The sequence below is a fragment of the Macaca fascicularis genome, chromosome 20, assembly GCF_037993035.2.
Source record: "Macaca fascicularis isolate 582-1 chromosome 20, T2T-MFA8v1.1".
In the NCBI taxonomy this organism is placed as follows: Eukaryota; Metazoa; Chordata; class Mammalia; order Primates; family Cercopithecidae; genus Macaca; species Macaca fascicularis.
Window position 1 is genome coordinate 32,044,852 of NC_088394.1, and position 72,089 is coordinate 32,116,940.

The window sequence follows — 72,089 nt, forward strand, 5'->3', positions numbered from 1 at the left end:
AAGAAAACTGTTAGCAGACTGCTCAATGAAAGTAACATTGAAACTCCGTGAGATGTATTCACACAAGACAAAGCAGTTCCTCAGAAGGTTTCTTTGTGGTTTTTATCTGAGGATATTTCCTCTGTCACCATAGGCTTCAATGCGCTCCTAAACATCCTCTTGCATTTTCCACAAAAACAGTGTAAGTAAACTGCTGTATGAAAAGAATGGTGTAATTCTGTGTGATGAATTAACCCATCACAAAGCAGTTTCTCAGAAATCTTCTTTCTAATTTTTATCTTACGATATTTCATTTTTCACTATAGGCCTCAAACTGCTCCCAAATATCCCTTTGGAGATTCCATGAAAAGAGTGGTAGCAAACTGCTCCATGTAAAGAAAGGTGGAACTCTGTGAGATGAATTCAGACATCACAAAGAAGTTTCTCAGAAAGCTTCTTTCCAGTTTTCAACTGAGGATATTTCCTTGTCACCATAGGCTTCAATGCAATCCAAAATATCCCTTCTCAGATTCCCCAAAACCAGTGTTAACAAAGTGATCCATGAAAAGAATCGTGTAATTCTGTGAGATGAATTCACACATCAGAAATCAGTTTCTCAGAAACATTCTTTCTAGCTTTTCTCTAAGATATTTCCTTTGTCACCATAAGCTTCAATGCAATGCAAAATTTCCCTTTACGGATTCCAAGAAAACTGTTAGCAGACTGCTCAATGAAAGTAACATTGAAACTCCGTGAGATGTATTCACACAAGACAAAGCAGTTCCTCAGAAGGTTTCTTTGTGGTTTTTATCTGAGGATATTTCCTCTGTCACCATAGGCTTCAATGCACTCCTAAACATCCTCTTGCATTTTCCACAAAAACAGTGTAAGTAAACTGCTGTATGAAAAGAATGGTGTAATTCTGTGTGATGAATTAACCCATCACAAAGCAGTTTCTCAGAAATCTTCTTTCTAATTTTTATCTTACGATATTTCATTTTTCACTATAGGCCTCAAACTGCTCCCAAATATCCCTTTGGAGATTCCATGGAAAGAGTGGTAGCAAACTGCTCCATGAAAAGAAAGGTGGAACTCTGTGAGATGAATTCAGACATTACAAAGAAGTTTCTCAGAAAGCTTCTTTCCAGTTTTCAACTGAGGATATTTCCTTGTCACCATAGGCTTCAATGCAATCCAAAATATCCCTTCTCAGATTCCCCAAAACCAGTGTTAACAAAGTGATCCATGAAAAGAATCGTGTAATTCTGTGAGATGAATTCACACATCCAAAGAAGTTTCTCAGAAAGATTCTTTTAGCTATTTATCTGAGGATAATTCCTTTGTCACCATTAGGCTTCAATGTGCTCCAAAACATCCTAATGCAGATTCCAGGAAAATAGTGTTAGCAGACTGTTCAATGAAAAGAATGGTGTAACTCTGTGAAATGAATTAACCCATCACAAAGCAGTTTCTCAGAAAGTTTCTTTCTAGTTTTTGTCTGGTGATATTTCCTTTGTCACAGTAAATTTCATTGTGCTAAGAGATATACCATTGCAGATTCCAAGAAAACAGTTTTAGCAAACCTATTAATGAAAAGTGTAACTCTGTGAGATGTATTCACACAACACAATGCAGTTTCTCAGAAAGCTTCTTTCTAATTTTTATCTGAGGATATTTCCTTTCTCACCATAGGCCTCATGCGCTCCCAAATATCACTTTGTGGATTTCACGAAAACAGTGTTAACAAACTGCCTCACGAAGAGAAAGGTGTAACTCTGTGAGATGAATTTACACATCACAAAGAAGTTTCTTGGAAATCTTCTTTCTAGGTTTTATTTGAGGATATTTCCTTTGTCAGAGAAAGTTTCAATGCAATCTAAAATATCCCTTCTCAGAGTCCCCAAAAACAGTCACAAAAGAATGTTCCATGAAATGAAAGTTTAACTCTGTGAGATGAATTCACACATCAGAAAGCAGTTTCTCAGAAAGCTTCTTTCTATTTTTTCCCTGAGGAGAGTTCTTTTGCCACCATTAGCTTCAATAACTGCGAAATTTGCCTTTACGGATTCCAAGAAAACAGTGTTAGCAGACTGCTCAATGAACATAACATTGTAACTAACTCTGTGAGATATACACACACATCACAAAGCTGTTTCACAGAAGGCTTCTTGTGTTTTTTATTTGAGGATATTTACTTTGTCACCATAGGCTTCAATGCACTCCCAAACAAACTCTTGCATTTTCCATGAAAACAGTGTTAGCATACTGCTGTATGAAAAGAATGGTGTAAATCTGTGTGATGAATTTACATATCACAAAACAGTTTCTCATAAAGTTTCTTTCTAGTTTTTATCTGAGGATATTTCCTTTTTCTCTATAGGTCTCAGTGTGCTCCCAAATATCCTTTTGTAGTTTCCACAAAAAGTGTTAGCAAACTGCTCTATGAAAAGGAAAGTGTAAATTGGTGAGATGAATTCACACATCACAAAGAACTTTCTCAGAAAGCTTCTTTCCAATTTTTATCTTAGTATATTTCCTTGTCACCATAGGCTTCAATGCGATCCAAAATATCCCTGCTCAGATTCCCCAAAACCAGTGCTAACAAAGTGATGCATGAAAAGAATCGTGTAACTCTGTGAGATGAATTCACACATCCAAAGCGGTTTCTCAGAAAGGTTCTTTCTAGTTTTTATCTTAGGATATTTCCTTTGTCACCATAGGCTTCAATGCACTCCCAAATATCCTAATGCAGATTCCAAGAAATCAGTGTTAGCAGACTGCTCTATGAAAAGAATGGTGTAACTCTGTGACATGAATTAACCCATCACAAACAAGATTCTCAGAAAGCTTCTTTCTAGTTTTTATCTGAGGATATTTCCTTTGTCACCATAAGCTTCATTGCACTCAGAAATACCCCATTGCAGATTCCAAGCAAACAGCGTTAGCAAACTTCTCAATGAGAAGAAAAGTGTAAGTCTGTGAGATGTATTCACACATCACAATGCAGTTTCTCAGAAAGCTTCTTTTCACTATTTATCTGAGGATATTTCCTTTGTCACCATAGGCTTTAATGTGGTCCCAACTACCCTATTGCATTTTCCATGAAAACAGTGTTAGCAGACTGCTCAATGAAAACAACAGTGTAACTCTGTGAGATGAATTAACCCATCACAAAGCAGTTTCTCAGAAAGCTTCATTCTAGTTTTTATCTGAGGATATTCCCTTTCTCACCATAGGCCTCAATGCACTCCGAAATATCACTTTTCAGATTTCACGAAAACAGTGTTAGCAAACTGTTTCATGAAGAGAATGGTATAGTTTTGTGAGATGAATTCACATATCACAAAGAAATTTCTCAGAAAGCTTTTTTCTGGTTTTTATTTTAGGATATTTCCTTGGTCAGAATAGGCTTCAATGTGATCCAAAATATCCCTTCTCAGATTCCCCAAAAACAGTGGTAACAGACTCCTCCATGAAATGAAAGTATAACTCTGTCAGATGAATTCACTCATCATAAAGTGTTTCTCAGAAAGCTTCCTTCTAGTTTTTATCTGAGGATATTTATTTTGTCACCATAGACCTCAATGCGCTTCCTAGTATCACTTTGCAAGATTCCATGAAAACAGTGTTACCAAACTGCTTCATGAAGAGAAAGATGTAACTCTGTGAGATGAATTCACCCATCTCAAAGAAGTTTCTCAGAATGCTTCTTTATAGTTTTTATTTGAGGATATTTCCTCTGTAGGAAGGAGAGTTCAATCTATCAAAACTAGAAAGATGCTTTCTGAGAAACTGATCTGTGATATGTTAATTCATCTCAGAGAATTACATGATTTTTTTTCATGGATCAGTTTGGTAGCACTCTTTTTCGTGAATCTGAGAAGGGACATTTCAGATCGCCTTGAAGCCTATGGTGACAAAGAAAATATCCTCATATAAAAACTGGAAAGAAGCTTTCTGAGAAACTCCTTTGCAATGTGTGAATTCATCTCACAGAGTTTCACTGTTCTTTTCATTGAGCAGTTGCTAACACTGTTTTCCTGGAATGTGCAATGGGATATTTCGGAGTGCATTGATGCTTTCAGTGACAAATTAAATAATATATAAAAACTAGAAGGAAGCTCTCTGAGAAACCACTTTGTGATGTGTTAATTCATCCCACAGAGTTACACTGTTCTTTTCATTGAGCCGTTTGTTAACAATGCTTTCATATAATCTGTAATAGGATATTTTGGAGCACTTTGAAGCCTATGGTGACAAAAAAAAATCCTCAGCTAAAAATCAAAAAGAAGCTTTCTGATAAATTGTTTTATGATGTGTGAATTGATCTCACAGAGCTACACCGTTCTTTTCTTTGAGCAGTTTGCTAACACTGTTTACTTGGAATTTGCAATGGGATATTTTGGAGTGCATTGAAGCTTACAGTGACAAAGGAAGTATCATTAGATAAAAACTAAAAAGAAGCTTTTTGAGAAACTGCTTTGTGATTTGTGAATTCATCTCACAGAGTTACAGGTTTCTGTTCATGGAGCTTTTTCCTAGCACTGTTTTTATGGAATCTGCAATGGGATATTTGGGAGCTCCTAGTGGCCTACAGTGAAAAAGAAAATAACTTCAGATAAAAACTGGTGAGAAGCTTTTCCAGTAACAGTTTTGTGATGTGTGTATTCATCTCAAAGAGTTCAATATTTTCTTTGATTGAACAGCTTGGCATCACTGTTTTTGTGGTATCTGAGAGGAGATATTTGGGAGCACATTGAAGCCTGTGATGAAAAAGGAAATAACTTCTTATTTGAACTAAAAAGAAACTCTCTGAGAAACTGCTTTGTGATGGGTGAGTTCATCTCACATACTTACACCTTTCCTTTTCTTTAGTAGTTTGGTAACACTGTTTTTGTGGAATCTGGAAAGGGATATTCAAGAGCGTATAGAGTCCATGGCAAAAAAGGAATTACCTTCAGGTAAAAACTGTAGAGAAGCTTTCTGAGAAACTCCTTTATGACATATGCATTCATCTCATAGAGCTAAATGTTTTCTTTTGGAGGAGCACTTTGGCATCACTGTTTTTGTTGTGTCTGAGAGGGGATATTTGGGAACACATTGAAGCTTATGGTGGGAAAGGAGATATCCTTACATAAAAACAAGAAAGAAACTTTCTGAGAAACCACTTGGTGATGTGTTAATTCATCTCACATAGTTACACGATTCTTTCAATGGAACAATTTGTTATTACTGTTTTGGGGGAATCTGAGAAGTGATATTTTGGATCACATTGAAGCCTACGGAGACAAAGGAAATATCCTCAAATAAAAACTAGAAAGAAGCTTTCTGAGAAAGTTCTTCGTGATGTGTGAATTCATCTAACAGTCTTACACCATTCTTTACATTGAACGGTTTGATAACCCTGTTTTTGTGGAATCTGCAACAGGATACTTGGTAGCGCATTGAATCCTATGGTGATAAAGGAAATATCCTCGTGAAATCTGCAATAGGATATTTGGGAGCATGTTGAAGAATAATGTGGCAAAGGAAATATCCTCAGACATAAACTAAAAAGAAGTTTTCTGAGAAACTTCTTTGTGATGTGTGTATTCATCTCACAGTGTAACACCATTTTTTCCATGGAGCAGTTAGCTAACACTATTTTCATGGAACCCACAAAGATATAGTTGGGGGCAAGTTGAGGCCTATGGTGAAAAAGCATATATGCTCAGATAAAAACTAAAAGAAGCTTTCTAAGAAACTGCTTTCTCAGAAACGTGTGAATTCATCTCACAGAGTTACCCACTCTTTTCATGGAGCAGTTTGGTAGCACTGTTTTTGGGGAATGTGAGAAGGGATATTTTGAATCGCATCCAAGCCTATGATTACAAAGAAAATATCCTCAGATAAAAACTGGAAAGAAGTTTTCTGAGAGGTTCCTTGTGATATGTGAATTCATCTCATAGAGTTACACCTTTCTTTTCATGGACCTGTTTCCTGACACTGTTTTCATGGAATCTGCCAAGAGATATTTGGGAATGCATTGAGACCTGTGGTGAAAGAGGAAATATCCTCAGATAAAAATCAAAAAGACTCTTTCTGTGAAACTGCTTGGTGATGTGTGAATTCATCTCACTGAATTACCCCATTCTTTTCATTGAGTTTTCTAACACTTTTTTCATGAAATCTGCAATGAGATATTCGGAGAGCCTTGAGGAATATGGAGAAAAAGGAAATACCAGCAGGTAAAATCTAGAAAGAAGCTATCTGAGAAACAGCTTTGTGATGTGTGAATTCATCTCACAGAGTTACACCATTCTTTTCATGGAACAGTATGGTAACACTGTTACTGGGGAATCTGAGAGGGGATATTTTGGATCGCATTGAAGCCTAGTGTGAAATATAATCAGATAAAAACTAACAAGAAACTTTCTAAGAAACAGCTTTGTGATGTGGATATTTATCTCACAGAGTTCCACGACTATTTTCTGGGAGCAGTTTGCTAACACTATTCATGGAATCAGCAATAGGATATTTTGGATGGCATTGAAGCCTATGGTGACAAAGGAAATATTCTTAGATGAAAACTAGAAAGAAGCTTTCTGAGAAAGTTCCTTGTGATGTGTTAATTCATCTCACAGAGTTACAGGTATCTTTTCATGGGGCAGTCTTGTAATACTGTTTTCATGGAATCTGCAAAGGGATATTTTGGAGCATATTGAGGCCTATAGTGAAAAGAGAAATATCCTCAGATAAAAAACAGAAAGAAGCTTTCTGTGAAGCTGCTTGGGGATGCGTGAATTCATCTTACAGCTTTGTACCATTCTTTTCAATGAGCAGTGTGATAACACTGTTTTTGTGGAATTTGTAATAGGATATTTGGGAGCGCATTCAAGTCTGTGGTGACACAAGAAATATCCTCAGACAAAAACCAAAAAGAAACTTTCTGAGAAACTGTTTTGGGATCTGTGAATTCAACTCACAGAATTACACATTCCTTTTCATGGAACAGTTTCCTAACACTGTTTTCGTAGAATATGCAAATGAATATTTGCAAGCACATTAAGTCTTATAGTGAAAAAAGAAATATCCTCATACAAAAGTTAGAAAGATGCTTTCTGTGAAACTGCTTTGTTAATTTATCTCACAGGGTTACATGGTACTTTTCATGGATCAGTTTTGTAGCACTGTTTTTGGGGAATCTGAGAAGGGATATTTTGGATCACATTGAAGCTTACAGTGACAAAAGAAATATCCTCAGACAAAAACAGAAAGGAAATTTTCTGAGAAACTACTTGTGATGTGTGAATTCATCTCACAGAGTTACACCATTTTTTTCATTGAAAAGTTTGCTAACACTTTTTTCATGGAATCTCCAATAGGATATTTGGGGGCACATTGAAGCCTATGGTGATAAAGGAAATATACTCAGAGAGAAAACAAAAGGCAGCTTTCTGAAATTGCTTTGTGATGTGTGAATTCATCTCACAGATTTACACGTTTCTTTTCATGGAGCAGTTTGCTAACAATGTTTTCGTGTAATCTCAAAAGGGATATTAGTTAGCACGTTGAGGCCTACAGTGAAAACGGAAATATCCTAATACAAAAACTAGAAAGAAGCTTTCTGAGAAACTGTTTTGTGATTTGTGAATTCATTACATGATTCGTTTCATGGAACAGTTTGGTTTTTGGGGAAGCTGAAAAGGGTTATTTTGGATTGCATTGAAACCTATGGTGACAAAGGAAATATAATCAGATAAAAACTAGAAAGAAGCTTTCTGAGAAACTTGTATGGGAAGTGTGTATTCATCTCACAGAGTAACAGCTTTCTTCTGATGGACCATTTTGTTATTCTGTTTTCGTGGAATCTACAATGTGATACTTGGGAGCAAGTTGAGACTTATGTTGAAAAAGGAAATATTCTCAGATGAAAACTAGAAAGAAGCTTTCTGAGAAACTGCTTTTTGATGGGTGAATTCTTCTCACAAAGTTATACCACTCTTTTCATGGAGCAGTTTGCTAATACTGTTTCATGGAGTCTGCAATATGATATTACAGAGTACATTGAAGCCTACGGTGACAAACGAAATATCCTCAGAGAAAAACCAACAAGAAACTGTTTGTGAAACTCTTTTGTGAAGTGTGAATTCATCTCACAGTGTTACACATATCTTATCATGGCACAGTATTGTAGCACTGTTTTTGGGGAATCTGAGAATGGATACTTTGAATCATGTTGAAGTCTATGGTGACAAAGGAAATATCCTCAGATAAAAACTAGAAAGAAGCTTTCTATGAATCCTCTTTGTGACGTGTGAGTTCATCTCACCGAGTAAACCTTTCTTTTCATGGAGCAGTTTGCTAACACTGTTTTCGTGGAATCTGCAACAGGATATTTGGCAGGGCATTGAAGCCTACAGTGACAGAGGAAATATCCTCAGATAAAATCCAAAAAGAAGCTTTCTGAGACTCTGCTTTGTGATTGGTGAATTCATCTCACAGAGTATCAGTGTTCTTTTCATTGAGTACTTTGGTAACACTGTTTTCTTAGACTCTGCAATGGGATATTTCAGAGCGCATTGAAGCTTATGGTGACAAAGAAAATATCCTCACATAAAAACTAGAAAGAAGCTTTCTGAGAAAGTTTTCTGTAATGTGTGAATTCATCTCACAGAGTTACACCTTTCTTTTCATGGAGCAATTTGATAACACTGTCTCCCCCGAATCTGCAAAGGGATATTTGGGAGCACATTCAGGCCTGTAGTGTAAAAGGAAATATCCTCAAATAAAAACTGAAAAGAAGCTTTCCGAGAACCTTCATTGTGATGTGTGAATTCATCTTACAGTGTTTCACTGTTCTTTTCATTGAGCAGATTGATTACACTGATTTCGTGGAATCTGCAATAGGATATTTTGGAGTACATTGAAGTCTCTAGTGACAAAGGAAATATCCTCAGATAAAAACTAAAATGAATATTTCTGTGCAACTTCTTTGTGATGTGTAAATTCATGTCTCAGAGTTACACCGTTCTTTCAATTGAAAAGTTTACTCACACTTTTATTGGGGAATCTGCAATGTGATATTTTGGAGCACATAGAAGGATATGGTGAAAAAGGAAATATCCTCAGATAAGAACCAGTAAGAAGCTTACTGAGAAACAGCTTTGTGGTGTGTGAATTCATTCCACAGAGGTACACTATTCTTTTCATGGAGCAGTATGGTAGCACTTTTTTGGGGGAATCAGAGGGGATATTTGGCAGCACATTGAAGCTTATGGTGACAAAGGAAATATATTCAGGTATAAACTCCAAAGAAGTTTTCTGAGAAATGATTTGTCATGTGTGAATTCATCTCAAAGGGTTACACCTTTCTTTTCATGGAGCTGTTTGCTAACACTGTTTTCATGGAATCTGTGAAGGGATATTTGGGACTACATTGAGGCCTACAGTGAAAAATGAAATATCCGCACACAAAAACTAGAAAGAAGCTTTCTGAAAAACTACATTGTGATTTTTGAATTCATCTCATAGAGTTACATGATTCTTGTCATGGAGAAGTTTTGGTAGCATTGTTTTTGGGGAATCTGAGAAGGGTTATTTTGGATCGCATTGAAGCCTATTGTGACAAAGGAAATATTCTCACATAAAAACTAGAAAAGCTCTCCGAGAGACTTCTTTGTGATGTGAGAAATTTACCTCACAGAGTTACACTTTCTTTTCCTGGAGTAGTTTGGTATCACTGTTTTTGTGGAATCTGTAATAGGATACTTGGGAGTGCATTGAAGCCTATGGTAACAAAGGAAATATCCTCAGATAAAAACTGAAAAGAAGGTTTCTGAGAAACTGCTTTGTGATGTGTGAATTAATCTCACAGAGTTACACCATTATTTTCAGTGAGCAGTTTGCTAACACTGTTTTCATGGAATCTGCAGTAGGATATTTGGGAGCACATTGAAGCCTCAAGTGATAAGGATCCATACTCAAATATTACTACAAAGAAGCTTTCTGAGAAACTGCTTAGTGATGTGTGAATTCATCTCACAAAGTTACAGTTTTCTTTTCATTGAAAGTTCGATAACACTGTGCTCTTGGAATCTGCAATGGGATATCTTGGAGCACATTGAAGGTTATGGTGACATAGGAAATATGCTCATATAAAAACTAGACAGAAACTTTCCAAGAAATCACTTTGTGATTTGTTAATTCACCTAACAGAGTTACACGATTCCTTTCATGGATCAGTTTGGTAGCATTGTTTTTCAGGAATCAGAGAAGGGATATTTTGGATGGCTTTGAAGCCTATAGAGACAAAGGAAATATTCTCAGATAAAAACTGGAAATAACCTCTCTGAGAGATTTCTTTGTCATGGGTGAATTCATTTCACAGAGTTACACGTTTCTTTCCATGGAGCAGTTTGGTATCATTGCTTAGTGGAATCTGTAATAGGATACTTGGGAGTGAATTGAAGCCTATGGTAACAAAGGAAATATTCTCAGATAAAAACCGAACAGAAGCTTTCTGAGAAACTGCTTTGTGATGTGTGAATTCATCTCACAGAGTTACACTGTTCTTTTCAATGAGCAGTTTACTGACACTGTTTTCATGGAATCTGCACTAGGATATTTGAGAACATATTGAAGCCTCTAGTGAAAAAGGAAATATCCTCAGATGAAAATTAAAGGGCAGATTAATGTGCAACTGCTTTGTGATGTGCAAATTCATCTCACAGAGTTACACTTTTCTTTTCATTGAACAGTTTGAAAACACCGCTTTCTTAGAATCTGCAAAGGGATATCTCGGAGTGCATTAAAGCTTTATGGTCACATAGAAAATATCCTCATATAAAAGCTAGAAAGATGCTTTCTGAGAAATCAGTTTGTGATGTGTTATTTCATCTAACAGAGTTACACGATTCTTTTCATGGATCACTTTGGTAGCACTGTTTTTGGGGAATCTGAGAAGGAATATTTTGGATCGCTTTGAAGCCTATGGTGACAAAGGAATTAATTTCAGATAAAAACCATAAAGAACCTTTCTGACAACCTTCTTTGTGATGTGTGTATTCATCTCACAGAGTTACATCTTTTTTGTCTTGGAGCTGTGTGTTAGCACTGTTTTCATGGAATCTGCAAAGGGATATTTGGGAGCTCATTGAGGGCTGTAATGATAAAGGAGATATCCTCAGAGAAAAACTAGACAGAAGCTTTCTGAGAAATTGCTTTGTTATGGGTGAATTAATCTCACAGAGTTACAATGTTCTTGTCATTGAGCAGTTTGATAACACTGTTTTTGAGGACTCTGAAATAGGATTTTGGAGAGTGAATTGAAATTTATGGTGACAAAGGAAATATCCTCAGATAAAAACAAAAATATGCTTTCTGAGTAACTGCTTTGTTATGTGAAAATTCATCTCACAGAATTACACTGTTCTTTTCATTGAGGAGTTTGCTAACACTGATTTCTTGGAATTTGCAATGGGACATTTCAGAGCACATTGAAGCTTATGGGGAAAAAGGAAATTTCCTCAGACAAAAACTAAAAACAAGCCTTCTTAGAAACTGCTCTGTGATTTGTGAAATCACCTCACAGCATTACATCAACCTTTTCATGGAAAAGTTTATTAGCACTATTTTGGGAGAATCTGAGATGGGATATTTTGGATCACATTCGGGTCTATGGAGACAAAGGAAATATCCTCAGATAAAAACTAGAAAGAACATTTCTGAGAAACTTCTTTGTGATTTATGAATTCATTTCACAGAGTTAAACTGTTCTTTCTATGGAGCAGATTCCAGTCTTTTCGTGGAATCTGCAAAGGGATATTTGGGAGCGCATTGAGTCCTATGGTGAAAAAGGACATATCCTCAGATTAAAAACTAGAAAGAAGCTTTCTGAGAAACTGCTTTGTGATGTGTGAATTCATCTCACAGGGTTACACTGTTCTCCTCATGGAGCAGTTTGCTAACACTGTTTTCTTGGAATCTGGAATGGGATATTTCAGAGCGCATTGAATCTTATGGTGACACAGGAAATATCCTCAGATAAATACTAGAAAGACGCTTTAGAAGAAGCTGCTTTATGATGTGTTAATTCATCTCACTGAATTGCATGATTCTTTTCATGGATCAGTTTGGTGTCACTGTTTTTCGGGAATCTGAAAAGGGATATTTTTATTTGCATTGTAGCCTATGGTGACAAAGGAAATATCCTCAGATAAAAACTAGAAAAAACTGCCTGAGAATGTTCTTTGTGATGTGTGAATTCATCTCACAGTGTTACACCTTTCTTTTAATGGAGCAGTTTTCTAACACTGTTTTCATGGAATCTGCAAAGGGATATTTGGGAGCACGTTGAGGCTTATAGTGAAAAGGGAAATATCCTCATATAAAAACAAGAAAGAAGTTTTCTGTGAAACTGCGTTGTGGTGTTTGAATTCATCTCACAGAGTTCCACTGTTCTTTTAATTGAGCAGTTTGATGACACTGTTTTCATTGAATCTGACATATTATATTTGGGAGCACATTGAAGCCAATGTTGACAAAGGAAACATCCTCAGATAAAAATCAAAAAGAAGCTTTCTGAGAAAGTTCCTTGCAATGTGGGAATTCATCTCACAGAATTACACCCTTCTTTTCATTGATCAGTTTGCTACCAATTTTTTCGTTTAATCTGAAATGAAATATTTGGGAGCACATTGAGGAAAACTGTGAAAAAGGAAATATACTCAGTTAAAAACTAGAAGGAAGCTTTCTGAGAAACAACTTTCTTATATGTGAATTCATCTCACAGAGTTACACAACTGTTTTCATGGAGCAGTTTGGTAGTACTGTTTTTGGGGAATCTGAGAAGCGATATTTTGAATGCCTTTGAAGCCTATGGTGACAAAGAAAATAACCTCAGATAAAAACCAAAAAGAGGTTTCTTGAGAAATTTCCTGGTGATTTGTGAATTCATCTCACAAAGTTACATCTTTCTTTTCATGCAGCAGTTTCCTAACACTGTTTCCATGGAATCTGCAAAGGGATATTTGGGAGCACATTGAGGAATATAGTGAAAAAGGAAATATCCTTAGATAAAATGAGAAGGAAGCATTCTGAGAAACTGCTTTTTGATGTGTCAATTCCTCTCAAAGATTTGCACAATTCTTTTCGTGGATCATTTGGATGCACTGTTTTTGGGGAATCTGAGAAGGGATATTTTGAATGGCATTGAAGCCTATGGTGACAAAGGTAATATCCTCATATAAACACTAGAAAGAAACTTTCTGAGAAAGTTCTTTGTCATGTGAGATTTTATCTCAGAAAGTTATATCTTTCTTTTCAAGAAGCAGTTAGCTAACACTGTTTTTGTGTAATATGCAAAGGGATATTTGGGAGCAATTTGAAACCTACAATGAAAAAGGAAATACCATCAGAAAAAAAAACTAGAAGGGGCTTTCTGAGGAACTGTTTTGTGATTTGTGAATTCATCTCACAGAGTTACACAATTCTTTTCAATGAGCAGTTTGATAACACTCTTTTCATGGAATCTGCAATAAAATATTTGGGAGTGTATTGAAGCCTATGGTGATGGAGGAAATACCCTCAGACAAAAACCAAAAGGAAGCTTTCTGAGAAACTTCTTTCTTATGTGTGATTTTATCTCACAGAGTTACACCTTTCTTTTCACAGAGCAGTTTGCTCACACTGTTTACATGGAATCTGCAAAGGGATATATGGGAGCCCATTGAGGGGTATAGTGAAAAAGGAAATTCCTTCAGAAAAAAACTAGAAAAAAGCTTTCTGTGAAACTACTTTGTTATGTGTGACTTCATCTCACAGAGTTATACGTTCTTTTCAATGAGCAGTTTCCTAACACTGTTTTCATGGAATCTGCAATGGATATTTTGGAGTGCACTGCAATTTAAGGTGACAAAGTAAATATCCTCATGTAAAAACTAGAAAATGGTTTCTGAGAAAACGCTTTGTGATGTGTAAATTCATCTTTCAGAGTTACATGATTGTTTTCATGCAGCAGTTTGGTGACACTGTTATTGGGAAATCTGAGAAGGGATATTTTGTATCGCATTAAAGCCTATGGTGATAAATGAAATATCCTCAGATAAAAACTAGGAAGAATCTTTTTGATAAATTTCTTTGTGATGTGTGAATTCATCTCACAGTGTTACACCTTTCTTTTGATGGAGCAGTTTGCTAACACTGTTTTCGTGGAATCTTCAAAGGAATATTTGGGAGCACAATGAGGCTTATGGTGAAAAAGGGAATATCCTCTCATAAAAACTAGAAAGAAGCTTACTGAGAAACTGCTTTGTGATGTGTGAATTCATCTCACAGATTTTCAGCGTTCTTTTCATTGAGCACTTTGTTAACACTGATTTCATGAAATCTGCAATAGGATATTTGGGAGAGCTTTGAAAACTATGGTGACCGAGGAAATATCCTCAGATAAAAACCAAAAGGAATCTTTCTGAGAAACTGCTTTGTGATGCGTGAACTCATCTCAGACAGTTACACTCTACTTTTCAGTGAACACTGTGCTAACATTATTTTCTTGGACTCTGCAATGGGATATTTCGGAGCACAGTGAACCTTATGGTGACAAAGGAAATATCCTTAGTTAAAAACTAAGAAGAAGGTTTCTGAGAAAATTCTTTGTGATATGTGAATTGATCTCAAGGAATTACAGATTTCTTTTCATGGAGCAGGTTGCTAACACTGTTTTCGTGGAAACTGCAGAGGGATATTTGGGAGTGCATTGAGGTCTATCTTGAAAAAAGGAAGTATCCACAGATAAATACTAGAAAGAAGTTTTCTGAGAAACTGCTTCGTGTCATGTGAATTCATCTCACAGAGTTACACTATCTATTCATTGAATAGTTTGCTAAGACTGTTTTCGTGGAATCTGCAGAGGAATATTTGGGAACACATTGAGGCCTATCTTGAAAAAGGAAGTATCCACAGATAAAAACTAGAAAGAAGTCTTCTGAGAAACTGCTTCGTGTCATGTGAATTAATTTCACAGAGTTATATCATTCATTCATTTTAGTTTGCTAACACTGTTTTCATGGAATCTGCAAAGGGATATATGGGAGCGCATTGAGGCCTATGATGAAAAATGAAATATCCTAAGATAAAAACAAGAAAGAAGCTTTCTGAGAAACTGCTTTGTGATGTGTGAATTCATCTCACAGAGTTACATGGTTCTTTTCAACGAACAGTTTGCTAACACTGCTTTCATGGAATCTGCAAAGGGATATTTCGGAGCACATTGAAATGTAAGGTGAAAAACGAAATACTCTCACGTTAAAACTAGAAAGAAGGTTTCTGAGGAAACCCTTTGTGATGTGTGAATTCATGTCACAGAGTTACAAGATGCTTTTCATGAAGCAGTTTCGTAGCACTGCTTTTTGGGTATCTAAGAAGGGATATTTTGGATCACACTGAAGCCTATGGTGTCAAAAGAAATATCCTCAGATAAAAACTAGCAAGAAGCTTTCTGTGAAAGCACTTGGTGGTGTGTGAACACAGCTCACAGAGTTACAGCGTTCTTTTCATGGAGCAGTTTGTTAAAACTCTTTTTGTGGAATTTGCAAATGGATATTTGGGAGTGCATTGAGGCCTTTCTTAAAAAAGGAAGTATCCACAGATAAAAAGTAGAAAGAAGCTTTCTAACAAACTGATTTGTGATGTGTGAATTCATCTCACATACACCATTCAGTTCATTGAGTAGTTTGCTAACACTATTTTCCTGGAATCTGCCACAGGATATTTGGGAACACATTGAAGCCTATGGTAACAAAAGAAATATCCTCAGGTAAAAACCAGAAAGAAGCTTTCTGAGAGACTGCTATGTGAGGTGTGAATTGAACTCATAGAGTTACAGTGTTCGTTTCATTGAGCAGTTCACTAACACTGTTTTCTTGGAATCTACAGTGAGATATTTCGGAGCGTATTGAAGCTTATGGTGACAATGGAAATATCCTCAGAAAAAAACTAGAGGGAAGTTTCATGAGAAATTGTTTTGTGATTTGTGAATTCATTTCACAGAATTATACCTTTCTTTTCTTGGATTAGCTAGGTGGCCCTGTTTTTGGGGAATCTGAGAAGGGATATTTTGGATTACATTGAAGTCTATATTGAGAAAGGAAATATCTTCAGAGAAAAGCTAGACAGAAGCTTCTGAGAAACTTCTTCATGATGTGTGAATTCATCTTACAGTGTTGAATTCCTTTCACTGAGCAGTTTGCTAACACTATTTTCATGGAATCTGCAAAGGGATATTTGGGAGTGCATTGAAGCCAATGGTGAAAAGTAAATATCCTCAGATGAAAACCAAAAAGAAGCTTTCTGAAAGACTGCTTTGTGATGTGTATTGATCTCACAGAGTTACACTGTTCATTTCATTAAGCTGTTTACTAACACTGTTTTCTTGGAATCTGCAATGAGATATTTCAGAGCACATTGAAGCTTAGGGTGACAAAGAAATATCGTCAGGAAATAGATACAAAGAAGCTTCCTGAGAAACTCCTTTGTGATTTGTGAATTAATCTCACAGAGTTACACGATTCTTTTCATGGAGCAGTTTGGTACCACTGCTTTTGGGTAATATGAGAGGGGATATTTTAAATCGCATTGAAGCCAATGGTGTCAAAGGAAATATCCTCAGATAAAAATTAGAAAGAAGCTTTCTGAGAAAGTTCTTTGTGATGCATGAATTCATGTGACATAGTTACAGCTATCTTTTCAGGGAGCAGTTTTCTAACACTGTTTTCATGGAAACTGCAAAAGGATATTTGGGAGCCCATTGAGGCCTATCTTGAAACATTAATTATCCACAGATAAAAACTAGAAAGATATTTCTGAGAAACTGTTTGTGATGTGTGAATTCATCTCAGAGTTACACCATTCTTTTCATTGAGTAGTTTGCTAACATTGTTTTCATGAAATCTTCAAAGGTATTTTTGGGAGCACATTGACACCTATGGCGAAAAAGAAAATGTCCTCAGGAAAAAAAAAAACAGAAAGAAGTTTTCTGAGAAACTCCTTTATGATGTGTGAATTCATCTCACAGTGTTACACGGTTCTTTTCAATGAGCAGATTCCTAACTCTGTTTTCATGGAATCTGCAAAGGGATATTTCAGAGTGCATTGAAATATAAGGTGACAAAGGAAATATCCTCATGTAAAAACTACAAAGAAAGGTTCTGAGAAAACGCTTTGTGATGTGTGATTTCATCTCACAGAATTACATGATTCTTTTCATGGTGCAGTTTGGTAACACTGTTTTTGGGGAATCTGAGAAGGGATATTTTGCATTGAAGCCTATGGTGACAAAGGAAATATCCTCAGATAAAAACTAGAAGGAAACTTTCTGAGAAGCTGCTTTGTAATTTTTGAATTCATCTCACAGAGTTACATGATTCATTTCTTGGATCAGTTTGGTAGCACTGTTTTTGGGGAATCTGAGAATGGATAGTTTTGATCACCTTGAAGCCTATGGTGAAAAAGGAAATATCCTCAGATAAAAACTAGAAAAAAGTTTTCTGAGAAAGTTTTGTGATGTGTGAATTCATCTCACAGAGTTACACTTTTCTTTTCATGGAGGAGTTTGCTAATACTGTTTTTGTGGAATTTGGAAAGGGATATTTGGGAACACTTTGAGGCCTAGCAAGTATCCTCAGATAAAAACAAGAAAGAAGCATTCTGAGAAATAATCTTTCTGTGAATTCATCTAACAGAGTTACATTGCTGTTTTCAATGAACAGTGTGATAACACTATTCCTGGAATGTGCAATAGGATATTTGGGAGTGCTTTTAAGCCTATGTTGACAAATTAAATATACTCAGACTAAAACCAAAAAGAAGCTTTCTGCAAAAACTGCTTTGTGATGTGTGAATTCATCTCACAGATTCACACATTTCTTTTAATGGAGCAGTTTGCTAACATTATTTTCGTGGAATCTGCAAGCAGCTGTTCGCATGTGCATTGTGGCAAATGGTGATAAAGGAAATATCCTCAGAGAAAGCTAGAAAGAAGGTTTCTGAGAAGTTGCTTTGTGATTTGTGAATTCATTTCACAAAGTTACAAGATTCCTTTCATGGAGTAGTTGGTAGATCTCTTCTTGGGGAATCTGAGTAGGGATATTCTGGATCACATTGAAGCCTGTGTTGACAAAGGAAATATCCTCAGATGAAATCTAGAAAGAAAGTTTCTGAGAAACTTATTTGTGTTGTGTGAATTCATCTCACAGAGTTACACCATTCTTTTCATTGAGAGGTTTGCTAACACTTTTTTCATGGAATCTTGGATGCGATATTCTGGAGTGCATTGAGCAACATGGTGAATAAGGAAATTTCCTCAGATAAAAACTAGAAAGAAGTTTTCTGAGAAACTACTTCGTGGTTTGTGATTTCAATTCCCAAAGTTACACCATTCTTTTCATACAGCAATTTGGTAGCACTGTTTTTGGGCAATCTGAGAAGAGATATTTTGGAGTGCATTAAAGACTAAGGTGACAAAGGAAACTTAAAACTTAACTTAAAACTTAAACTTAAAACTTAAACTTAAACTTAAAAGAACTTAAACTTAAAAGAACTTAAACTTAAAAGAAGCTTTTTGATAAACTTCTTTGTGATGTGTAAAATTATCTCAAAGTGTTACACCTTTCTTTTCTTGGAGCAGTTTGATAACACTCTTTTCGTGGAATCTACAAGAGGATATTTTGGAGTGCATTGAAGCCTTTGGTGAAAAACAAAATAAGCTCAGTTAAAAACCAAAAAGAAGCTTTCTGTGAAACTTCTTTGTGATGTGTGAATTTCCCTCACTGAGTAACACTTTTCTTTTCATAGAGAAGTTTGCTAACACTTTTTTTGTTTTAATCTGCAAAGGGATACTCGGGAGCGCATTGAGGATTATAATGAAAAAGGAAATAACCTGAGATAAAAACTAGAAAGAGCCTTTTAGAGAAACTCCTTTGTGATGTGTGCATTCATCTCATAGAGCTAAACGTGTCTGTTGAGGGAACACTTTGGCATCACAGTATTTGTGGTGTTTGAGAAGGGATATCTGAGAGAACATTGAAGCCTATGGTGGCAAATGAAATATCCTCAGACAACAACCAACAAGAAGTTTTCTAAGAAACAACTTTCCAATGTTTGAATTCACCTCACAAACTTACAGCTTGCTTTCCATGGAGCAGTGTGCTAACACTATTTTCATGGAATTTGCAAAGGAATATTCAAAAGTGCATTGAGGCAAATGGTGAAAAAGGAAATATTCTTACTCAAAAACTAGAAAGATGCTTTCTGACAAACTGTTTTGTTATTTGTGAATACATCTCACAGAGTTACATGATTCTTTTCATGGAGCATTTTGGTAGCACTGTTTTTGTGGATCTGAGAAGGGATAATTTTAATCACAAGGATGACTACGGTGATAAACGATATATCCTCAGATAAAATCTAGAAAGAAACTTTCTGAAAAACTTACTTGTGAGGTGAGAATTCATCTCACAGAGTTACACCGTTCTTTTCATTGAGAAGTTTGCTAACACTTTTTTCGTGGAATCTGCAATGGGATATTACAGAGCACATAGAGGCCAATGGTGATAAAGGAAATATTCTCAGATAAAAACTAGAAAGAAGATTTCTGAGAAACTGCTTTGTGATGTGTGAATTTATCTCACAGAGTTACACCATTCTTTTCATGGTGCAGTTTGGTAGCACTGTTTTTGGGGAATCTGAGAAGGGATTTTCTTATCGCATTGAAGTCTACAGTGAAAAAATAAATATCTTCTAATAAAAACAAGAAAGAAACTTTCTGAGAAAGTTCGTGGTGATGTGTGAATTCATCTCACAGAGTTACACCTTTCTTTTCATGGAACAGTTTTCAAATACTGTTTTTGTGGAATCTGCAAAGTGATGTATGGGAGCTCATTGAGGCGTATGGTGTAAAAGGAGATATCCTCAGCTAAAAACCGGAAAGAAGCCTTCCTAGAAACTAATTTCAGGTGGGTGAATTCATCTACAGAGATACACTGTTGTTTTCATTGGGCAGTCTGATAACACTGTTTTCATGGAATGTGAAATAGGATATTTGGGAGTGCATTGAAGCGAATGGTGACAAAGGAAATATCCTCAGAGTAAAAACCAAAAACTTTCTGAGAAACTGCTTTGTGATGTGTGAATTCTTCTCACAAATTTACACTGTTCTTTACATTGATCAGTTTGCTAACACTGTTTTCTTGGATTCAGCAATGGAATATTTCAGAGTGCATTCTAGCTTATGGTGACAAAGGAAATATACTCAGACAAAAACTAGAAAGAAGCTTTCTGAGAAACATCTTTGTGATTTTTGAATTCACCTTGGAGAGTTCCACCTTTCTTTTCATGGAGTAGTTTGGTAGCACTGTTTTTAGGGAATCTGTGAAGGGATATTTTATATCGCATTGAAGTCTATGGTGACAAAGGACATATAATCAGATAAAAAATTGACAGAAGCTTTCTCAGAAACTTCTTTGTGATATATGAATTCATCTCACATAGTTACAATTTTTTTTTCATGGAGCAGCTTGCTAACACTGTTTTCTTGGAATTTGCAAAGGGATATTTGGGAGCTCATTGAGGTCTACAGCTTAAAAGGGTATATACTGAGATAAAAATTAGAAAGAAGCTTTCTGAGAAACTGCTTTGTGATTTGTGAATTCATCTCACAGAGTTACACGATTTTTTCCACGGAGCAGTTTGGAAGCATTGTTTTTGGGGAATCTGAGAAGGGATATTATGGATCGCATTGAAGCCCAAGGTGACAAAGGAAATAATCTGATACAAAAAGTAGAAAGAAGCTTTCTGAGAAAGTTGCGAGTGCAATGAGGCCTATAGTGAAAAAGGAAATATACCTAGATAAAAACTAGAAAGAAGTTTTCTGAGAAACTGCTTTGTTATTTGTGAATTCATCTCACAGAGTTACACGATTCTTATCATTAAACAGTTTAGTAGCATTGTTTTCAGGGAATCTGAGAAGGGATATTATGTATCACATTCAAGTCCATGGTGACAAAGGGAATAATCTCATTTAAAAAGTAGAAAGATGCTTCTGAGAAAGCCCTTAGTGACATATGAATTCATCTCACAGAGTTACACCATTCTTTTCATGCAGCAGTTTGCTAACAGTGTTTTCATGGAATCTGCAAAGTGATATTTGGGAGTGCATTCAGGCGTATAGTGTAAATGGAAATATCTTCAGATAAAAACTAGAAAGAAACTTTCAGAGAAACTGCTTTGTGATGTGTGAATTCATCTCACAGAGTTATACCATTCATTTCACTGAGCAATTTGATAACACTTTTCTGGTGGAATCTGCAATAGGATATTTGGGAGCACATTGAAGCCTATGTTGACAAAGGAAATATCCTCAGATGAAGCCAAAAAGCTTTCTGAGAAACTTCTTTGTGATGTATTAATCCACCTCACAGAGTTACACCTTTTTTTCATGGAGCAGTTTGCTAACACTGGTTGGAGTGTGTTGAGGCCTATAGTGATAAAGGAAATATCGTCAGATAAAAACTAGAAAGTAAGTTTCTGAGAAACTTCTTTGTGATGTGTGAGTTCACTGTACAGAGTTACTCTGTTCTTTTTTTGAGTGGTTTGCTAACACTATTTTCTTGGAATCTGCAATGGGATATCTCGGAGGGCATTTTAAGCTTATGTTGGCAAAGGAAATGCCCGCATATAAAAACTGGAAAGAAGCTTTCTGAGAAACCATTTTGTCTTGTGCTAATTCATCTCACTGGGTTACACAATTCTTTTCATGGATCAGTTTTGTAGCACTGTTTTTGGGGAATGTGAGAAAGGATAATTTGGATCACATTGAAGCTTATGGTGACAAAGGAAATATCCTCAGATAAAAAACAAAAAGAACTTTCTGAATAACTTCCTTGTGATGTGTGTGTTCATCTCACTGGGTAAGACTGTTCTTTTCATGGAACAGATTGCAAACACTGTTTCATTGGAATGTGCAATGGGATATTGCAGAATGCATTGAAGCTTTTGGTGACAGGGAAAATATCCTCATACAAAAAGTAGAAAAAACCTTTTTTACTTTGTGAATTGTGAATTCATATCACGGAGTTACACCTCTCTTTTTGTGTATCAGTTTGGTAGCACTGTTCTTGGGGAATCTGAAAAGAGATATTTTAGATCACTTTGAAGCCTATGGTGACAAGGGAAATATCCACAGCTAAAAACTAGAAAGAAGCTTTCTGAGAAAGTTATTTGTGATATGTGAGTTCATTCCAAAGAGCTACATCTAGCTTTTCATGGAGCAGTTTGATAACACTGTTTTTGTGGAATCTGCAATAATATATTTTGGAGCGCCCTGAAGCCTATAGTGAAAAAGGACATATCTTCAGACAAAAACAAAAAGAAGCTTTCTGAGAATCTGCTTTGTGATGTGTGAATGCATCTCACAGAGTTACATTGTTCTTTTCATGAAGCAGTTGGCTAGCACTGTTTTCTTGAAATCTGCAATGGGATATTTCAGAGCACATTGAAGTTTATGTTGACAAAGGAAATATCCTCAGACAAAAACTAGAAAGAAGCTGTCTGAGAAACTGCTTTGTGATTTGTGAATTCATCTCACGGAATTGCACCTCTATTTTCTTGGAGCACTTTACTAACACTGATTTTGTAGAATCTGCATAGGAATATTTGGGGGGACCTTGAGGCCCATGGTGAAATAAGAAATATCCTCAGATAAAAACTAGAAAGAAGCTTTCTGAGAAACTTGTTTGAGATGTATGAGTTCATCTCACCGAGTTATACTGTTCTTTTCATTGATAAGTTTGCTAACACTGTTTTCAAGGTATCTGCAAAGGGGTATATGGGAGCACATTGAGGCCTATGGTGAAAAATGAAATATCTTCAGTTAAAAACTAGAAGGAAGCTGTCTGAGAAACCTCTTTGTGATGTGTTAATTCATCTCACAGAGTTGCACAATTGTTTTTTGGAGCAGTTTGGTAGCACTGTTTTGGGGAATCTGAGAAGGGATACTTTAGATCGCATTGAAGCCTATGGTGACAAAGGAAATATCCTCAGGCAAAAGGTAGATAGAAGCTTCCTGAGAAAGGACTTTGTTTTGTGTGAAATCATCTCACAGAGTTACACCTCAATTTTCATGGAACTGTTTGCTTATGCTGATTTAGTGGAATACCGTTGCAGAAAGGAATATTTGACAGTGCATTGAAGCCTACGGTGAGAAAGGAAATATCTTCAGCAAAACCTGGAAGGAAACTTTCTGAGAAACTTCTTTGTGATGTGTGAATTCATCTCACAGAGTTACACTGTCCTTTTCATGGAGCAGTTTGCTTACACTGTTTTCTTGGAATCTCCGATGGGATATTTCTGAGCACATTGAAACTTATGTTGACATAGGAAATATTCTCAGACAAAAAATAGAAAGAAGCTTTCTGAGAAACTGCTTTTTGATTTGTGAATTCATCCCATGGAGTTACACGATCATTTTCATGGAACAGATTAGTAGCTTTGTTTTTGGTGAATCTGAGAAGGGATATTTTGGATCGCATCGAAACCTAGGGTGGAAAAGGAAATATTCTCAGATAAAAACTGGAAAGAAGCTTTCTGAGAAAGTACTTTGTGATGTGTGAATCCATCTCACAATGTTACACCTTTCTTTTCATGGAGCAGTTTGCAAAAAGTGTTTTCATAGGATCTGCAATGGGATATTTGGGAGCGAATTACAATAGTGTAAAAGAAAATACCCTCAGATAAAAACTATAAGGAAGCTTTCTGAGAAACTGCTTTGCGATGTGTGAGTTCATCTCAAAGAATTACACGGTTCTTTTCATTGAGTAGTTTCATGACATTGTTTTTGTTTAACCTACAATAGGATATTTGGGAGTGCTTTGAAGCCTATGGTGACAAAGGAAATCTCCTCAGAAAAAATCTAGAAAGAAGTTTTCTGAGAAAATTCTTTGTGATGTGTGAATTCATCTGAGAGTTAGACCTTTCCATTCATGAAGCATTTTTCTAACAGTGTTTTCGTGAAATCTGCAAAGGTATATTTGGGAGGGCATTGAGGCCTACGGTGAAAAAGAAATATCCTGAGGTAAAAACTAGAAACAAGCTTTCTGAGAAAATCCTTTTTGATGTAGGATTTCATTTCATAGAGTTACACAGTTCTTTTCATTGAGCAGTTTGTTAACACTGTTTTCTTACAATCTACAATCTGATATTTCAGATCATATAAAAATTAGAAACAAGCTTTCTGAGAAACCACTTTGTGATGTAATAATTCATCTCACAGAGATACAAGATTCTTTTCATGGATCAGTTTGGTTTCACTGTTTTTTGGTAATCTGAGAAGGGATATTTTGGATCGCATTGAAGCCTATAGTGACAAAGGTAATATCCTCAGATAAAAATTAGAAAGATGCTTTCTGAGAAAGTTCTTTGTGATATGTGAATTTGTCTCACAGAGTTACACCTCTATTATCATGGAGCAACTTGCTAACAGTTTTCGTGCAATTGGCAGAGGAATATCTGGGAGTGCATTGAGCCCTACAGTGAGAAAGGAAATATCCTCAGATAAAAACTAGAAGGAAGGTTTCTGAGAAACTGCTGTGTGATGTGTGAATTCAACTCACAGAGTTACACTGTTCTTTGCATTGAGCAGTTTGTTTACACTGTTTTCATAGAATCTGCACTCCGATATGTCTTATCGCATTGAAGCTTATGGTGACAATGGAAATATCCTCATAGATAAAAAAGAAAGGCATTTTCTGAGAAACTGGTATGTGATGTGTGAATTCATCTCACAGAGTTACATGACTGTTTTCATGAATCAGTTTGGTAGCACTGTTTTTGGGGAATCTGAGAAGGGATACTTTGGATCACATTGAAGCCTATGGTGACAAAGGAAATATCCTCATATAAAAACTTGAAAGAAGTTTTCTGAGAAACTGCTTTGTGATGTGTGAATACATCCTGCAGAGTTACACTGTTTTTTTCATTGAGCAGTTTGCTAACACTGTTTTCCTGGACCCTGCAAAAGTATATTTCGGAGTACTTTGAAACTTATGGTGACAAAGGAAATACCATCATATAAGAACTAGAAAGAATATTGCTGAGAAACCACTTTCTGATGTGTGAATTCATCTCACAGGGTTACACTGTTCTTTATGTTCAGCAGTTTTCTAACACTGTATTCCTGGGATCTACAATGGAATATTTCAGAACGGTTTGAAGGTTATTTGCCACAGGAAATATCCACAGAGAAAACTAGAATGAAGCTTTCTGAGAAACCACTTTTTTATATGATAATTCATCTCAGAGAATTACACGATTCCTTTCATATGTCAGTTTGATAGCACTGTTATTGGGGAATCTGATAAACGATATTTTGGATCACATTGCTGTCTATGGTTACAAAGCAAATACTCAGGAATGGAGCAAGATGACCAAATAGGATCAGCTCCAGTCTCCAGATCCCAGGGCGAGTGACACAGAAGACAGGTGATTTCTGCATTTTCAACTGAAGTACTGGGTTCATCTCACTAGCGAGTGCTGAACAATCAGTGCTGGTCAGCTGCTGCAGCCTGACCAGTGAAAGCTGAAGCGGGATGAGGCATCACCCCACCTGGGAAGTGCAAGGGGCAAGAGAATCCCTCTTCCTAGCCAGGGGAACTGAGACACACAACACCTGGAAAATCGGGTAACTCCCACCCCAATACTGCGCTTTACCAAGGGTCTTAGCAAACGGACACACCAGGAAATTATATCCCACAACTGGCCGGGAGGGTCCCATGCCCACAGAGCCTCCCTCATTGCTAGCACAGCAGTCTGCGACCTATCGGCAAGGCAACAACGAGACTGGGGGAGGGGCGCCCGCCATTGCTGAGGCTTAAGTAGGTAAACAAAGCCACTGGGAAGCTCGAATTGGGTGGAGCCCACAGTAGCTCAAGGAGGTCTGCCTGTCTCTGTAGACTCCACCTCTGGGGACAGAGCACAGCTAAACAACAACAACAAAAATAAGCAACAGAAGCCTCTGAAGACGCAGATGACTCTGTCTGACAGCTTTGAAGAGAGCAGTGGATCTCCCAACATGGAGGATGAGATCTGAGAATGGACAGACTGCCTGCTCAAGTGGGTCCCTGACCCCTGAGTAGCCTAACTGGGAGACATCCCCCACTAGGGGCAGACCAACACCCCACACCTCATACGGTGGGGCACACCCCTGAGAGGAAACTTCCAAAGCAAGAATTAGACAGGTACACTCACTGTTCAGCAATTTTCTGTCTTCTGCAGCCTCTGCTGCTGATACCCAGGCAAACAGGGTCTGGAGTGGACCTCATGCAATCTCCAACAGACCTACAACTGAGGGTCCTCACTGTTAGAAGGAAAACTGACAAACAGGAAGGATACCTACGTCAAAACCCCCATCAGTACATCACCATCATCAAAGACCAGAGGCAGATAAAACCACAAAGATGGGGAAAAAGTCGAGCAGAAAAGCTGGAAATTCAAAAAATAAGAGCACATCTTCCCCTCCAAAGGAACACAGCTCATCACCAGCAATGGATCAAAGCTGGATGGAGAATGATTTTGATGAGTTGAGAGAAGGTTTCAGTCCATTAAACTTTTCAGAGCTACAGGAGGAATTACGTACCCAGTGCAAAGAAATTAAAAATCTTTTTTTTTTTTTTTTTTTTTTTTTTTTGAGATGGAGTCTTGCTCTGTAGCCCGGGCTGGAGTGCAGTGGCCGGATCTCAGCTCACTGCAAGCTCCGCCTCCCGGGTTTAGGCCATTCTCCTGCCTCAGCCTCCGGAGTAGCTGGGACTACAGGCGCCCGCCACCTCGCCCGGCTAGTTGTTTGTATTTTTAGTAGAGACGGGGTTTCACGGTGTTCGCCAGGATGGTCTCGATCTCCTGACCTCGTGATCCGCCCGTCTCAGCCTCCCAAAGTGCTGGGATTACAGGCTTGAGCCACCGCGCCCGGCCGAGAAATTAAAAATCTTTAAAAAAGAATGGAAGAATGGATAACTAGAATAATCAACACAGAGAAAACCATAAATGAACTGAGAGAGATAAAAACCATGACACAAGAAATACGTGAGAAATGCACAAACTTAAGTAACCGACTCGATCAACTGGAAGAAAGAGTATCAGCGACTGAGGATCAAATGAATGAAATGAAGTGAGAAGAGAAGTCTAAAGGAAAAAGAAGAAAAAAATAAACAAAGCCTTCAAAAAGTATGGGATTGTGTAAAAAGACAAAATCTACATCTGATTGGGGTGCCTGAAAGTGAGGGGGAAAATGGAACCAAGTTGGAAAACACTCTTCAGGATATCATCCAGAAGAACTTCCCCAACCTAGTAAGACAGGTCAACAATCCAATTCAGGAAATACAGAGAATGCTCAAAGATATTCCTCCAGAAGAGTGACTCCAAGACACATAATTGTCAGATTCACCAAAGTTGAAATGAAGGAAAAAATCTTAAGGGCAGCCAGAAAGACAGGTCAGGTTACCCACAAAGGGAAGTCCATCAGACAAACAGCAGATCTCTCAGCAGAAACTCTACAAGCCAGAAGAGAGTGGGGGCCAATATTCAACATTCTTAAAGAAAAGAATTTTCAACTGAGAATTTCATATCCAGCCAAACTGTTTCATAAGTGAAGGAGAAATAAAATCCTTTACAGATAAACAAATGCTTAGAGATTTCATCACCACCAGTCCTGCCTTACAAGAGACCCTGAAGGAAGCACTAAATATGGAAAGGAACAACAATTACCAGCCATTGCAAAAACATGCCAAAATGTAAAAACCATCGAGGCTAGGAAGAAACTGCATCAACTAACGAGCAAAATAACCAGTTAATATCACAATGACAGGATCAAGTTCACACATAATAATATTAACCTTAAATTTAAATGGACTAAATAGTCCAATTAAAAGACAAAGACTGGCAAACTGGGTAAAGAGTCAAGAACCATCAGTTTGCTGTATTCAGGAAACCCATCTGACATGCAGAGACACACATAGGTTCAAAATAAAGGGATGGAGGAAGATCTACCAAGCAAATGGAGAACAAAGAAAAGCAGGGGTGCAGTACTAGTCTCTGATAAAACAGACTTTAAACAATCAAAGATCAAAAGAGACAAAGAAGGCCATTACATAATGCTAAATGGTTCAATTCAACAGGAAGAGATAACTATCCTAAATATATATGTACCCAATAGAGGAGCACCCAGATTCATAAAGCAAGTCCTTAGAGACTTACAAAGAGACTTAGACTCCCATACAATAATAATGGGAGACTTCAGCACCCCACTGTCAACATTAGACAGATCAACGAGACAGAAAGTTAACAAGGATATCCAGGAATTGAACTCATCTCTGCACCAAACTAACGTAATAGACATCTACAGAACTCTCCGTCCCAAATCAACAGAATATACTGTCTTCTCAGCACCACATCACACTTATTAAAAAATTGGCTACATAATTGGAAGCAAAGCACTCCTCAGCAAATGTACAAGAACAGAAATTATAACAAACTGTCTCTCAGACCACAGTGCAATCAAACTAGAACTCAGGACTAAGAAACTCAATCAAAACCGCTCAACTACATGGAAACTGAGCAACCTGCTCCTGAATGACTACTGGGTACATAACGAAATGAAGGCAGAAATAAAGATGCTCTTTGAAACCAATGAGAACAAAGATACAACATGCCAGAATCTCTGGAACACATTTAAAGCAGTGTGTAGAGGGAAATTTATAGTACTAAATGGCCACAAGAGAAAGCTGAAAAGATCTAAACTTGACACTCTAACATTACAATTAAAAGAACTAGAGAAGCAAGAGCAAACACATTCAAAAGCTAGCAGAAGGCAAGAAATAACTAAGATCAGAGCAGAACTGAAGGAGATAGAGACACAAAAAACCCTCCAAAAAGTGAATGAATCCAGGAGTTGGTTTTTTGAAAAGATCAATATAATTGATGGACCGCTAGCAAGACGAATAAAGAAGAAAAGACAGAAGAATCAAATAGATGCAATAAAAAATGATAAAAGGGATATCACCACCGACCCAACAGAAATACAAACTACCATCAGAGAATACTATAAACACCTCTATGCAAATAAACTAGAAAATCTATAAGAAATGGATAATTTCCTGGACATTTACACTCTCCCAAGACTAAACCAGGAAGAAGCTGAATCCCAGAATAGACCAACAGCAGGCTCTTAAACTGAGGTAATAATTAATAGCCTACCAACCAAAAAAAGTACAGGACCAGATGGATTCACAGCTGAATTCTACCAGAGGTACAAGGAGGGGCTGGTACCATTGCTTCTGAAACAATTCCAATCAACAGAAAAAGAGGGGATTCTCCCTAGTCATTTTATGTGGCCAACATCATCCTGATACTAAAGCCTGGCAAAGACACAACAAAAAAAGAGAATTTTAGACCAATATCTCTGATCAACATCGATGCAAAAATCCTGAATAAAATACTGGCAAACCAGATCCAGCAGCTCATTAAAAAGCTTATCCATCATGTTGAAGTGGTCTTCATCTCTGAGATGCAACGCTGGTTCAACATACGCAAATCAATAAATGTAATCCAGCATATAACAGAACCAAAGACAAAAACCGCATGATTATCTCAATAGATGCAGAAAAGGCCTTTGACAAAATTCAGCAGCCCTTCATGCAAAAAGTTCCATAAATTCGGTATTAATGGAACATATCTCAAAATAATAAGAGCTATTTATGACAAACCCACAGCCAATATCATACTGAATGGGCAAAAATTGGAAGCATTCCCTTTGAAAACTGTCACAAGACAGGGATGCCCTCTCTTACCACTCCTATTCAACATAGTGTTGGAAGTTTTGGCTAGGGCAATCAGGCAAGCGAAAGAAATAAAGGGTATTCAGTTAGGAAAAGAAGAAGTTAAGTTGTTCCTGTTTGCAGATGACATGATTGTATATTTAGAAAATCTCATTGTCTCAGCCCAAAATCTCCTTAAGCTGATAAACAACTTCAGCAAAGTCTCAGGATACAAAATTAATGTGCAAAAATCACAAGCATTCTTATATACCAGTAACAGACAAACAGAGAACCAAATCATGAATGAACTTCCATTCACAATTGCTTCAAAGAGAATAAAATACCTAGGAATCCAACTTACAAGGGATGTAAAGGACCTCTTCAAGGAGAACTACAAACCACTGTGAAATAAAAGAGGACACAAACAAATAGAAGAACATACCATGCTCATGGATAGGAAGAAACAGTATCGTGAAAATGGCCATGCTACCCAAGGTAATTTATAGATTCAATGTCATCTCCATCAAGCCACCAATGAGTTTCTTCACAGAATTGGAAAAAACTGCTTTAAAGTTCATATGGAACCAAAAAAGACCCCACATTGTCAAGACAATGCTAAGTCAAGAGAACAAAACTGGAGGCATCATGCTACCTGACTTCAAACTATACAAGGCTACAGTAACCAAAACAATATGGTACAGGTACCAAAACAGAGACATAGACCAATGGAACAGAACAGAGTTCTCAGAAATAATACCACACATCTACAGCCATCTGATCTTTGACAAACCTGAGAAAAACAAGAAATGGGGAAAGGATTCCCTATTTAATAAATGGTGCTGGGAAAATTGGCTAGCCATAAGTAGAAAGCTGAAACTGGATCCTTTCCTTACTCCTTATACGAAAATTAATTCAAGATGGATTAGAGACTTACTTGTTAGACCTAATACCATAAAAACCGTAGAAGAAAACCTAGGTAGTACTATTCAGGACATAGGCACGGACAAGGGCTTCATGTCTAAAACACCAAAAGCAACAGCAGCAAAAGCCGAAATTGACAAATGGGATCTAATTAAACTAAAGAGCTTGTGCACAGCAAAAGAAACTACCATCAGAGTGAACAGGCAACCTACAGAATGGGAGAAAATTGTTGCAACCTACTCATCTGGCAAAAGGCTAATATCCAAAACCTACAAAGAACTCTAACAAATGTACAAGAAAAAAACAAACAACCCCATCAAAAAGTGGGCATAGGATATGAATAGCCATTTCTTAAAAGAAGACATTCATACAGGCAACAGACACAAGAAAAAATGCTCATCATCACTGACCATCAGAGAAATGCAAACCAAAACCACAATGAGATACCATCTCACACCAGTTAGAATGACAATCCTTAACAAATCAGGAAACAACAGGTACTGGAGAGGAAGTGGAGAAATAGGAACAATTTTGTACTGTTGGTGGGACTGTAAACTAGTTCAACCATTATGGAAAACAGTATGGCGATTCCTCAAGGATCTAGAACTAGAAGTACTATATGACCCAGCCATCCCATTACCGGGTATATACCCAAAGGATTATAAATCATGCTGCTATAAAGACACATGTACACATATGTTTATTACGGCACTATTCACAGTAACAAAGACTTGGAATCAACCCAAATGTCCATCAGTGACAGACTAGATTAAGAAAATGTGGAACATATACACCATGGAATACTATGCAGTCATAAAAAGGATGAGTTTGTGTTTTGTAGGGACATGGATGCAGCTGGAAACCATCATTCTCAGCAAACTATCGCAAGAACAGAAAACCAAACACTGCATGTTCTCACTCATAGGTGGGAACTGAACAATGAGATCACTTGGACTCGGGAAGGGGAACATCACACTCCAGGGCCTATTATGGGGATGGGGGAGAGGGGAGGTATTGTATTGGGAGTGTACCTGATGTAAATGAGTTGGTGGGTGCTGACGAGTTGATGGGTGCAACACACCAACATGGCACAAGTATACATATGTAACAAACCTGCATGTTATGCACATGTACCCTAGAACTTAAAGTATAATAATAATAATAATAATCATAAAACAAAGCAAATACTCACAGATAAAAACTAGAAAAAAACTTTCTAAGAAAGTTCTTTGTGATGTGTGAATTCATCTCACAGAGTTACCCTTTTCCTTTCATGGAGCACTTTGCTAACACTGTTTTCCTAGAATCTGCAAAAGTCTATTTGCGAGTGCCTTGAGGCCTATGGTGAAATAGGAAATATCCTCAGATAAAAACTAGAAAGAAGCATTCTGAGAAACTGCTTTGTGATATATGAATTCATCTCACAGAGTTACAGATTCTTTCCGTGTACTAGTTTGGTAGCACTGCTATTGGGGAATCAGAGAAGGTATATTTATCACATTGAAGCCTATGGTGACAAGGGAAATAACCTCAGATAAAAATGAGAAAGAAGCTTTCTGAGAAACTGCTTTGTGATCCATGAATTAATCTAACAGAGTACAAAGTTATTTCATGGAGCAGTTTGCAAACTGTGTTTTCATACAATATGCAAAGGGATACATGGGAGTGCATTGAGGTCTCCAGTGAAAAAGTAAATATCCTCAGATAAAAATTAGAAATAAATTTTCTGAGAAACTGCTTTGTGATGTGTGAATTCATATTACAGAGTTTAAAAGTTCTTTTCATTAAGAAGTTTACTAACAATGTATTCGTGGAATCTGCGAAGGGATTCTTTGGAAGGCATTGAAGCTTAAGGTGACAAAGGAAATATCCTCATATAAAAACTAGAAAGAAACTTTCTGACAAACTGCTTTATGATGTGTTAATTCATCTCACTGAGTTAAATGATTATTTTTATGGATCAGTTTGTTAACTCGTTTTAGGGAATCTGAGAAGGGATATATTGGATGGCTTTGAAGCCTATGGTGACAAAGGAAATATCCTCAGATAAAATATAGAAAGAAGCTTTCTGAGAAAGTTCTTTGTGCTGTGTCAATTCATCTCAAAGAGTTACACCTTTCTTTTCATGGAGCAGTTTCCTAACACTGTTTTCGTGGAAACTGCAAAGGGATATTTGGAGTGCATTGAGGTCTATAGTGAAAAATTAAATGTCCTCGGATAAAAACAAGAAAGAAGCTTTCTGAGAAACCACTTTGTGATGTCTTAATTCTTCTCACAGAGTTGCATGATTCTTTTCAAATATCGGTTTGGTACCACTGTTTTCAGGGAATCTAAGAAGGGATATTTTTGGATTGCATTGCAGCCAATGTTGACAAAGGAAATACTCTCATATAAAAATTAGAAAGGAGCTTTCTTAGAAAGTTCGTTGTGATGCGTGAATTCATCTCACAGCATTACACATTACGTTTCATGGATCAGATTGCTAACACTGTTTTTGTGGAATCTTCAAAGGGATATTTGGGAGTGTATTGTGGCTTCAGGGAAAATGGAAACATCCTCAGATACAAAATAGAAAGAAGCTTTCTGAGAAACTGCTTTGTGATGTGTGAATTCACCTCAAAGAGTTACACCATTCTTTTCAATGAGCAGTTTGTTAACAGTGTTTTTGTGGAATCTGCAATGGTATATTTCAGAGCGCACTGAAGCTTATGGTAACAAAGGAAATATACTCAGACAAAAACTAGAAAGAAGCTTTCTCAGAAACTGCTTTGTGATTTGTGAATTCAACACACAGAGTTACACCTTTCTTACAATGGAGAAGTTTACTAAAACTGTTTTCATGGAATCTGCAAAGGGAAATTTGGGAGCACTTTGAGGCCTATGGTGAAGTAGGAAATATCCTCAGATAAAAACTGGAAAGAAACTTTCTGAGAAACTGCTTTGTGATGTGTGAATTCATGTCACAGAGTTACACTGGTTTTTCATTGAGCAGTTTGCTAGCATTGCTTTCGTGGTATCTGCAAAAGGATGGGAGCACATTGAGGCCTATGGTGTAAAAGGATATATCCTCAGAAGAACACTAAAAGGAAGATTTCTGAGAAAATGGTTTGTGATGTCTTAATTCCTCTGACACAGATACATGACTCTTTTCATGAAGCAGTGGTAGCACTGCTTTTAGGGAAATGAGAAGGGATATTTTGAATCATATTGAAGCCTGTGGTGACAAAGGAAATATCCTCAGAAAAAAAAGTAGAAAGAAACTTCCTGAGAAAGGATATTGTGATGTGTGAATTCATCTCAAAGAATTACACCTTTCTTTTCATGGAGCACTTTGCTAAAATTGTTTTCATTGAATCTGCATTGGTATATTTAGGAGTGCATTGAGGCCTATAGTGTAAGAGGAAATATCCTCAGATAAAAACTAGAAAGAAGGTTTCTGAGAAACTGCTTTGGGATGTGTGAATTCAACTCAGAGAATTACATGGTTCTTTTCATTGAGCAGTTTATTGACCCTGTTTTCATTCAATCTGCAATAGGATATTTGGGAGCGCATTGAGTCCTATGGTGGAAAAGGAAATATCCTGAGTTAAAAACTAGAAGGACCGCTTCTGATAAACTAATTTTGATGCATGAATTCATCTCACAGAATTACTCTGTTCTTTTTATTGTGCAGTTTGCTAACACTATTTTCTTGGAATCTGCAATTTGATATTTCAGAGCGCATTGAAGCTTACGGTGACAAAGGAAATATCCTCAAATAAAAACTAGAAAAGCTTTCTGAGAAACTGCTTTGTGATGTGTGAATTCAACTCACAGAGTTACACTGTACTTTGCATTGAGCAGTTTGTTTACACTGTTTTCTTGGAATCTGCACTCTGTTATTTCTAGAGCTTTGAAGTTTATGGTGACAAAGGACATACAGATAAACCAAATACGAACTTTCTGGGAATCTGCTTTGTGATGTGTGAGCTCATCTCACAGAGTTACACCATCCTTTTCATTGAGCACTTTGCTAGCACTGTTTTCTTGGAATCATAAATGGGATATGTCAGAGTGCATTGAAACTTATGGTGACATAGGATATGTCCTCATAGAAAAAATAGAAGGAAGTTTTCTGAGAAGCCGCTTTGTGATGTGTTTATTCATCTCGCAGAGTTACATGATTTTTCTCATGGATCAGTTTGACAGCATTGTTTTGGGAGAATTTGAGAAGGGATATTTTGAATCGCATTGAAGAATATGGTGACAAAGAAAATATCCTCAGATAAAAGCTAGAAAGAAGCTTTATGAGAAACTGCTTTGTGATGTATGAATTCATCTCATAGAGTTACACCTTCCTTTTTTAACACTGTTTTTGAAGAATCTGCAAATGGATATCTGGGAGTGCTTTGAGGCCTATGGTGAAAATTGAAATATCCTCAGATTAAAATGAGAAAGAAACTTTGTGAGAAACTTCTTTGTAATGTGTGAATTCATTTCACAGAGATACACAAATATTTTCATGGATCATTATGGTAGCACTGTTTCTGGGGAATCTGAGGAGGGATATTTTGGTTCTCAGTGAAGCCTATGGTGACAAAATAAATATCCACAGGTAAAAACTAAAAAGAAGGTTTGTGAGAAACTGTTTTGTGATGTATGAATTGATCTCACAGAGTTACACTGTTCTATCCAGGGAGAAGTTTGCTAACACTGTTTTCATTGAATCTGCAAAGGGATATTTGGAACACATGGAAGCCTATGGTGAATAAAGAAATATCCTCAGAAAAAAAATAGAAAGAATCTTTCTGAGAAATTGTTTTGTGATGTGTGAATTCATCTCACAGAGTGACACTGTTCTTTTCATTGAGTAGCTTGCTAACAATATTTTCATGGAATCTGCAAAGGGAAATTTCAGAGCACTTTGAAGCTTAAGGTGAAAAAGGAAATACCCTCATACAAAAACTCAAAAGAAGCATTCTGAGAAACCATTTTGTTATGTGTTAATTCATCTCACTGAGTTAAACAATTCTTTTTTGAATTGGTTTGGTAGCACTGTTTTGTGAAATCTGAGAAGGGATAATTTTGATTGCATTGAAGCCCATGGTGACAAAGGAAATATCCTCAGATAAAAATTAGAAAGAAGCTCTCTGAGAAAGTTCTTTGTAGTGTGTGAATTCATCTCACAGAGTTACATCTTTGTTTTCATGGAGCAGTTTTCTAACACTGTTTTCTTGGAATCTGCAAAGGGATAGTTCTGAGTACAATGAAGCTTATGGTGACAAAGGATATACCCTCATAGAAAAACTAGAAAGCAGCTTTCGGAGATACTTCTTTGTGATGTGTGAATTCACCTCACAGAGTTACACTGTACTTTGAATTGAGCAGTTTGTTAACACTGTTTTCTTGGAATCTGCAATGGGATATTTCAGAGTGTATTGAAGCTTATGTTGACAAAGGAAATATCCTCAGATAAAAACTAGAAAGAAATTTTCTGAGAAACTGCTTTGTGATTTGTGAATATATCTCACAGAGTTGCATAATTCTTTTCATGGATCTGTTTGGTAGCACTGCTTTTGGGTAGTATGAGAAGGGAATATTTGGATCACATCGAATCCTGTGGTGGCAGAGGAAATATCCTCAGATAAAAACTAGAAAGAAGCCTTCTGAGAATCTGCTTTGTGATGTGTGAGTTCATCTCTCAGAGTTGCACCATTCTTTTCATTGATATGTTTGCTAACACTTTTTTCATTGAATCTGCAATGGCATATTTGGGAGTTTATTGAGGAAGATTTTGATAAAGGGAGTTTATTGAGGAAGATTTTGAAAAAGGAAATATCCTCAGATGAAAACTAGACAGAAGTTTGTTGAGAAACAACTTTGTGATGTGTGAATTCATCTCACAGAGTTACACCACTCTTTTTCATTAGGCAGTTTGGAAGCACTGTTTTTGTGGATCTGTGAATGAATATTTTGGATCACATTGAAGCCAGTGGTGACAAAGGAAATAACCTCAGATAAATACTACAAAGAAGTTTTCTGAGAATCTTTTTTGTGATTTATGTCTTCATCTCACAGAGTAACACCATTCTGTTTATGGAGCAGTTTCCTAACACTATTTTTGTGGAATCTGCAAAGATATGATTCGGCATGCCTGAGGCCTATGGTAAAAAAGCAAATATCCTCAGAAAAAATCTAGAAAGAAACTGTGTGAGAATCTGTTTTGTGATTTGTGAGTTCATCTCACAGAGCAACACGGTTCTTTTCATGGAGCAGTTTGGTGGCACTGTTTTTGGGGAATCTGAGAAGGGATACTCTGGATCGCATTGAAGACTATACTGACAAAGGAAATATTCTCAGATAAAAACTAGCAAGAAGCTTTCTGAGAAAATTCTTTGTGACGTGTGAATTCACCTCAAAGAGGTACACGATTCTGTTATTGAGAAGTTTGCTATCACTTTTTTCATGGAACCTGCAATGGGATATTTGGGAGCACATTGAAGAATATGGTTAAAAAAAAAAAAGAAATATCCTCAGATAGCAACCAGATAGTAGCTTTCTGACAAACTTCTTTCTGATTTTTCAATTCATCTCACAGAGTTACACGATTCTTTTCATGAATCAGTTTGCTAGCACTGCTTTGTGGAATCCGAGAAGGGATATTTTTTATCACAGAAGCCTATGGTGACAAAGGAAATATCCTCAGATAAAAACCAGAAAGATGCTTTCTGAGAAAGTTCTTTGTGATGTGTGAATTCATCTCACAGAGTTACACCTTTTTTTCATGGAGCACTTTGCTAACACTGATTTCGTGGAAACTGCAAAGGGATATTTGGGGGTGCATTGAGGCCTATAATGAAAAAGGAATTACCCTCAGATAAAACTAGAAGGAAACTTTCTTTGAAACTGCTTTGTGATGTGTGAATTCATCTTACAGATTTACATCGTTCTTTTCAATGAGCAGGTTGATAACACTATTTTTGTGGAATCTGCAAAGGGATATTCACGAGCACACTGACAATTATGGTGAAAAAGGAAAATCCTCATACAAAAGCTAGAAAGAAGCTTTGTGATTTGTGAGTTCATCTCACAGAGTAATATGGTTCTTTTCAGGGAGCAGTTTGGTAGGACTCTTTCTGGGGAATCTGAGGGGATATTTTGGATCACATTGAAGCCTATATTGACAAAGAAAATATTCTCAGTTAAAAACTAGAAAGAAGCTTTCTGAGGAAATTCTTCATGATGTGTGAATCCATCTCAAAGAGGTACACCATTCTTTTCTTCAGAAGTTTGCTAACACTTTTTTTCGTGTAATCTGCAATGGGATATTCGGGAGTGCAGTGAGGAATATGGTGAAAAAGGAAATATCCACAGATAAAAGCTAGAAAGAAGCTTTCTGAAAAACAGCTTTGTGATGTCTGTATTCATCTCACAGAGTTACAACATTCTTTTCACGGAGCAGTTTGGTAGCCCTGTTTTTGGGGAATCTGAAAAGGGATATTTTGGATCACTCTAAAACCTATGGTGAAAAAGGAAATATCCTCAGATAAAAACTGGAAAGAAACTTTCTGACAAACTGCTTTGTGATTTGTGAATTCATTACACAGAGTTACATGATTCTTATCATGGATCAGTTTGGTAGCAGTGTTTTTGGGGAATCTGAGATAGGATATTTTGGATTGCATTGAAGCCTATGGTGACAAAGGAAATATCTTCAGATAAAAACTAGAAGGAAACTTTCTGAGAAAGTTCTATGTGATGTGTGAATACATCTGACAGAGTTACATTTTTTTCATGGAGCAGTTTGCTAACACTAATTTCGTGGAATCTGCAAAGGGATATTTTGGTGCACATTGGGGCCTATGGTGAAAAGGAATTATCCTCAGTTAAAAACTAGAAAGAAAGTTTCTGAGAAACTTCTCTGTGATGTGAGAATTCATCTCACAGTGTTACAGTGTTCTTTTCATTGAATAATTCGCTAACACTGTTTTCTTGGAATCTGCAATGGGATATTTGGGAGTGCACTGAAAATTATGGTGACATAGGAAATATCCTCATAGAAAAACTAGAAAGAAGCTTTCTGAGAAACTGCTTTGTGATATGTGAATTTATCTCAAAGAGCTACATCGTTCTTTTCATTGAGCATGTTCATAAAATATTTTTCGTGGAATCTGCAATAGGACATTTGAGAGCACATTGAAGCCTGTGGTTATGAAGGAAATATCCTCAGAAAAAAAACAAAAAGAAGCGTTCTGAGAACTACTTTGTGATGTGTAAATTCATCTCACAGAATTGCACTGTTTTTTTCATTGAACAGTATGCTAACACTGTTTTCTTCCAAGAGGCAATGTGATATTATGGACGCACTGAAGCATATAGTGACAAAGGAATTATCCTCAGATAATAACTAGAAACAATGTTTCTAACAAACTGCTTTGAGATGTGTTAATTCATTTCATAGCTTTGCATGATTGTTTTCATGAATCAGTCTGTAAGCACTGTTTTTTGGAAATTTGAGAAAGGATATTTTTATTGCTTTGAAGCCTATTGTGACAAAGGAAATATCCTCAGTTAAAAACGAGAAAGAAGCTTTCTGAGATAGTTCTTTGTGATGTGTGAATTCATCTCACAGTGTTACACCTTTAATTTCATGGAGTAATTTGCTAACACTGTTTTCGTGGAATGTGCAAAAGGATATTTTGGAGCACATTGAACCTTATTTGGACAAAGAAAATATCTCAGACAAAAATGGGAAAGAATCTTTCTGAGAAACTGCTTTGTGATTTGGGAATTCATCTCACAGAGTTACATGATTCTTTTCAAAGAGCAGTTTTGTAGCACTGTTTTGGCGGAATCTGAGAAGGGATATTTTGGATCTCATTGAAGCCTGTGGTGACAAAGGAAATATACTCCGACAAAAATTTTAAAGAAGTTTTCTGAGAAGCTATTTTTTGATGTGGGAACTCATCTCACAGTGTTGCACCTTTCCTTTCATGGAGCAGTTTGTGAACACTTTTTTTTTTGGAATCTGCATAGGGATATTTGGGAGCACTGTGAGGCCTATGGTGAATAAGGAAATATCATTAAATAAATACCGGAAAGAACTTTCCTGAGAAACTGCTTAGTAATATGTGAACTCATCTCACAGTGTTTCAATGTTCTTTTCATTCAACAGTCTGCTAACACTATATTTTTGGAATCTGCAATGGAATATTTCATAGCACATTAAAGTTTGGTGACAAAGGAAATATATTCCAATAAAAATGAGGAAGAAGTTTTCTGAGTAACCACTTTGTGATGTGTTAATTCAACTCCCAGAGTTACACAATTCTTTTAATGGTTCAGTTTGGTAGCACTGTTTTAGGGGAAACTGAGAAGGTATATTTGGATCACATTCAAGCCTATGGTGACAAAGAAATATACTCAGATAAAAAGTAGGAAGAGGCTTTCTAGAAAGTTTTTTTGTGATGTGTGAATTCATCTCACAGAGTTACACCATTCTTTTCATTGAGCAGTTTGCTAACACTGCCTACGTGGAATCTGCAATAAGATATTTGGGAGTGAATTGAAGCCAGTGGTGACAAAGAAACTATAATCAGATAAAAATCAAAAGGAAGCTTTCTGATTTACTGCTTTGCGAAGTGTGAACTCATCTCCCATACTTACACTGATCTTTTCATAGAGCAGTTTGATCACATTCTTTACTTGGAATCTGCAAAGGATGTTTCAGAGCACACTGAAGCCTGTGGTGATAAAGGAAATATCCTCAGAAGGATGCTATAAAGAACCTTTTTGAGAAACTGATTTGTGATGAGTGAATCCATCTCACAGAGGTGCATGATATTTTCATGCAGCAGTTTGGTCACACTGTTTTTGGGGAAACAGAAGGGATATTTTGGATTGCCTTAAAGCCTATGATTACAAAGGAAATATCCTCAGATAAAAACTAGAAAGAAGGTTTCTGAGAAACTTCCTGGTGATGTGTGGATTCATCTCACAGAGCTACACCTTTCTGTTCATGGAGCAGTTTCCTAACCCTGTTTCCAAGGAATCTGCAAAGGGATATTTACGAGTGCCTTGAGTAATATGGTGAAAAAGGAACTATCCTCAGATAAAAACTAGAAAGAAGCTTTGTGAGAAACTGCTTTTTGGTGTGTGAATTCATTTCACAGGGTTACACTGTTCTTTTCAGTGAGAGATTTACTAACATTGTTTCCTTGGAATCTACAATGGGATATTTTGGAGTGCACTGAAGCTTATGGAGACAAATGACATATCATCATATAAAAACTAGAAGGAAGCTTTCTGAGAAACTGCTTTGTGTTGTGTTAATTCATCTCCCAGATTTACACAATTATTTTCATAGATCAGATTGGTAGCACTGTTTTGGGGGAATCTGAGAAGGGATATTTTGGATCACTGTGAAGCCTATGGTGACTAAGGAAATATCGTCAGACAAAAACTAGAAGGATGTTTTCTGAGACAGTTCTTTGGGATGTGTGAATTCATCTCATGGAGATACCCCTTCTTTTCATGGAGCATTCTGCAAGCACTTTTTTATGTGGAATCTGCAAAGGGATATTTGGAGCGTATTAAGACCTATGGTGAAAAAGGAAATATCTTCAGATAAAAACTAGAAAGAAGCTTTATGAGGAACTGCTTTGTGATGGGTGAATTCATCTCATGGAGTTACACCTTTCTTTTCATTGAGCAGCTTGGTAGCACTGTTTTCAGGGAATCTGCCAAGGGATATTCGGGAGCTCATAGAGGCTGATGGTGAAAAAGAAAATATCCTCAAATAAAAACCGGAGAGAAAGTTTTTGAGAAACTATTTTGAGATGTGTGCATTCATCTCATAGAGATAAACCATTTTTTATTGACCAGATTGACATCACTGTTTTGTGGTGTCTGGGAAGGGATATTTGGGAATGCATTGAGGCTGATGGTGAAAAGTAAATATGCTGCACAGATGAAAGGTAGAAAGGAGACTTCTGAGAAATTTCTTTGTGATGGGTGAATTCATCTCCCAGAAGTAAACCATTCCTTTCATTGAACAATTTGTTAATTTTTTTTTTGTAAAATCTACAAAGGGATATTGAAAGCACAGAGACGCCTATGGTGAAAAAGGAAATACCCTCAGATAAAAACGAGAAAGAATCTTTCTGAGAGACTGTTTTGTGTTGGGTGAATTCATCTCACAGGGTTAAATCTTTCTTTTCATTGAGCAGTTTGGAAACACTGTTTTTGCAGAATCTGTAATAGGATATTTGGGACCACATAGAGTCTTAAGGTGAGAGAAGAAAATTCTCCAGGAAAAACTGGAGAAGAGATTTCAGAGAAAATCCTTTGTGATTTTTGCATTCACTTCATACCGCTAAACATTTCTCTTGATGGAGTCCTTTGGTATTACTGTTTTTGAGGTGTCTGAGAAGGAATATATGGGAGCACATTGAAGCCTATGGTTTAAAAGGAAATATTCATATATGAACACTAGAAAGAAGCTTTCTGAGAAACTCCTTGTGATGTGTGAATTCATCTCACAGAGTTACACTGTTCTTTTCATTGAGCAGTTTACTAACACTGTTTTCTTGGAATCTGCAATGGGATGTTTCAGAGAGCATTCATGCTTACAGTGAAAAACTAAATAATATCATATATAAAATAGAAAGAAGCTTTCTGAGAAACCACTTTGCGATGTGTTAATTCATCCCTCAGAGTTACACGACTCTTTTCATGGAGCAGTTTAATAGCAGTATTTCTGGGAAATATCAGAAAGGATATTTTGGATCACATTGAATCCTATGGTGACACAGGAAATATTCTCATAAAAAAACTGGAAAGAAGCTCTCTGAGAAACCGCTTTGTGATGTGTTAGTTCACCTCACAGAGATACACCTTTCTTTTCTTGGAACACATTGCCATCCTTGTTTTCATGGAATCTGAAAAGGGATATTTGGGACCATATTGAGACCTATGGTGTAAAAGGAAATGTCCTCAGATAAAAATGAGAAAGAAATTATCTGTGATGTGTAAAATCATCTCAGAGTTACAGGATTCCTTTCATGGATCAATTTAGTAACACTGATATTTGAGAAACTGAGAAGGAATATTTTGGATTGCATAGAAGCCTATGGCGACAAAGGAAATATCCTCAGATAAAAAGTATGAAGAAGCTTTCTCAGAATGTTCTTTGTGACGTGTGAATTCATCTCACTGAGTTACACCTTTCTTTTCATGGAGCATCTTGCTAACATTGTTTTCATGGAATCTACAAAGGGATTTTGGGAGCTTATTAAGGCCTATAGGGAGCACATTGAAGCTTATGGTGACAAAGGAAATGTTCTCACGTAAAAACTAGGAAAAAACATTCTGAGAAATGGCTTTGGATGTGCTAATTCATCACACAGGGTTACAGGATTCTTTTCATGGAGCCGTTTGGTAGCACTGTTTTGGAGAAATCTTAGAAGGGATATTTTGGATCACATTGAAGCCTATGGTGACAAAGGAAATATTCTCAGATAAAAACTAGAATGAAGCTTTCTGAGAAACTGTTTTGTGATCAGTGAATTCATCTCAAAGAGTTACACCTTTCTTTTCATTGAGCAGTTTGGTAGTGCTGTTTTGGGGGAATTTGCAAAGGAATATTTGGGAGCTCATCGTGGCCTATGGTAAAAAAGGAAATACCTTCAGATAAAAACTGGAGTTAATGTTTTTGAGAAACTGTTTTGTGATGTGTGTGTTCATCCCATGGAGATAACCCATTTTGTTGATAGAGCAGCATGATCTCACTGTTTTTGTGGTGTCTGAAAAGGGATATTTCAGAGAGCATTGAGGCTGAGGGTGGAAAAGTAAATATGCACAGATAAAACCAGGAAAGGATCTTTCTGAGAAATTTCTTTGTGATGGGTGAATTCATCTCCCAGAGGTTAACCATTCTTTTCATTGAGTAGTTTGGTTACCCTGTTTTTGTGGAATCTACAAAGTGATATTGGGAGCACAGAGAAGCCTAAGGTGAAAAAGGAAATACCCTCAGATAAAAACTAGAAAGAAGCTTTCTGAGAGACTGATTGTGATGGGTGAATTCATCTCACAGAGTTAAATCTTTCTCTTCATTGAGCATTTTGGTAACACAGTTTTTTTGGAATACGGAAAGGAATATTTGAGAGTGGATAGATGCCAATGTTGAAAAAGGAAATATTTTCAGATTGAAACTGGAGAGAAAGTTTCTGATAACTGCTTTGTGATGTGTGCATTCATCTTATAGAGGTAAAGCTTTCTGTTTGGAGAGTAGTTTGGGATCTCTGTTTTTGTGGTATCTGAGAAAGTATATTTGGGAGTGCATGGAAGCCGATGGTGGAAAAGGAAATATCCTGAGACAAAAACTAGAAAGAAACTCTCTGAGAAATTTCTTTGTGATGAGTGAATTCATCACACAGAGCTCCACCTTTGTTTTCTTTGAGCAGTTTGGCTGCACTGTTTTTATGGTATCTGCAAAGGGATATTCAGAAGCTCCTAGAAGTCTATGGTGAAAAAGGAAATAACATCAGATGAAAACTGGAGAGAAGCTTACAAGAAACGGTTTTGTGATGTGTATATTCATCTCATAAAGTTTAACCTTTTTGCTGACTGAACAGTTCAGCATCACTGTTTTTGTGGTATCTGAGAGGAGTTATTTGGGAGCACATTGAAGCCAATGGTGAAAAAGGAAATATCATGAGATTTAAACTAGAAGCAAGCTTTTGAGAAACTTCTTTGAGATGGGTGAATTCACCTCAGAGAGTTACACCTTTCTTTTTATTGCTCTGCTTGCTAACGCTGTATTTGTGGAAACTGCAAAGGGATATTTGGGAGTGAATAGAGGTCTAAGGTGAAAAAAGAAAATTCTTCAGGTAAAAACTGGAGAGAAGCTTTTGGAGAAACTTCTTTGTGATGGGTGCATTCATCTCATAGGGCTAAACATTTATGTTAAGGGAGTACTTTGGCATCACTGTTTTTGTGGTGTCTGAGAAGGGATATTTGGGAGTGCATTGAAGCCTACGATGGAAAAGGAAATATCCTCAGATAAAAATTAGATAGAAGCTTTCTGAGAAACTACTTTTGGATGGGTGAATTCATCTCAAAGAGATACACTGGTGTTTTCATTGAGCTGTTTGATAACCATGTTTTCATGGAATCTGCAATAGGATATTTGGGAGTTCATTGAAGCCTATGGTGACAAACGAAATATCCTCAGACAAAAAAAAAAAAAAGAATCTTTCTGAGAAACTTCTTTGTGATGTGTGAATTCATCTCACATATTTACACCTTTCTTTTCATGGAGCAGTTTGCTAACACTGCTTTCTTGGAATCTACAAAGGGATATTCACGAGTGCATTGAAGCCTATGGTGAAAAAGGAAATAACCTCAGACAAAAACTGGAAAGAAGATTTCTGAGAAAGTATTTTGTGATTGTGAATTCATCTCACAGAGTTATACGATTCTTTTCATGGATCAGTTTGGTAGCACTGTTTTTGGGGAATCTGAGAAGGGATATTTTGGATCGCATTGAAGCCTATTCTGACAAAAGTAATATCCTTAGATATAAACTAGAAAGAATCTATCTGAGAAACTGCTTTGTGATGTATGAATTCGTCTCATATTGTCATACCTTTCTTTTCATGGAGCCATTTGCTAACACTGTTTTTGTGAAATCTGCAAAGGGATATTTGGGAGTGATTTGAGACCTATGGTGAAAAAGGAAATATCCTCAGATTAAAACTACAAAGAAGCTTTCTGAGAAACTGCTTTGTGATGTGTGAATTTATCTCACAGAGGTACACTGTTCTTTTCATTGAGCAGTTGTAACACTGTTTTCTTGGAATCTGCAATGGGATATTTGGGAACACATTCATTTTTAGTGTGACAAAGAAAATATCCTCAGACAAAAACTAGAAAGAAACATTCTGAAAAACTGTATTGCGATCTTTAAATTAATCTCATAGAGTTACAACCTTCTTTTTTTCTTTTTTTTTTTTCATACAGAGTCTCACTCTGTCATCCGGGCTAGAGTGCAGTGGCCAGATCTCAGCTCACTGCAAGCTCCACCTCCTGAGTTTATGCCATTCTCCTGCATCAGCCTCCCGAGTAGCTGGGACTACAGGCACACACCAGCTCGTTCAGCTAGTTTTTTTTGTATTTTTTAGTACAGATGGGGTTTCACCATGTTAGCCAGGATGGTCTCAATCTCCTGAACTCGTGATCCACCTGTGTCGGCCTCCCAACGTGCTGGGATTACAGGTTTAAGCCACCACGCCTGGCCAGTTACATGATTCTTTACATGGAGCAATTTGGTAGCACTGTTTTTATGGAATCTGCAAGGGGATATTCAGGAACTCCTAGAGGCCTAAGGTGAAAAAGAAAATAACGTCAGATAAAAACTGGAGAGAAGTTTTCAAGGAACAGTTTTTGATGTGTGTATTCATCTCATAGAGTTTAACCTTTTTGTTGATTGAGCAGTTTGCCATCACTGTTTTTGTGGTGTCTGAGAGAATATATTTGGGAGCACATTGAAGCTGACGGTGAAGAACAAAATATCCTCAGATTTAAACTAGAAAGAAGCTTTCTGAGAAACTGTTTTGTGATGAGTGAATTCATCTCACAAAGTTACACCTTTTTTTTTCATGGAGAAATTTGGTAGCACTGTTTTTGTGGAATCTGCTGAGGGATACTTGGGAGCACATAGAATCTTAAGGTGAAAAAAGAAAATTCTTCAGGTAAAAACTAGAGAGAAGTTTTCTGAGAAACTCGTTGTGATGTGTGCATTCTTCTCATAGAGCTAAACCTTTCTCTTGAGGGAGCACTTTGGCATCACTGTTTTTGAGGTGTTTGAGACAGGATATTTGGAAGTGGATTGCAGTGTACGATGGAAAAGGAAATATCCTCAAATAAAAACTAGAAAGAAGCTTCCTGAGAAACTGCTTTGTGATGGGTCAATTTAACTCACAGAGTTACATGATTCCTTTCATGGAGCAGTTTGTAAGCACTGTTTTTGGGGAATCTGCAGAGGGAAAATTAGAAGCACATAGAGGCCTAAAGTGGGAAACAGATATTTCATCAGGTAACAACTGGAGAGAAGTTTTGGAGAAACTCCTTCATGATGTGTGCATTCTTCTCATAGAGTTAAACGTTTCCATTGAGGGAGTACTTTGGCATTACTATTTTTGTGATGTCAGAGAAGGGGTATTTGGGAGTGCATTGAAGCCAGCAGTGAAAAAGTATATATCCTCGTATAAAAACTAGAAAGAAGCTATCTGAGAAAACGATTTGTGATGAGTTAATTCATCTCACAGAGTTACACTATTCTTTTCATGGAGCAGTTTGGTATCCTCTTTTTGGGGAATGTGAGAAGGGATATTTTTAATCACATTGAAGCCTAAGGTGACAAAGGAAATATCCTCATATAAAAACTAGAAAGAAGTTTTCTGAGAAAGTTCTTTGTGATGTGTGAATTTATCTCACACAGTTACACCTTTCCTTTCATGGAGCAGTTTGCTAACACTCTTTTCGTTGAAACTGCAAAGTGATATTTGGGAGCACATTGAGGCCTAGAGTGAAAAAGGAAATACCCTCAGATAAAAACCAAAAAGAAGCTTTCTGAGAAACTGCTTTGTGGTGTGTGAATTCCTTTCACAGAGATACACTGTTCTTTAGGTTGAGTTTGTTAACAGTTTTCTTGGAATCTGCAATGGGATATTTTGGAGCGCACTGAAGCTTAGGGTGACAACAGAAATATCCTCAGACAAAAACTAGAAAGAAGCTTTCTAACCAACTGCTTTCGATTTGTGAATTCATCTCACAGAGTTACACAATTCTTTCCATGGAGCAGTTTGGTAGCACTCTTTTTATGGAATCTCCAAAGGGATATTCAGGAGCTTCTAGAAACCTATAGTGAAAAGGAAATAACTTCAGATAAAAACTGCAGAGAAGATTTTTGATAAACGGTTTTCTGATATGTGTATTCGTATCATAGAGTTTAATCTTTTTGTTGATTGAGCAGTTCGGCATCACTGTCTTTATGGTATCTGAGAGGAGACATTTGGGAGCACATTGAAGCCTACAGTGAAAAAGGAAATATCATCAGATTTAAACTAGAAAGAAGCTTCTGAGACACTGCTTTGTGATGGGTGAATTCATCTCACAGAGTTTCAATTTAGTTTTCATTGAGCTGTTTTGTAACATGGTTTTTGTGTAATCTGCAAAAGGATATTTGGGAGCGCATAGAGTCCAATGACGAAAAAGGAAATGTATTCAGTTAAAAACAGGAGAGAAGCTTTATGAGAAACTCCTTTGGGATGTGTGCATTCATCTCATAGAGCTAACCGTTTCTGTTGAGGGAGCACTTTGGCATCACTGTTTGGGTGGTGTCTGAGAAGGGATATTTGTTAGTGCATTGAAGCCTACGGTGGAAAAAGAAATATCCTCAGATAAAAACTAGAAAGAAGCTTTCTGAGAAACTGTTTTGTGATGGGTCAATTTATCTCACAGAATTACATCATTTTTTTTCGTGGTGCAATTTGTTAGCACTGTTTTTGTGGAATCTACAGAGAGATATTTGGGAGGACATAGAGGCCTAAGATGAAAAAAGAAATTTCTTCTAGAGGCCTATAATGAAAAGGAAATAACTTCAGATAAAAATGGCAGAGAAGCTTTTTGATAAACGGTTTTCTGATATGTGTATTCGTATCATAGAGTTTAACCTTTTTCTTGATTGTGCAGTTCAGCATCACTGTTTTTATGGTATCTGAGAGGAAATATTTGGGAGCCCATTGAAGCCTATGGTGAAAAAGGAAATATCGTCAGATTTAAACTAGAAGGAAGCTTTCTGAGAAACTGCTTTGGGATGGGTGAATACATCTCACAGAGTTTCAATTTTATTTTTATTGAGTAGTTTGGTAAAACTGTTTTTGTGGAATCTGCAAAGGAATATGAAGGAGTGCATAGAGTCCAATGGTGAAAAAGGAAATATCTTCAGTTAAAAAGTGGAGAAAAGCTTTCTGAGAAACCCTTTTGGGATGTGTACATTCATCTCATAGAGTTAACCTTTTCTGTTGAGCGAGCACTTTGGCATCACTATTTGTGTGGTGTCTGAGAAGGGATATTTGGGAGTGCATTGAAGCCTATGGTGGAAAAAGAAATATCCCCAGATAAAAACTAGAAAGAAGTTTCCTGAGAAACTGCTTTGTGGTGGGTCAATTTATCTCACAGAGTTACATCATTCTTTTCATGGTGCTGTTTGTTAGCACTGTTTTTGTGGAATCTGCAGAGGGATAATTGGGAGTGCATAGAGGCCTCAAATGAAAAAGAAATTTCTTCAGGTAACAACCAGAGAGAAGCTTTTGGAGAAACTCCTTTGTGATGTTTCCATTCATCTCATAGAGGTAACGTTTCTGTTGAGGAAGCACTTTGACATCAAGGTTTTTGTGGTACCTGAGATGGGATATTTGGGAGCATATTGAAGCCAATGGTGGAAAAGAAAATATCCTCATATAAAAACTAGAAAGAAGCTTTCTTAGAAACCTCTTTGTGATGTGCTAATTTATGTCACAGAGTTACTTGATTCTTTTCATGGAGCCCTTTCGTAACACTGTTTTTGGGGAATCTGCAAAGGGATATTTAGGAACGTATTGAGGCCTATAGTGAAAAAGGAAATATCCTCAGATAAAAGCTAGAAAGAAGCATTCTGAGAAACTGCTTTGTGATGTGTGAATTCACCTCACAGAATTACACCATATTTCTCATTGAGCAGTTTTCTAACAATGTTTTTGTGGAATCTGCAATAGGATATTTTAGAGCCCATTGAAGTCAATGGTGACAAAGGAAATATTCTCAGGTAAAAACCAAAATGAGGCTTTCTGAGAAACTGCTTTGCGATGTATGAATTCACCTCACAGAGTTACATAGTTCTTTTCATTGAGCAGTTTGCTAACACTGTTTTCTTGGAATCTGCAATAGGATATTTTAGAGCACATTGAAGCCTATACTTACAAAGGATATATCCTCAGATAAAATCTAGGAAGAAGCTTTCTGAGAAAGTTCCTGTGATTTGTAAATTTATCTCACAGAGTTTTATCTTTCTTTTTCATGCAGCAGTTTGTTAACACCGTTTTCGTGGAATCTGCAAAGGGATATTTGGGGGCGCATTGGGGCCTATGGTGAAAAAGGAAATATCCTCAAGTATTAACTAGAAAGTAGGTTTCTGAGAAACTGCTTTGTGACGTGTGAATTCATACCACAGAGTTACACTGTTCTTTTCATTGAGCAGTTTGCTAACACTCTATTTTGGAATCTGCAATTGAATATTTCTCAGCGCACTGATGCTTATGGTGACAAAGGAAATATCCTCATATAAAAACTAGAAAGAAGATTTATCAGAAACTGCTTTGTGATATGTTAATTCATCTCATAGAGATATATGATTCCTTTCATGGATTAGCTTGGTAGCACTCTTTTTGGGGAATCTGAGAAGGGATATTTTGGATCACATTAAATCCTATGGTGGCAAAGGAAATATCTACATATAGAAATTAGAAAGAAGCTTCCTTAGAAAGTTCTTTATGTGTGAATTCATCTCACAGAGTTACACATTTCATTTCATGGAGCAGTTTACTAACATCTTTTTCGTGGATTCTGCAAAAGGATATTTAGTAGTGCATTGAGGCCTATGGTGAAAAAGGAATTATCCTCAGATAATAATTAGAAAGAAGTTTACTGAGAAACTGCTTTGCGATGTGTGAATTCATCTCACAGAGTTATAATGTTTCTTTTATTGAGAAATTTGCTAACACTGTTTTCTTAGATACTGCAAAGGGATATTTCAGAACACATTGAAGCTTAAGGTGACAAAGGAACTATCCTCGGCCAAAAACTAGAAAGAAACTTTCTGAGAAACTACTTTGTGATTCGTGAATTCATCTCACAGTGTTACACGATTCTTTTAATGGAGCAGTTTGGTTGCACTGTTTTTGGGGAATGATAGAAGGGATAATTTGGATCGCATTGAAGCACATGATGACAAAGGAAATATCCTCTGATAAAAACTAGAAAGAAGATTTATGAGAAAGTTGTTTGTGATGTTTGAATTCATCTCACAGTTTTACACCTTTCTTTTCATAGAGCAGTTTGCTAACAGTGTTTTTGTGGAATCTGCGAAGGGATATTTGGGAGTGCATTGAGGCCTATAGTGAAAAAGGAATTAGCCTCAGATAAAAACTAGAAACAAGCTCTCTGACAAACTGCTTTGTGATCTGTGAATTCATTTTACAGTGTTACACCATTCTTTTCATTGAGCATATTGATAACGCTGGTATCACGGAATCTGCATTAGGATATTTGGGAGCACATTGAAGCCAATGGTGACAAAGGAAATATCCTCAGATAAAAATTAGAAAGAAGATCTGAGAAACTGCTTTGTGATTCATCACTAAGATGTGTGAATTCATATCACAGAGCTACATGATTCTTTTTTGCAGCTTTTTTTGACACTGTTTGCATGGAATCTGCAATAGGATATTTGGGTGTGCATTGAAGACTATGATGACAAAGGAAATATCCTCAGATATAAACTAGAAAGGAAGCTTTCTGAGAAAGTTCTTTGCGATGTGTGAATTCGTCTAACAGAGTTAACTTTTTCTTTTCATTTAGCAGTTCACTAACCCTGTTTTCATGGAATCTGCAAAGGTATATTAGGGAGTATATTGAGGCCCTTGGTGAAATAGGAAATATCCTGACAAAAACTAGAAAGCATCTTTCTGAGAAACTGCTTTGTGATATGTGAATTCATCTTACAGAGTTACATCATTCTTTTCATAGAGCAGTTTGATAACACTGTTTTCATGTAATCTGCAATAGGATATCTTGGAGCTCATTGAAGCCTCTGGTGACAATGTAAATATCTTCAGACAAAAACCAAAAACAACCTTTCTGGGAAACTGCTTTATGATGTGTGAATTCATCTCACAATGTTACACTGTTCTTTTCAATTGAGAAGTTTGCTAACACGTTTTTCATGGAATATGCATTGGGATATTCATGAACGCATGAGGAATATGGTGAAAAAGGAAATAACCTCACGTAAAAACTAGTAAGATACTTACTGAGAAACAGCTTTGTGATGTCTGAATTCATTTCACAGAGTTACACCATTTTTTTTGATGCAGTGGTATGGTAACACTGTTGTTGGAGTATCTGCAATAGGATATTTGGAAGCACATTGAAGTCTATGGTGACAATGGGAATATCCTCAGACAAAAAACAAAAAGAAACTTTCTGGGAAACTACTTTGTTATGTGTGAATTCATATCAGAGATTTACACCTTCCTTTCCATGGAACAGTTTGCTAACCCTATTTTCGTGGAATCTGAAAAGGGATATTAATAAGCGTATTGAGACCCATGGTGAAAAAGGAAATATCCGATGACAAAAACTAGAAAGAAGTAATCTGAGAAACTGCTTTCTTATTTGTTAATTCATCTGACAGAGTTACATGACACTATTCATGGAACAGTTAGGTAACACAGTTTTTGGGGATCTGAGAAAGGATATTGTGGATAACAATGAAGCCTATGGTGACAAAGGAAATATCCAGGGTGACAAAGGAAATGTCCTCAGATAAAATCTACGAAGAAGCTTTCTAAGAAAATTATTTGTGTTGTGCGAATTCTTCTCACAGAGTTACACTGTTCTTTTCATCGATTAGATTGCTAACACTGTTTTCGTAAAGTCTGTAAAGGGATATTTGGAATGCATTGGGTCCTTGGATGAAAAAGGAAATATCCTCACATAAAAACTAGAAAGAATCTTTCTGAGAAACTCCTTTGTGATGTGTGAATTCATCTCAGAGAGTTACAATGTTGTTTTCATTGAACTGTTTGCTAACACTGTTTTCTTGGAATCTGCAATCAGATATTTCAGAGCGCAATGAATCTTATGGTGACAAAGGAAATATATTCTGATAAAAACTAGAAAGAAGCTTTCTGAGAAACTGCTTTGTGATTTGTGAATTCATCTCACAGAATTACACAATTCTTTTCATTGAGCAGTTAGAAAACACTGTATTTCTCGAATCTGCAGTAGAATATTTGGGAGTGCATTGAAGCCTATGGTGACAAAGGAAATATCCACAGACAAAAACTGGAAAGATGCTGTCTGAGAAATTGCTTTGTGATGTGTGAATTCACCTCACAGAGTTACATAGTCCTCTTCATTGAACAGTTTCTGAACCCTGTTATCATGGAATCTGCAGTAGGATATTTTGGAGCACATTGAAGCTTATGGTGAAAAAGGAAGCAACCTCAGACAAAGATAAGAAAGAAGCTTTACGAGTAACTGCTTTGTGATTTGTGAATTCATCTCACAGGGTTACATGAGCCTTTGCATGGAGCAGTTTGGTAGCACTGTTTTTGGGGAATCTGAGACGGGATATTTTGGATCACTTTGAAGCTTGTGGTGACAAAGGAATTATTCTCAGATAAAACTAGAAAGAAGTTTTCTGAGAAAGTTATCTGTGATGTGTGAGTTCATCTCACAGATTTACACCTTTCTTTTCATGGAGCAGTTTGCTAACACTGTTTTTGTGGTATCTGCAAAGGGATATTTGGGAGCGCGTTGAGGCCTATGGTGAAAAAGAAAGTATTCTTAGATCAAAGCTAGAAAGAAAGTTTCTGAGAAACTGCTCTGTGAAGTGTGAATTTATCTCACAGAGTTACATCGTTCTTTTCATTGAGCAGTTTGCTCATGCTGTTTTCATGGAATCTGCAAAGGGATACATGGGAGCACAGGAGGCCTATGGTGAAAAAGGAAACATCCTCATATGAACACTAGAAAACAGGTTTCAGAGAAAATGATTTCTGATGTGTGAATTCATCTCACAGTGTTACACTGTTCTTTTCATTGAGTAGTTAGCTAAAACTGTTTTCTTGAAATCTTCAACGTGATATTTTGAAGTGTATTGAAGCTTATGGTGAAAACGAAATATCCTTGCACAAAAACTAGAAAGAAGCCTTCTGAAAAATGGCTTTGTGGTGTGCTAAGTCATTTCAAAGAGTTACACAATGCTCTTCCTGGATCAGTTTGGTAGCCCTGACTTTGGGGAAACTTCGAAGGAATATTTAGGTCACATTGGAGCCTATGGTGACAATGGAAATATCCTGAGATAAAAACTATACAGAAGATTTCTGAGAAACTTCCCTCTGATGTGGGAATTCATCTCACAGTGTTACAGCTTACTTATATGCAGCAGTTTGCTAACACAATTTTCTTGGAATCTGCAAAGGTTTATTTGGGAGTGCATTGAGGCCTATAGTGAAAAAGGAACTATCCTCAGACAAAAACTAGAAAGAAGCTTTCTGAGAAACTGCTTTGTGATGTGTGAATTCATCTCACAGAGTTACACCAATCTTTTCACAGAGCTATTAGATAACACTGTTTTCTTGGAATCTGCAATGGGATACTTTGGAGTGCAATGAAGTTTATGGTGTCAAAGGAAATATCTTAATATAAAAAATAGGAAGAAGCTTTCTAAGAAACCGTTTAATTCATCTCACAGTGTTACATTCATCTCACAGTGTTAATTTATCTCACAGTGTTACACGATTCTTTTCATGGATCAGTTTGGTAGCACTGTTTTTGGGGAAACCAAGAAGGGATATTTTGTGTCACATTGAAGACCTTGGTGACTAAGGAAACATAGTCATATAAAAACTGGAAAGAAGCTTTCTGAGAAAGTTCCTTTTAAATGTGTGAATTCATCTTACAGATTTACACCTATTTTCATGTAGCCGTTTGCTAACACTCTTTTCCTGAAATCTGCAAAGGGACATTTAGGAGCGCATTGAGGCCTAGAGTGAAAAAGGAAATATCCTCAGATAAAAATTAGAAGTAAACTTTCTGAGAAACTGCTTTAAGATGTGTGAATTCATTTCACAGAACTATGCCATTATTTTCATTGAGTAGTTTGATAACACTTTTCTCGTGGAATATGCAACAGGATATTTGGGAGTGCATTAGAGCCCATGGTGACAGAGAAAGTATCCTCAGATTAAAATCGAAAAGAAGCTTTCTGAGAAACTAGTTCATGCTGTGTCAATTCATCTCACAGAGTTACACTGTTATTTTCATTTCACAGTTTGCTAACACTGTTTTCTTGGAATCTGCAATGGGATATTTTGGAGCTCATTGAAGCTTATGGTAACAAAGGAAATAACCCAGGACAAAAACTAGAAAGAAGCTTTCCGAGAAACTGCTTTGTGATTTGTGATTTCATCTCAGATTCACTCTTCATGATTCTTTACATGGAGCACTTTGTTAGCACTGTTTTTGGGGAATCTGAGAAGGGATATTTTGGATCTCATTGAAGTCTATGATGACAAAGGAATTATCTTCAGATAATAACTAGAAAGAAGCTTTCTGAGAAACCGCTTTGTGAAGAGTTAATTCATCTCACAGAGTTACACAATTCCTTTCATGAATCACTTTGGTAGCACTGTTTTAGCCGAATCCAAGAAGGTATAATTTGGATCTCATTGATGCCTATGATGACAAAGGATATATCCCCAGTTAAAAACTGGAAAGAAGCTTTCTGAGGAAGTTCTTTGTGACGTGTGAATTCATCTCATAGAGTTACACCTTTCTTTTCATGGGGTAGTTTGATAACAAAGATTTCCTGGAATCTGCAAAAGGATATTTGAGAGTGCATTGAGACCTATAGTGGAAAAGGAAATATCTTCAGGTAAAAACTACAAAGAAGCTTTCTGAGAAACTGCATTGAGATGTGTGAAGTTAACTCACAGTGTTAAACAATTCATTTCATTGAGCCACATGCTTCAACTGTTTTCTTGGAATCTGCAGTGGAAAATTCGCAGTGCACTGTAGCTTATGGTGACAAAGCAAATATCCTCATATAAAAACTAGAAAGAAGCTTTCAGAGAAACTGGTTTGTGATGTTTTAATTAATATCAGAGAGTTACATGATTCTTTTAATGGATCAGTTTGGTAGCAGTGTTTTTAGGTAATCTGAGAAGGGAAACTTTGAATCGCACTGAAGTCTGTGGTGATAAAGGAAATATCCTCATGTCAAAACTTGAAAGAAGTTTTCTGAGAAACCACTTTGTGATGTGTTAACTCATCTCACAGAGTTACACCATTCGTTTTATGGAGCAGTTTGCTGACACTGTTTTCCTCGAATCTGCACAGGGATATTTGGAGTGAATTGAGACCTATGGTGAAATAGGCAATATCCTCAGATAAGAACTGGAAAGAAGGTTTCTGGGAAAGTTCTTTGTGATGTGAGAGTTCATCTCAGGGAGTTACACCTTTCTTTACTTGGAGCAGTTTGCTAACACTGTTTTCGTGGAATCTGCAAAGGGATATTTGGGAGCACTTTCAGGCCTATAGTGAAAAAAAAATCCTCAGAGAAAAACTAGAAAGAATCTTTGTGAGAAACTGCTTTCTGATGTGTGAATTCAAGTCACACAGTTACACTGTTCTTTTCATTGAGCAGTTTGTCAGCACTGTTTTCTTGGAATCTACAATGTAATAGTTTGGAGCACTTTGAAGCTTCTTGTAACAAGAGAAATATCCTCATAAAATACTAGAAAAAAGCTTTCTGATGAACCACTTTATGATTTGTGAATTCATCTCACAAAATTACACAATACGTTTCATGGAGCAATTTGGTAACACTGCTTTTGGGGATTCTGTGAAGGGATATTTTGGATCCCATTGAAGCCTATGGTGAGAAAGGAATTATCTTCAGAGGAAAAGTTGGAAGAACTTTATGAGAAAGCTCTTTGAATTCATCACACAGAGTTACATGTGTCATTTTATGGAGCAGTTTGCTAAAACTCTTTTCCTGGGATCCTCAAAGGGATATTCGTGTGCGCATTGAGGCCTATGGTGAAAAAGGAAATATCCTCAGATAAAAACTAGAAAGAAGCTTTCTGGGAAATGGCTTTATTATGGGTGAATTCATCTAAGATAGTTACACTGTTCCTTTCATTCAACAGTTTGCCTACACTGTTTTCTTGGAGTCTACAATGGGATATTTAGGAACGCATTGAAGCTTAGGATGATAAAGGAAATATCCTAAAAAAAAACTAGAAAGAAGCTTTCTGAGAAACCGTTTTGTCATGTGTTAATTCATCTCACAGAGTTATAGGTTTATTTTCATGGATCTGTTGGTTAGCACTGTTTTGGGGAATCTGAGAAGGGATATTTTGTATCACATTGAAGAATACGGTGACAAACAAAATATTCTCATATAAGGACGAGACAGAAGCTTTCTGACACAGTCCTTTGTGATATGTGAATTCATCTCACAGAGGTACACTGTTCTTTTCATGGAGCAGTTTGCTAAGACTCTTTTTGTGGAATCTGCAAAGGGATATTTGGGAGTACACTGGGGCCTATAGTGGAAAAACAAATATACTCATATGAAAACTAGAAAGGAGCTCTCTGAGAGTCTGCTTTATGCGGTCTGAATTCATCTCACAGAATTACACCATTCTTTTCACTGAGCAATTTGATAACACTGTTTTCGTGGAATCTGCAATAGGATATTTGGGAGCACATTGAAAAATAGGGTGACAAAAGAAATATTCCCACAGAAAAAGCAAAAAGAAGCTTTTTGAGAATCTGCTTTGTGGTGTGTGAATTCATCTCACAGAATTATACTATTCTTTTCATTGAGGAGTTTGCTAACACAGTTTTCTTGGAATCTGCATTATGATATTTTGGAGCATATTGAAGCTTATGGTCACAAAGGAGATATCCTCAGAGAAAAACTAGAAAGAAACTTTCTGAGAAACTGCTTTGTGATTTGTGAATTCACTTCACAGAGTTACACGATTCTTTTCATGGAGCAGTTTGGTAGCACCGTTTTTGGGGTATCTGAGAAGGGATATTTTGGATCACATTGAAGCCTTTGGTGTCAAGGGAAATGTCCTCAGAAAAAAACTAGAAAGAAGCTTTCTGAGAAAGTTCTTTGTCGTGTGTGATTTCATCTCAGAGTTACACCTTTCTTTTCATTGAGGCGTTTGCTAACACTCTTTTCATGGAATTTGCAAAGAGATATTTGGGATCACATTGAGGCCTGTAGTGAAAAAGGAAATATCCTCCGATAAAAATGAGAAGGAATCTTTCTGAGAAATTAATATGGGATGTGTGAATTCATCTCACAGAGTTACAAAGTTCTTTTCATTGAACAGTTTGCTTACACTCTTTTCGTGGAATATGCAATAGGATATTTGGGAACGCATTGAAGCCCATTTTAAAAAAGGAAATATTCCCAGATAAAAATCAGAACGAAAATTTCTGAGAATCTTCTTTCTGATGTGTGAATTCATCTCACAGAGTTACACTGTTCTTTCCATTGAGCAGTGTGCTAACACTTTTTTCTGGGAATCTGCAATGGGATATTTTGGATCACATTGAAGCTTATGGTGACAAAGGAAAATCCTCATATAAAAACTGGAAAGAAGCTTTCTGAGAAACCGCTTTGTGATGTGGTAATTTATATCAAATAGATACATGATTCATTTCATAGAGGAGATTGGTCACACTGTTTTTGGAGAATCTGAGAAGGGATATTTTGGATTGCATTGAAGCCTATGGTAACAAAGGAAATATCCTCAGATAAAATATTGAAAGAAGCTTTCTGAGAAACTGCTTTGTGATTTTTGAATTCATCTCACAAAGTTACACGATACTTTTCATGGAACAGTTTGGTAGCACTGTTTTTGAGGAATATGAGAAAGAATACTTTGGATCACATTGAAGCCTATGGTGGCAAAGGAAATATCCTCAGATAAAAACTAGAATGAAGTTTTTGAGAAATTACTTTGTGATGTTTGAATTTATCTCACTGTGTTACACTTTTCTTTTCATGGAGCAATTTGGTAACATTCTTTTCATGGAATCTACAAAGGGATATTTGGGCATGCTTTGAGTCCTATGGTGAAAAAGGAAATATCCTCAGATAAAAATCATAAAGAAAGTTTCTTAGAAACTGCTTTGTGATTTGTGAATTCATGCTACAGAGTTACACTGTTTGTTTCAGTGAGCAGTTTGCTAAAACTGTTTTCTTGGAATCTGCAATGGGATACTTCCAGCGCATTGAACCTTATGGTGACTAAGGAAATATCCTGAGACAAAAACTAGGATGCTTTCTGAGAAACTGCTTTGTCATGGATTAATTCATTTCACAGAGTTACATGATGCATTTCATGGATCAGTTTGGTATCACCGTTTTTGGGGAATCTGAGAAGGGATATTTTGGATCGCATTAAAGCCTATGGTAACAAAGGAAATATCCTCAGATAAAGATTGGAAAGTAGCATTCCGAGAAATTTCTTTGTGATGTGTGAATTTTTCTCACAGAGTTATACCTTTCTTTTCATAGAGCAGTTTGCTAACATTTTTTCATGGAATCTGCATAGCAACATTTGGGAGCACATTGTGGCCAAGAGTGAAAAAGGAAATATCCTCAGATAAAAAGTAGAAAGAAGCTTTCTGAGAAACGGCTTTGTGATATGTGAATTAATCTCACAGTGTTACACCATTCTTTTCTTTGAGCAATGTGATAACACCGGTTTCATCAAATCTGTTATAGGATACTTGGGAGCGCATCGAAGAATATGGTGACAAAGGGAATATCTTCAGAAAAAAACAAAAAGAAGTTCTCTGAGAACCTGCTTTGTGATATGTGAATTTATCTCGTAAAGTTACACTGTTCCTTTCCTTTTTGAAGTTTGCTAATACCTTTTTTGTTAAATCGGCAGTGAGATATTCAGGAGCACATTGAGGAATATGGTGAAGAAGGAAATTTCCTCAGATAAGAACTAGAAAGAAGCCTTCTGATAAACACTTTCATGATGGATGATTTCATCTTACAGAATGACACCACTGTTTTCATGGAGCAGTTTGGTAATACTGTTTTTGTGGAATCTGAGAAGGGATATTTTGAATTGCATTGAAGCGTGTGGTGACAAAGGAAATACACTCACATAAAAACTAGAAAGAAGCTTTATGAGAAAGTTCTTTGTGATGCGTGAATTATTCTCCCAGAGTTACACCTTTCTTTGATGGAGCAGTTTGCTAAAACTGCTTTCGTGGAATTCACAAATTGATATTTGGGAGCACATTGAGGACTGTAGTGAAAAAGTAAATATCCTCAGATAAACACTAGAAAGAAGCTTTCTGAGAAACTGCTTTGTGATGTGTGAATTCATCTCACAGAGTTGTACTGTTCTTTTCATTGAGCAGTTTGATAACACTGTTTTCCTGGAATCTGCAACAGACTATTTGGGACCACATCAAAGCCTATGATGACAAAGTAAATATCCACAGATAAAAACTAGAAAGCTTCCTAAGAAACTCTTTGTGATTTGAGAATTCATCTCACAGAATTACACGATTCTTTTCATGGAGAAGTTTTGTAGTATTGTTTTTGGGGAATCGGAGATAGGATGTTTTGGATCTCAATGAAGCCTATGGTGACAAAGGAAATATTCTCAGATAAAAACCAGAAAGAAGCTTTCTGAAAAAGTTCTTTGTGATGTGTGAATTCATCTCACAGAGGTTCACCTTATCTTCATGGAGTAGTATGCTAACACTGATTTCGTGGAATCTGCAAAGGGATGTTTGGGAATGCATTGAAGCCTATAATGAAAAAGGAATTATCCTCAGATAAAAACTAGAAGGAAGGTTTCTGAGAAACTGCTTTGTGATGTTTGAATTCACCTTACAGATTTACACCGTTCTTTTAAATGAGCAGGTTAATAACGCTTTTTTCATGGAATTTGCAGTAGGATATTTGGGAGTGCATTGAGGATTATGGTAACAAAGGAAATATCCTCAGACAAAAACTAAAAAGAAGCTTTCTGAGAAAATGGTTTGTGATGTGTGAATTCATCTCACAGATTTACATGATTCTTTTCATGGAGCAGTTTGCTAACACTGTTTTTTCTGGAATCTGCAAAGGTGTATTCACAAGCACATTGAGGCCTATACTTAAATAGGAAATATCCTCATACAAAAACTAGAAAGAAGCTCTGTGAGAAACTGGTTTGTGATTTGTGAGTTCATCTCACAGAGTAACACGGTTCTTTTCATGTAACGATTTGGTGGCACTTTTTGGGAGGAATGTGAGAAGGGATATTTTGGATTGTGTTGAAGCCTATATTGACAAAGTAAATATTCTCAGATAAAAACTAGAAAGAAACTTTCTAAGAAAATTATTTGTGATGTGTGAATTCATGTCAAAGAGGTACACCATTCTTTTCTTGAGAAGTTTGCTAACACTTTTTTCGTGGAATCTGCAATGGGATATTTAGGAGTGCTTTGAGGAATATGGCGAAAAAGGAAATATCCTCAGATAAAAACTAGAAAGAAATTTTCTGAGAAACTGCTTTGTGATTTGTGAATTTATCTCACAGAGTTACATGATTCTTTTCATGGATCAGTTTGGTAACAGTGTTTTGGGGGAATCTGAGATAGGATATTTTGGATTGCATTGAAGCCTATGGTGACAAAGGAAATATCCTCAGATAAAAACCAGAAGGAAGCTTTCTGAGAAAGTTCTTTGTCATGTGTTAATTCATCTCACAAAGTTACTCCTTTTTTTTCAAGGAGCAGTTTGCTAACGCTAATTTCGTGGAATCTGCAAGGGAATATTTGGGAGTGAGATGAGGCCATTGGTGAAAAAGGAAATATCCTCAGACAAAAACTAGAAAGAAGGTTTCTGAGAAACTACTTTTTAATATGCGAATTCATCTTACAGAGCCACACCGTTCTCTTCATTGAGCAGTTTGATAATTCTGCTTTCATGAAATCTGCAATATTATATTTGGGAGCACATTGAAGCCTGTGGTGACAAAGGAAATATCCTCAGATAAAAATGAAAAAGAAGCTTTCTGTGAAATTGCTTTGTGATGTGTGAATTCATCAAAGGTACTTACACCATTCTTTTCATTGAGAAATTCTCTAATGCTTATTTCATGCAATCTGCAAATTGATAATCGGGAGTGCTTGGAGGAACAGGGTGAAAAAGGAAATAAAATTCGATAAAAACTAGAGAGAAGCTTTCTAAGAAACAGCTTTGTGATGTGTGAATTCATCTTACAGAGTTACAGCATATGTTTTCTGGAGCAGTTTGGTAGCCTTGTTGTTGGGGAATTTGATAAGACATAATTTGGAACGCATTGAATCCTATGGTGAAAAAGGAAATATCCTCAGATAAAGACTAGAGAGAGACTTTCTGAGAAACTACTGTGGGATGTGTGTATTGATCTCACAAACTTCAACGATTCTTTTCATGGGACAGTTTGATGACTCTGTTTTCGTGAAATCAGCAATGGAATACTTGGGATCGCATTGAAGTCTATGGTGACAAAGGACATATCCTCAGACAGAAACCAAAAAGAAGCCTTCTGAGAACCTGATTGGTGATGTTGAATTCATCTCTCAGATTTACATCTTTCTTTTCATAGAACAGTTTGCTAAGGCTATTTTCGTGGAATCTGCAAAGAGATATTCATGAGTGCATTGAGGCTTATGGTGAAAAAGGAAATGCCCTCAGACAAAAACTAGAAAGAAGCTTTCAGAGAAACTGCTTTGTGATTACTGAATTCATCTCACAGTGTTATCAGATTCTTTGCCTGGATCAGTTTGATAGTAGTGTTTTTGGGGAATCTGAAATGGAATATTTTGGATCACATTGAAACCTATGGTGACAAATAAAATATCTTTACATAAAAACTAGAAAGAAGCTTTCTGAGAAAGCTCTTTGTGATGTGTGAATTCACCTCACAGAGTTACATGATTTTTTCATGGAGCAGTTTGGTAGCCCTGTTTTTGGGGAACCTCAGAACTGATATTTTGGATTACATTTAGCCTATTGTGGCAGAGAAAATATCCTCACATAAAAACTAGAAAGAAGCATTCTGAGAAAGTTCTTTGAGATGTGTGAATTCATCTCACAGAGATACACGTGTCTATTCATGGAGCAGTTTGCTAACACTGTTTTCATGGAATCTGCAAAGGGATATTTTAGAGTGCATTGGGGCCTATGGTGAAAAAGGAATTATCCTCAGATAAAAACTAGATAAAAGTTTTCTGAGAAACTTCTTTGTGATGAGAGAATTCATCTCACAGTGTTACAGTGTTCTTTTCATTGAGCAGTTTGCTAACACTGTTTTCTTGGAATCTGCAATGGTATATTTTGGAGTACAATGAAGCTTATGGTGACTGAGGAAGTATTCTCGTAGAAAAAGTAGAAAGAAGCTTTCTGAGAAATTCCTTTATGATATGTTAATTCATCTCACAGAGTTACACAATTCTTTTCATGCATCAGCTTGTTAGCAGTGTTCTTGGGGAATCTGAGAAGGGATATTTTGTCTCACATTGAAGCCTATGGTGACAAAGGAAAATCCTCTGATAAAAGCTAGAAAGAAACGTTCTGAGAAAGTTCTTTGTGATGTTTGAATTCATCTCACAAATGTACCCCTTTTCTTTCACTGAGCATTTGCTAACACTGTTTTCATGGAATCTGCTAAGGGATATTTGGGAGTGCATTGAGGTCTATGGTGAAATTGGATATATCCTCAGAAAAAAAAGCAGAATGAAGCTTTCTGAGAAATTGCTTTGTGATGTGTGAATTCATCTTACAAAGTCACACCATTCTTTTCATTGAGCAGTTTGATAATAATGTTTTCATGGAATCTGCAGTATTATATTTTGGAGCACATTGAAGCCTATGGTGGCAAAGGAAATACTCTCAGATAAAAACTACAAGAATACTTTCTGAGAAAGTTGCTTGTGAGGTGTGACTTCATCTCACAGACTTACATCTTTGTTTTTGAGGAGCAGTTTGCTAACAGTGTGTTCGTGGAATCTGCAGTGGGATATTCTGGAATGCATTGAGGAATATGGTGAAAAAGGAAATATTCTCAGATAAAAGCTAGAAAGAAGTTTTCTAAAAAACAGTTTTGTGATGTCTGAATTCATCTCACAGAGTTACACCATTATTTTCATGGAACAATTTCTTAGTCCTATTTTTGGGAATCTGAGAACGGATATTTTGGATCGTATTGAAACCTATGGTGAAAAAGGAAATAGTCTCAGATAAAAACTAGAAAGAAGATTTCCAAGAAACTGCTTTGTGATGTGTGTATTCATCTCACAGAGTTACATGATTCTTTTCTAAGAGAAGTTTGTTAACACAGTTTTCGTGGAATCTGTAATAGGATATTTTGAAGAGCATTTAAGTGTATGGTGACAAATTAAATACCCTCAGACAAAAAGAAAATACAAGCTTTCTGAGAAACTGCTTTGTGATGTGTGAATTCACCTCACGGAGTTACACCTTATTCTTCATGGAGCACTTTGCTAACACTGTTTTCATGGAACCTGCAAAGGGATATTTGGGAGCACCTTGACGCCTATGGTGAAAAATTAATATACTCAGATAAAAACTTCAAAGAAGCTTTCTGACAAACTCTTTTTTGATGTGTGAATTCAACTCATAGAGTTACACTGTTCTTTTCATTGAGTAGTTTCTTATCACTGTTTTCTTGGAATATGCAGTGGGACATTTCAGAGTGCATTGGAGCTTATGGTGACAAAGGAAATATCCTCAGACAGAAACTAGAAAGAAGCTTTCCGAGAAACTGCTTTGTGATGTGTGAATTTATCTTACAGATTTTCACTGTTCTTTTCATTAGCACTTTGCTAACACTGTTTTCGTGGAGTATGCAATAGGATATTTTGGAGAGCATTGAAACCTATGGTGACGAAAGGAATATCCTCAGGTTAAAACCAAAAATAATCTTTCTGAGAAACTGCTGTAGGATGCGTGAATTCATCTCAGAGAGTTACACTGTTCTTTTCATTGAACATTGTGCTAACACTGTTTTCTTGGAATCTACAATGGAATATTTCGGAATGCATTGAAGCATATGGAGACAAAGGAAATGTCCTCTGACAAAAACTAGAAAGAATCTTTCAGAGAAACTGCTTTGTGATTTGTGAATTCATCTCAGAGCATTACAGGATACTTTTCATTAAGCAGTTTGGTAGCACTGTTTTTGGGGAATTTGGGAAGGGATATTTTGAATTGCATTGATGCCTGTGGTGACAAAGGAAATATCCTCAGACAAAAACTAGAAAGAAGTTTTCTGGGAAATCTCCTGTGATGTGTGAATTCATCTCACAGAGTTACACCTTTCTTTTCATGGATAAGTTTTCTAACACTGCCTTCGTGGAATCTGCAAAGGGATATTTGGGAGCAAATTGACGCCTATAGTGAAAAAGGAAATATCCTGAGAGAAAAAAGATAAAGAAGCATCGTGAGAAAATGCTTTGTGATGTGTTAATTCAACTAAGAATGTTACACGATTCTTTTCATGGATCATTTGGTAGCACTGTTTTTGCATGATCTGAGAGGGCATTATTTAGATCACATTGAAACCTGTGTGGACAAAGAAAATATTCTCAGAAAAAATTATAAAGAAGTTTTCTGAGAAAGTCTTCTGTGATGTGTGAATTCATCTCACAGAGTTACACCATTCTTTTCATTGACCAGTTTGATAACACTGTATTCATGTAATCTGCAATAAGATATTTGGGAGTGCATTGAAGCCTATGGTTACATAGGAAATATCCTCAGATAAAAACTGAAAAGAAGCTTTCTGAGAAACAGCTTTGTGATGTGTGAATTCATCTCACAGTGTTACACTGTACTTTTCTTTGAGCAGTTTGCTTACACTGTTTTCTTGGAATCTGCAGTTGATATATCAGAGCACATTGAATATTATGGTGACAAATGAAATATCTTTAGACAAAAACTAGAAAGAATCTTTCTGAGAAACTGCTTTGTGAATTTTGAATTCATCTCACAGAGTTACATGATTCCTTTCATGGAGCAGTTTGGTAGCACTATTTTTGGGTAATCTGAGAAGGAATATTTCAGATTGCATTGAAGCCTAGATTGTCAAAGGATATATCCTCAGACAAAACTAAAAAGAAACTTTCTGAGAATCTGCTTTGTGATTTGTTAATTCACCTCACAGAACTATGTGATTCTTTTCCTGTAGCAATTTGGTAGTGCTGTTTTTGGGGAATCTGAGAAGGGCTATTTTGGATTGTATTGAAGCCAATGGTGAAAAAGGAAATATACTCATATAAAAACTGAAAAGAAGTTTTCTGAGAAAGCGATTTGGATGTGTTAATTCATCCCACACATATACACGATTCTTTTCATGAATCAGATTATTGGCACTTTTTTTGGGGAATCTGAGAAGAGGTACTTTGTATCGCTTTGAATACTGTTGTGACAAAGGAAATAGTCTCAGTTAAAAACTAAAAAGAAGCATTCTGAGAAAGTTCTTTGTAACGAGTGAAGTCATCTCACAGAGATACACGTTTCTTTTCATGGAGTTGTATGAAAACATTGTTTTCATGGAATCTGCAAAGGGATATTTGGGAGTGCACTGAGGCCTATAGTGAAAAAGGAAATATCCTCAGATAAAAACTAGAAAGACGTTTTCTGAGAAACTGCTTTTTGATGTGTGAATTCATCTCACAGAATAACAATGTTTTTTTCATTGAGCAATTTGTTTTCACTGTTTTCTTGGAATCTGCAATGGGATATTTTGGAACACATTGAATATTATGGTGACAAATGAAATATCCTCAGACAAAAACTATAAAGAAGCTTTCTGAGAAACTACTTTATGAATTTTGAATTTATCTCACAGAGTTACACGATTCCTTTCATGGAGTAGTTTTGTAGCACTCTTTTTGGGGAATCTCATACGGGATATTTTGGATCGCATTGAAACCTACGTTGTCAAAGGAAATATCCTCAGTTAAAAACTAGAGAGAAGCTTTCTCAGAAACTACTTTGTGATTTTTGAATTCATCTCACAGAGTTACACTTTTCTTTTTGTGGAGTAGATTGGAAGCCCTCTTTTTGAGGAATCTGAGAAGGAATATCTTAGATCACATTGAAGCCTATGGTGACAAAGATAATATCCTCAGATAAAAAATAGAAAGAAGCTTTCAGAGAATCTTCTTTGTGATGAGTGAATTCATCTCACAGAGTACACATTTCTTTCCATGGAGAAGTTTGCTCACACTGTTTTCGTGTAATCTGCAAGGGGTTATTTGGGAGTGGATTGAGGCCTATGGTGAAAAACTAAACATCCTCAGATAAAAACCAAAAGGAGCATTCTGAGAAACTGCTTTGTGATGCGTGAATTCATCCCACAGAGTTACACTGTTCTTTTAATTCAGCAGTTTGCTAACACACTTTTCTTGGAATCTGCAATGGTTTAATTTGGAGCTCATTGAAGCCTATGGTGAAAAACTAAATATCCTCAGATAAAAATAAAGAAGCTTTCTGATTAGCTGCTTTATGATGCGTGAGTTCATCTCACAGAGTTACACTATTCTTGTCATTGAGCTGTTAAAAAAACTGTTTGGGTGGAATTTGAAAAGTGATATTTGGGAGAAAAGTGAGGCCTATGGTGAAAAAGGAAATATCCTCAGATAAAAACTAGAAGGAAGTTTCTGAGAAACTGCTTTGTGATGTGTGAATTCATCTCACAGAATCACACTGTTCTTTTAATTCAGTGGTTTGCTAACACCATTTTCTTGGAATCTGCAGTGGTTTAATTTGGAGCGCATTGTAGCCTATGGTGAAAGATTAATATCCCCAGATAAAAAATATAAAGAAGCTTTCTGATAAGCTACTTTATGATGCGTGAGTTCATCTCACAGATTTACACTATTTTTGTCACTGAGCAGCTTGAAAACACTCTTTTGGTGGAATTTGAAAAGGGATATTTGGGAGCACATTGAGGCCTATGGTGAAAAAGGAAATATCCTCAGACAAAAACTAGAAAGAAGTTTTCTGAGAAACTGCTTTGTGATGTGTGAATTCACCTCACAGAGTTACACTGTTCTTTTCATTGATCAGTTTGCTAACACTGCTTTCTTGGAAACTGCAATCTGATATATTGTAGCTCACTGAAGCTTACTGTGAAAAAGGAAATATACTCAAATAGTAAGTAGATAGAAGTTTTCTGAGATATCGCTTTGTGATGTGTTAATTTATCTCACAGAGTTATGCAATTCTTTTCGTGGAACAGATTGGTAGCACTGTTTTTGGGGAATCTGTGAGCGGATATTTTGGATTGCATTGAGGCCTATGGTGAAAAAGGAAATATCCTCAGATTAAAACTGGAAAGAAGCTTTCCGAGAAACTGCTTTGTGACTTGTGAATTTATCTCACAGAGTTAAACAATTCTTTTCTTGGAACAGTTTGCTAACTCTGTTGTCAGGTAATCTGCAATATGATATTTGGGAGTGCATTGAAACGTATGGTGACAAAGGAAATACCCTCAGATAAAAACCGAAAAAAGCTTTCTGAGAAACTGCTTTGTTTTGTGTGAACTCATCTCACTGATTTACATGTTTCTTTTCATGGAGCAGTTTTTTAACACTATTTTCATGGGATCTGCCAAGGGATATTTGCGAGCATATTGAGGCCTATAGTGAAATGGAAATGTCCTCATACAAAAACACTGTTATCTTTTAATCTGCAATATGATATTTCAGAGCACTTTGAAGTTTATGGTGACAAAGAAAATAACCTCATAGAAAAAAAAAAATAGAGAGATGCTATCTCAGAAACAGCTTTGTGTTGTGTTAATTCATCTCACAGAGTTACACCATGTTTTTAATGGAGCAGTTTGGTAGCACCATTTTCAGTTAATCTGATAGGGGATATTTTGGATCACATTAAAGTGTAAAGTGACAAAGTAAATACCCTCAGATTAAAACTAGAAAGAAGATTTCTGAGAGAATTATTTGTGACATTTGAATTCATCTCCCAGAGTTACACCTTTCCTTTTCATGGAGCAGTTTGCTAACACTGTTGTCTTTGAATCTACAGAAGGATATTTGGGAGTGCATTGAGGCCTATGGTGAAAAAGTTAATATCCTCAGATGAAAACTAGAAAGAAACATTTTGAGAAACTTCTTTGTGATGTGTGAATTCATCTCATAGATTTACACTGTTCTTTTCATTGAGCAGTTTGTTAACACTGTTTTCTTGGAATCTGCAATGGGATATTTCAGAGAGCACTGAAGTTTATGGTGACAAAGAATATATCCTCAAACAAAAACTAGAAAGAAGCTTTCTGAGAAACTACACTGTGATTCGTGAATTCATCTCATTGATTTACACAAAACTTTTCATGGAGCAGTTTGGTAGCACTCTTTTGGGGGATTTTGAGAGGGGATATTTTGGATCGCATTGAAGCTTACAGTGACAAATGGAATATCATCAGATAAAAACTAGAAAGAATCTTAGAAAGTTCTTTGTGATGTATCCATTCACCACACCTTTCTTTTCATGAAGCAGTTTGCTGACACTGTTTTCGTGGAATCTGCAAAGGGATATTTCAGAGTCCATTGAGGCCCATAGTGAAAACGTAAATATCCTGAGATAAAAACTAGAAGGAGGCTTTAAGAGAAACTGCTTTGTGATGTGTGAATTCATCTCACAGTGTTACACTGTTCTATTCATTGAGCAGTTTGCTAACACACTTTTCTTTTAATCTTCAATATGATATTTTGTAGCACTTTGAAGCTTATGGTGACAAAGGAAATATCCTCATATAAAAACTACAAAGATGCTATCTGAGAAACCTCTTTGTGATGTGTGAATTCATCTCACAGAATTACACCGTTGTTTTCATGAAGCAGTTTGGTAGCACTCTTTTTATAACATCTGAGAATGGATATTTTGGATCGCCTTGAAGCCTAGGGTGACAAAGGAAATATTCTCAGATAAAAACTAGAAAGAAGCTTTCTGATAAAGTCCTTTTTGATGTGTTAATTCATCTCACAGACTTACACCTTTCTTTTCATAGAGAAGTTTGCTAACACTGTTTTCATGGAATCTGCAAGTGGATATTTAGGAGGGCCCTGAGACCTATAGTGAAAAAAATATACAGACAGATAAATACTAAAAACAAGATTTTAGATAAACTGCTTGGTGATGTGTGAATTCACCTCACAGAGTTACACCACAGTTTTCAGGTTGCAGTTTAGTAACACTGTTTTTGGGCAATCTGAGAAGGGATATTTTGGATCGCATTGAAGTTTATGGTGACAAAGGAAATATCCTCAGATAAAAACTAGAAGGAAGCTTTCTGAGAAAGTTCTTTGTGATGTGTGAATTCACCTCATAGAATTACACCTTCCTTTCATGGAGCAGTATGCTAACACTGTTTTCGTGAAATCTGCAAAGGGATATTTTGGAGCGCATTGAGGCCTGTAGTGAAATAACAAATACCCTCAAACACAAACTAGAAAGAAGTTTTCAGAGAAAGTGGTTTATGATGTGTGAATTCACCTCACAGAGTTACAGGTTTATTTCATTTATCAATTTGCTAACACTGTTTTCTTGGAATCTGCAATGGGATATTTCAGAGCACCTTGAAGCTCATGGTGACAAAGGCAATATCCTCTTGTAAAACCTAGAAAGAAGCTTTCAGATAAACCGCTTTGTGATGGGTTAATTCATCTCACAGAGTCACACGATTCTTTTCATGGATCAGTTTGGTAACACTGTTTTGGATAACCTGAGAGGGGATATTTTTAATCACTTTAAAACCCACGGTGGCAAAGTAAATATTCTCAGACAAAAACTAGAAAGAAAATTTCTGAGAAAATTCTTTGTGATGTTTGAATTCATCTCACAGGGTTGCACCTTTCTTTTCATGGAGCAGTTTGCTAATGCCGTTATTGTGGAATCTGCAAGGGGATATTTAGGAGGGCATTGAGGCCTACAGTGAAAATGTAAATATCCTCAAATAAAAACCAGAAAGAAACTTTCTGAGAAACTTCTTTGTGATGTTTGAATTCACCTCACAGAGTTACACTGTTCTTTTCATTGAGCAGTTTGCTAACCTTGTTTTCATGGAATCTACAATAGGATATTTGGGAACACATTGAAGATTATTTTGACAAAGGAAATATCGTCAGATAAAAACCAAAAATAAATTTTCTGAGAAACTGCTTTGTGATGCGTGAATTCATCTCACAGAGTTACACTGCTTCTTTCATTGAGCAGATTAGTAACACTGTTTGCTTGGAATCTGCAGTGGGATATTTCAGAGCACATTGTGGCCTACAATGAAAAAGGAAATATCCTCAGGTAAAAACTAGAAAGAATCTTTCTGAGAAACAGCTTTGTGACGTCTGAGTTCATCTCACATAGTTACACCATTCTTTTCATGGAACTGTTTGGTATCACTGTTTTTGGGGTATCTGAGAAGAGATATTATAGATTCCATTGAAGTCTATGGTGATAAAGGAAATATCCTCAGATAAAACCTAGAAAGAAGCTTTCTGAGAAAGCTCTTTGTGATGTCTGATTTTATCTTACCTATTTATACCTTTCTTTTCATGCAGCAGTTTGCTAACTCTGTTTTCGTTTAATCTGCAAAGGGATATTGGGGAGCTCATTGAGGCCTATAGTGTAAAAGGAAATATCCTCAGATAAAAACTAGATACAATCTTTCTGAGGAACTGTTTTGTGATTCATGAATTCAACTCACCGAGTTACACTATTCTTCTCATTGAGCAGTTTGCTCACACTTTTTTCTTGGAATTTGCAAAGGGATATTTGGAAGCACATTGAAGCCTACGGTGACAAAGGAAATATCCTCAGACTAAAACTAGAAAGAAGTTTTCTCAGAAACAGCTTTGTTATGTGTGAATTCACTTCTCAGATTTACACCTTTCTTTTCATGGAACACTTTGTTAGTACATTTTCATGGAATCTACAAATTGATATTCAGTAGCATATTGAGGCGTATGGTGTAAAAGAAAATATCATCAGATAAAACTAGAAAGAAGCTTTCTGAGAAACTGCTTTGTGATTTGTGAATTCAACTCATGGAGTTACACCTTTCCTTCCATTGAGTAGTTGGCTAACACTGTTGTCATGGAATCTGCAATGGGATATTTGGCAGCACTTTGAAGCCTAGAGTGAATAAGGAAACACCATCAGATAAAAACTAGAAAGATGCTTTCTGAGAAACTACTTTGCAATGTGTGAATTCACCTCACAGAGTTACACCTTTCTTTTCATGGAGCAGTTTGGTAGCACTGTTTTTGGGGAATCTGAGAATGGATATTTTGGATGGCATTGAAGCCTATGGTATAAAAGTAAATGTCCTCAGATGAAAACTAGAAGGAAGCTTGCTGCAAAACTGCTTTTTGATGTGTGAATTCATCCAGCAGAATTATGCCTTACTTTTAATGGAG